The 72089-nt window shown below is 41.7% G+C and overlaps 2 protein-coding genes across 4 annotated transcripts in view; one reads left to right on the forward strand and one right to left on the reverse strand.

Moving 5' to 3' along the window:
* Positions 1–3382: 3382 nt before the first annotated feature.
* On the forward strand, positions 3383–26782 carry LOC132869973 (histidine ammonia-lyase-like; the record flags this gene model as incomplete). Its single annotated transcript, XM_060903537.1, has 15 exons — positions 3383–3452; positions 3662–3801; positions 3919–3966; positions 4047–4206; positions 17882–17965; positions 18205–18265; positions 21039–21080; positions 21158–21221; positions 21449–21514; positions 23738–23903; positions 23993–24127; positions 24220–24328; positions 26269–26271; positions 26493–26556; positions 26708–26782. Coding segments are annotated over 15 exons (1287 nt in total), but the record flags the coding sequence as incomplete, so codon positions are not given.
* Positions 26783–44364: 17582 nt separating this feature from the next.
* stab2 (stabilin 2) overlaps positions 44365–72089 on the reverse strand; it is a 129022-nt gene continuing 101297 nt past the window's right edge. For 2 of the 3 annotated variants that reach the window (XM_060903328.1, XM_060903330.1), the window contains 16 exons: positions 71927–72073; positions 67936–67995; positions 64348–64471; positions 64092–64241; positions 62599–62703; positions 62362–62469; positions 62032–62225; positions 59954–60095; positions 57907–58040; positions 57647–57812; positions 55576–55682; positions 50004–50123; positions 49757–49906; positions 47963–48211; positions 44807–44914; positions 44365–44650 (listed from right to left, as the gene is read on the reverse strand). In XM_060903328.1, the coding sequence (XP_060759311.1) occupies positions 44591–44650; positions 44807–44914; positions 47963–48211; positions 49757–49906; positions 50004–50123; positions 55576–55682; positions 57647–57812; positions 57907–58040; positions 59954–60095; positions 62032–62225; positions 62362–62469; positions 62599–62703; positions 64092–64241; positions 64348–64471; positions 67936–67995; positions 71927–72073 (2124 nt within the window). In that variant the 3' untranslated portion in view covers positions 44365–44590. The remainder of the gene's footprint in view (positions 44651–44806; positions 44915–47962; positions 48212–49756; positions 49907–50003; positions 50124–55575; positions 55683–57646; positions 57813–57906; positions 58041–59953; positions 60096–62031; positions 62226–62361; positions 62470–62598; positions 62704–64091; positions 64242–64347; positions 64472–67935; positions 67996–71926; positions 72074–72089) is intronic. The other variant, XM_060903329.1, reaches the window with a different exon arrangement.

The raw sequence follows: 72089 nt of genomic DNA on the forward strand, positions 1-72089 counted from the left end.
ATCTCATTATCTCTAGCCGCTTTATCCTGTTCTACAGGGTCGCAGGCAAGCTGGAGCCTATCCCAGCTGACTACAGGCGAAAGGCGGGGTACACCCTGGACAAGTCGCCAGGTCATCACAGGGCTGACACATAGACACAGACAACCATTCACACTCACATTCACACCTACGCTCAATTTAGAGTCACCAGTTAACCTAACCTGCATGTCTTTGGACTGTGGGGGAAACCGGAGCACCCGGAGGAAACCCACGCGGACACGGGGAGAACATGCAAACTCCACACAGAAAGGCCCTCGCCGGCCACGGGGCTCGAACCCGGACCTTCTTGCTGTGAGGCGACAGCGCTAACCACTATACCACCGTGCCGCCGCTGTCTGAGTTGCAACACCTTTTTTGTGCCTTATTACATTAACGGCATTTAGCAGACGCTTTTATCCAGAGCAACGTACAACATACAGAGAGCAGCCTGGGGGTTAGCTGCTTTGCTCAAGGGCACTTCAGCCATTTCTGCTGGTCCAGGGAATCTAACCGGTGACCTTTTGGTCCCAAAGTTGCTTCTCTAAACATTAGGCCATGGCTTCCCCGTTTGTATAGTTCCCCCCCCCCTTGACATTTGATCAGGCCATGATCATAAAAGCTCAAGTGATACTAATACATGGATCAGATAAAAGCTATTTTAAGATCACAACTTGTGAACTGTTATACCATTTCTTGAAATATACTGTATGTAGGTAAATTTTTGAAGAAGAAGCAGCCTTTATTTGTCATATGCACACTGAAGCACAGTGAAATTCGTCCCATCTGAAGCAGTGAAGACATGCATGCACACACAAGTGAGCAATGAGCACACACACATACCCAGAGCAGTGGGCAGCTATGCTACAGTGACCAGGAAGCAGTTGGGAGTGAGGTGTCTTGCTCAAGGGCACTTCAGCCCAAGGCCACCCCATGTTAACCTAACTGCTATGTATTCCATATGTGGAAGAACTACTGAGGAGATGACAGGGACAACCTCGAACTTCAATCGTCATTTGGCAAGACTCCACCCAGAGAAGTAAGTGACACGCTGTTATTTGCCCTGTTGATAGTGGGACTTGTGTTGGACTCGACTCGAAATTTTCTTTAATGACTTGGACTTGACTCAGACTTGAACACTGGTGACTCGACACTGGACTCAGACTCGAGGTTTAGTGACCCGACTACAACACTGCTTTGAACTGTGGGGGAAACTGGAACACCTAGAGGAAACCCACACCGACACGGGCAGAACATGGAAACTCCATGCAGAAAGGAAAGGCCCCGGTCGGCCATGAGGTTTGAATCTGGAACCTTCTTGCTGTGAGGCGACAATGCTAATCACTACACCACTGTACCACCTAGCAACAGATTTTGTGGACTTTTCATACCCACTGTAGCATCACATCCTAAATGCTTTTAGACATGCATCTCTCTTTCCCTGCTGTTTTCAGGTTGGCTGTTGACTTCTCTCTTATTTTCCTTATCATTGGTTTGAGAGCGGGCGGCACGGTGGTGTAGTGGTTAGCGCTGTCGCCTCACAGCAAGAAGGTCCGGGTTCGAGCCCCGTGGCCGGCGAGGGCCTTTCTGTGTGGAGTTTGCATGTTCTCCCCGTGTCCGCGTGTGTTTCCTCAGGGTGCTCCGGTTTCCCCCACAGTCCAAAGACATGCAGCTTAGGTTAACTGGTGACTCTAAATTGACCGTAGGTGTGAATGGTTATCTGTGTCTATGTGTCAGCCCTGTAATGACCTGGTGACTTGTCCAGGGTGTACCCCGCCTTTCGCCCGTGGTCAGCTGGGATAGGCTCCAGCTTGCCTGCAACCCTGTAGAACAGGATAAAGCGGCTAGAGATAATGAGATGAGATGAGATGAGATGGTTTGAGAGCATGGTGTGAAACCTTTGAGTGGTGCGCCTGTCAAAGGATGATTAGCTGTGGTTCCATGAATATACACATTATCGAATCAAATGTACTGACAGGAATGTTGAAAGTTTCTATTATGGCTGTGTAGCTCTAGTTGTTTCTACTCAAATGCTGTTTAGTAATGCTATCCATAAAAACTTTAGGAAGATCCTTCACCACTATTACTACTTGTGTGAAATCTTCCTAACCAGGTGCAATTTAGATTTTTTTGCAGCATTACATAATTTTTTTTTGTTCATATTTATCAGAACAAAGTCAGAAGACTATGCATGTAAATTAGAAGTGCATAAATGCACTGGGCAGCGTGGTGGTGTAGTGGTTAGCACTGTCGCCTCACAGCAAGAAGGTTCTGGGTTCGAGCCCAGTGACCGATGAGGGCCTTTCTGTGTGGGGTGTGCATGTTCTCCCTGTGTTTGCGTGGGTTTCCTCCGGGTGTTCTGGTTTCCCCCACAGTCCAAAGACATGCAGATTAGGCTAATTGGTGGCTCTAAATTGACTGTGAGTGTGAATGGTTTTGTACGTATGTGTCAGCCCTGCAATGATCTGGTGACTTGTCCAGGGTGTACCCCACCTCTCGTTCATGGTCAGCTGGGATAGACTTCAGCTTGCGTGCGACCCTGCACAGGATAAGTGGTTACGGATAATGGATGGATAAATGCACTAGAAATATATAAAATTACAACAATAAAAAAAAAGTGTCTGAATACTTATTTTCTCTCACTGTGTAAAGGTGCTTCTTCCATTATTTTATTTCATGCTTTCTTTGTTTTATGGAGTTAACACAGGATTTGGTAAACTTTGGTGGACTGTAATGGGGATAGATTAACTCAAGTAAGTTTGATATGAACACTGTATGAGGACTATGACATCTGTCTAACGTCCGTGTGTGTGGTTTTCAGGTCACTGCAGGAAAACCTGATCTGCTCACACAGTGCCGGCAAGTATTGCTTCACTGGTGTACGATGACTCACCGTGAGATCAATGTTTTGCTTTCAGAAGAATAATTGTCTGTTGCTTCCTTGATAATGTCTCACCAGTGGAATTCATAATACAGCTTCTTTTTTCACTCATTCATCTTTAGGACTGCTTCATCCTGGGTCGCCAGTCCATTGCAGTGCACCATGTGCACACTCATTCACACACCCGTTCACGTCAAGGGGCAATCTAGAGCCACTAATTCACAACCCAGTGTGTGTTTGGGAGGTGACAGGAAACTGAAGAACCCAGAGGAACCTGTGAAGTAATGGGAGAAGTTATCAAAAATCCACTGCTGCTTGCTTTGTTAGTGTTGGTTAATATATTTGAAAGGACTGATGTATGCAAAAGGCATGGACAGTGCATTTAACCATGGGGTGGTTGTAGAATTCCTGCAGCTTGATGACTGTGAATGTGGGTGTGGGTGTGTGTGTGTGTGTGTGTGGGGGGGGGGGGATACCTGGATACTTCTTGCTCTCTGGATTAATGTCTTAGCTAAAGGTCATTGTGGTGTTTCCTTGGAGACGCTTCAGAAAAATGGTGGCAATCTGTAATGGACTACATTATTCACACCTCTTTTTCATTTAATTTCATTTCATACTTACTGATATTGTATCATTTGATTCATCATTGGAACTCTAATGATTACATTAATAATTAAATGTTTGTTCCCCTTTGACAATAAATAACCATCTGTGTGTGTGTGTGTGTGTGTGTGTGTGTGTGTGTGTGTGTGCATATTTGTGTAGCCTCCAGTCTCTCCTGGGTTCCTGAGCAAGGGACAGTAGGGGCAAGTGGAGACCTGGCCCCTCTAGCTCACCTGGCTCTGGGGCTGATGGGAGAGGGCCGCATGTGGTCACCACAGACCGGCTGGACTGACACCACAACTGTGAGACTCTGTTTCCCACAATGCACTCCCTCATACAGAAAAATCTCAAAATATAACCAGAAACAGTACTTTTCATTTTTAATCACATTTTTTTCATCCTCCTCATCTTTTCAAAAGGTACTAGAAGGACATGGTCTGACCCCAATATCACTGAAACCCAAAGAGGTATTGATATTTGTAATTATTAGGAAATGGTTTTATGTTTAGTTGAGTGCTAAAAGTGACAGCATTTACCTACATTTCAGGGACTTTCTCTGATTAACAGGACTCCAATGATGTCATCACTGGGTGCTGAGGCAGTCAAGAAAGCAGAAGTGATCACCCGGCAGGCTGTCGTCATTGCTGCTCTCACTTTAGAGACACTGAAAGGAACCAACAAAGCTTTGGACTTTGAAAGTGAAAAAGGTTTTGTTTTTCTGAACTGGAATATGTTTCTCTTTTGTGTCACATCGGCACCAGAGTCCTTGTCCAGAACTGCCACCAGGTTAGGGTCCACATGTCATATTAATTGGAGCATAGTTTTACACCAGATGCCCTTCCTGCCACAACCCTCACATTTCTGGGCTCAGGAAACAATCATTCACACTTATGGGCAATTTAGAGTAGCCAGTTAACCTAACTGGTGGCACGGTGGTGTAGTGGTTAGCGCTGTCGCCTCACAGCAAGAAGGTCCGGGTTCGAGCCCCGTGGCCAGCGAGGGCCTTTCTGTGCGGAGTTTGCATGTTCTCCCCGTGTCCGCGTGGGTTTCCTCCGGGTGCTCCGGTTTCCCCCACAGTCCAAAGACATGCAGGTTAGGTTAACTGGTGGCTCTAAATTGACTGTAGGTGTGAATGTGAGTGTGAATGGTTGTCTGTGTCTATGTGTCAGCCCTGTGATGACGTGGCGACTTGTCCAGGGTGTACCCCGCCTTTTGCCCGTAGTCAGCTGGGATAGGCTCCAGCTTGCCTGCGACCCTGTAGAACAGGATAAAGCGGCTAGAGATAATGAGATGAGATGAGTTAACCTAACCACATATCTTTGGACTGTGGGGGAAACCAGAGCAAACCTGGAGGAACCCCATGCAGACACAGGGAGAACATGCAAACTCCACACAGAAAGGCCCCCATCAGCCACTGGGCTTGAACCCAGGACCTTCTTGCTGTGAGGCAGCAGTGCTAACCACTACACCACTGTGCCACCCAGTCCAGTTCTGGCTCTGTTTCCCAAAATCCACCACAGCATACAAACATGGCTGCAGAGTCTACAATTCCCAACAGCTCTCGCGTTCAGGTTCACCAGTCTTTTAGATCACATTCCCCTGCCTCAAATTAAGCACAATCCCACCATACAGTATTTAAGGACTCTCCACTCACAAACTGTGAAGTATGTACTTGATGTACTCTTACCTGATGTTGCCAAGCCTTAGGATCTGTGACTGTTCTGGTTTAAGATCCTGCCTGTTGTCTTTGCTATTTGGAACTTGCCTTTTAAAGTTTTCTGTGCTGATCTTCTGCTGATATTGTGATATTCTGCCTATCTTGACCATGACTTTGTCTCATGCTTCTGCTCTGTTTGCCTGTGTGCTTTTAATAAACTATTCACATGTAATTATGTCCTTCTCCAGTACCTTTGTGACAGAATTACTTCACTATTCACGATGGATGCAGGCAAGTGTACAAATGCTTTGTTAAGCTATTTCATAGGGTATTCGATCATGCTCCAGAGGGAAAGGAAATTGTGGGGTAACTTCTGGCCATTAAGCAGGAGAGAAGACCAGCAGCAGAATACGCTTTAGAGTACCATACTCATCCAGCAGGAAGCAACTGGAATGAGCTGGCGCTCAAAGCAGAATATCGTCAAGGTCTGAATGCAGAAATGCTAACCAAGCTGGTGTGTAGGGATGACCAGGTCTCCTTCAACTCACTCAAAGACCAAACCATCCGCCTTGATCCCCTGCTTCAGAAAAGCAACTGATACCTCAGTCCCACCAATTCTACTCCCATGCCTGATGCACCAGAATCTATGCAAATCGGCTGTGCCAGATTGAGTCTTGCTGAGCTGGAATGGTAGAGAAGAGATCAGCTGTGTTTCTACTGTAGAGAGCCCCCTCACCATGACATCAGCTGAGAGAACACCTACATCCTCCTGCACCTCAATGTCCTCACCAGTTTCTCTCACTTCAATTTCTAATACTTCATACTCAGATCAAGTAGTTAGGAGACTTCTTTGTTCTTATAACATTGATAGACACCAGAGGGGTCGCAAACGTCATAGGTTACAAAGCCGTGGTTAAGCTCAAGATCTCTGTACTGCCACTGTCAGCCCCTGCAGAACTTGATCAGGCAACTGAATGCTTTGAGTCAACGTTCCGCTATACTTTAGATAATGTAGCTCCTCTTGAAAGGAAAATGATCAGAGAGAAAAAATTAGCACCCTGGTATAATGATGACACTCACACTTTAAAACAGACCACTCAAAAATTGGAACATAAATGGTGTCAAACAAAATTGGTAGCATTCAAATTAGCCTGGAAGGAGAGCTTCCTGAAGTATAGAAAAGCTCTTAGTGCTGCTAGATCAGCATATCTCTCCTCCCTATTAGAAGATAACAAAAATAATCCTAGATTCCTATTTAATACTGTAGCAAAATTAGCCAGGAATAAGTCCATTATAGACACATGCACACCTGCAGTATGTAGTAGCAACTACTTCATGATTTTTTTTTAATGACAAAATCAAAAATATCCGACAAAAAATTCAGACTACTAATTTAAGGTCAGACAATGTAAGTGACCCTGTAGTTAACAATATAACTGTATCAGATCAGCAATTAGAATGTTTTACTCCCCTAAAATAAACTGAATTACTTTCATTAATCTCGGCATCAAAAGCCTCAACTTGTGTACCTAGATCCCTTACCTACACGTCTATTCAAACGGATAATACCTGAAGTAATTGAACTGCTTCTAAAAATAATAAATTCTTCTCTTACGATTGGCTATGTACCCAAATCCTTTAAACTAGCAGTTATCAAACCCCTGATTAAAAAAACCTGACCTTGATCCCTGTCAGCTGTCCAATTATCGGCCAATATCAAACCTCCCCTTTATCTCCAAGATCCTTGAAAAAGCTGTGGCACAGCAGTTATGCTTATATTTACATAAGAATAACATCCATGAAATGTATCAGTTAGGAGTTAGACCTCATCATAGCACAGAGACAGCTCTGGTTAAAGTAGTAAATGACCTACTGTTGGCGTCTGTTCAGGGCTGTGTCTCGCTGCTTGTGTTGCTTGACCTTAGTGCAGCATTTGATACCATTGATCATTCCGTTCTTCTGGATAGACTAGAAAATGTTGTGGGAGTTAAGGGAACGGCCCTCTCCTGCCTCAGCTCTTATTTAACTGATCGCTATTAGTATGTTGATATAAATGGTGATATTTCTAGACGTACTGAGGTAAAGTTTGGTGTTCCACAAGGTTCTGTCTTGGGTCCACTGCTTTTTTCTTTATATATGTTACCTCTGGGTGATATTATTCATAAACATTGTATTAGTTTCCACTGTTATGCTGATGACACACAGTTGTATGTTTCTGCAAAACCTGATGAGAGACACCAGCTTAATAGAATTGAGGAATGTGTAAAGGACTTTAGACACTGGATGCTTATTAATTTCCTTCTGCTTAACTCTGACAAGACTGAAGTACTTGTATTAGGACCACATGCAGCTAGAAGTAAGTTTTCTGATTACACAGTAACTCTGGATGGCCTTTCTGTTTCTTCACGTGCAGCAGTAAAAGACCTCGGAGTGATTATTGACCCCAGTCTTTCATTCGAAACTCACATTGATAACATTACCCGGATAGCTTTCTTTCATCTCAGAAATATTGCTAAGATAAGAAATTTAATGTTACTACATGACGCGGAAAAACTAGTTCATGCTTTTGTTATCTCCAGGTTGATTATTGTAATGCCTTACTGTCTGGATGTTCCAATAAGTGCATAAACAAGCTCCAGTTAGTTCAAAATGCCGCAGCAAGAGTCCTTACTAGAACTAGAAAATATGACCACATCACGCCTGTCTTATCCACACTGCATTGGCTCCCAATCAAATTTCGTATTGATTATAAAGTACTACTATTGACCTTTAAAGCACTGAATGGTCTCACACCAAAGTACCTGAGTGAACTTCTGCTCCTCTATGACCCGCCACGCCTACTTGGATCAAAAGGTGCAGGCTATCTGCTGGTACCTCGTATAGTGAAGGCTACATCAGGGGGCGGAGCCTTTTCTTACAAAGCCCCACAGTTATGGAACAGCCTTTCAAGTAGTGTTCGGGAATCAGACACAGTCTCAGTGTTTAAGTCTAGGCTGAAAACATATCTGTTTAGTCAAGCCTTTTGTTAATGGTGTTTATGAGATAAAGGTGTAGATCTAGAGGGTCCTCAGACATAGTGTTTTGGTAAACTGGGATATATGGATGCTGCCAGTCCCCACTCGCTTGCTCACTCGAGTTTGTTGACGGTGTAGTGGCTGGCTGCTTTATGTCCCGGGGCTCCCTCATGCCTGTGTTACCTTCTGGCTCTCTCCTTTTAGTTATGCTGTCATAGTTAGTTGCCGGAGTCCCTGCTTGTACTCAGTGCAATATGTATACTGTTCCTACTTATTCAGGTGACATTGGGCATACCTAACAACCTGTGTCCCCCCCCCCCCATTCTGTCCCTCTGAGTTACATGTTGGTCCTGGGATCGAGATGCTGACCTCTTCTGCTCCTCGGACCTGCCTGATCCATCCTGGTGCCCTGTGTCTGGTTGGAGTCTCATCGCATCGCTCCTGTGGAGGGCGGCCCCATGTGGACAGTTGGGGGTCGCGCCTGGAGGACGCTCTGGACTCTTGCAGTGGTGCTTTTGTGGCTGGGGACTGCAGTTGACTTGCTGACTTTAGGACTACGGTTGTCGTGAATGGTTTTGTGCTCGGGTTTCCGTTGGTGGAGGGTTTATAGCATCAACGAAGCTGACTTTATGTTAGGACTGTTAATGTTATAGTCATGTTGTCTGTTGTTGTCCGGATAGGGGTGGGTTACCTTTTGAGTCTGGTTCCTCTCGAGTTTTCTCCCTCATGTCGTCGGAGGGAGTTTTTCCTTGCCACCATCGCCACAGACGTGCTCATTGGGGATAGATTAGGGATAAAATTAGCTCATATTTTAAGTCGTTCAAATTCTGTTAAGCTGCTTTGCAATAATGTTTATTGTTAAAAGCGCTATACAAATAAACTTGACTTGACTTGAATGGTTGTTTGTCTCTATGTGTCAGCCCTGCGATGACCTGGTGACTTGTCCAGGGTGTACCCTGCCTCTCGCCCATAGTCAGCTGGGATAGACTCCAGCTTGCCTGTGACCCCGTATAGGATAAGCGGTTACAGATAATGGATGGATGGATCTTGAGTACTGCAACTAAAAAAGTTACCAGATTTTGCTGTAAATGTAATTCCGTTACTGAAGAATTATCCATATGTACACATGCATGCAAGTTGTACATCTCATCCAGAATGCAGCCGCTCAACTGCTGACTGGAGCTAAAACTGGACAACACCTCTCACCTGTCCTGGTTTCACTGCACTGGCTACCGGTTATCAAATCAATGTAAAATTTTATTGCGTGTTTATAAGGTGCTCACTGCACAGACAGTCTCCACGTTACATCCGTGATCTTCGCTCTCTGTTCTCTGCTTCAGGTCACTCAAGTCATCCAGTCAGTTGTTCCTCTTTGTCCATCAGTTGTGGTTAAAATCAAAGGGAGACTGGGATTTCTTCTCAGTTGCTGCCCCTAAGCTCTGGAATGGTCTCCCTCTCCATTTAAAGGAGAACTGAAGGCAAATTTTTTATCATCAAAATTCCATTTATCTCATTTTATTAAAGATAAGCATGCATTTTTGATCACTATTTTGTCACTGCTATAGCAAGTTATGATTGTTTGAAATCTCATCTCATTATCTCTAGCTGCTTTATCCTTCTACAGGGTCACAGGCAAGCTGGAGCCTATCCCAGCTGACTACGGGGCGAAAGGCGAGGTACACCCTGGACAAGTCGCCAGGTCATCACAGGACTGACACATAGACACAGACAACCATTCACACCTACGGTCAATTTAGAGTCACCAGTTAACCTAAGCTGCATGTCTTTGGACTGTGGGGGAAACCGGAGCACCCGGAGGAAACCCACGTGGACACGGGGAGAACATGCAAACTCCACACAGAAAGGCCCTCGCTGGCCATGGGGCTCGAACCTGGACCTTCTTGCTGTGAGGCGACAGCGCTAACCACTACACCACCGTGCCGCCAGTGTTTGAAATATGCTATGTAATATATCAGTCCATTTGTCAAAGCAATGGCCGTAAACGAGATTCGTTGAGACCTGTGCAAGACATCGTAGGACAGAAGTAAAACGTACAGCAGAAATCAAAGTGACCAACATCTGCCAACGTTTTCAAAAGATGCGCGCGCCCTCTTTCAAATGCTGACATAATCAAGGTGGACATTTTGTTTGTTTTGATTGCAATCAGGAAAGTTTGAAAAAAGTAGGCAGTAATCATCATTTAAACTAGTTTTTGTGCAATATTTCGTTTGGAAAACGGTTTTCAAAATGGCGGCACCGACACCTGGCTGACACGTCACGTTTCTAAGTCTCGCACAAGTCTCGTGAAGATCGCGCGGATAAGCGATGCCTGCCGTGGACCAAACGAACTAAATTCAACATGGCTAAAAACCGAATAGGCCAATAAGTATAATATTTAATTGCAATTAGTTGCCAATACGGGTCACAATATAAGGTTACTAAAGCTGAAAATGTAATTGAATAACATGTTAATTAAGAAGTAAAGCAAGTTTTAAAATGACTTCAGTTCTCCTTTAAACCCCCTCTCCTGCTTGTTGATACTTCTCTCTGTTGAATCTCATCTTTACTCTTTGGCTTTTCGCGTACTATAATATTCGAGTATTTGAGGTGTAAGTTGTGTCTTTATCTATCCTGTGGTTATCTGCGTTACTTTTTTCTCTTCCTACTATTTCCCATCATCATTGTTAGTCTATTTTATTTTTTATACTCTACTATTCTATTCTATGTTATTTGATTATTGCTTCATTATAAAGGACTTTAGGGCAGCACCTGTTGTTTGTGCAGTGTTGAACACCAAAATGGATTAAAATGCAAAGGAAATTTAAGAAATCTCACTCAAATCTTGTTCTACCATCTATTTAATACCAAAACATTTAGGGTTATAATAAGAGACCATTTCTGAAATAACGATTAGCAAATCTCTTTCCTTTTTTAGATAATAAGCATGTTGAAGGACTGATGATGTGTGTGCATGTATTTAGCCATTCGTGAAGACCGAATATTCATCTCATCTCATTATCTCTAGAGGTCAAACGTTTTCTGTAAGTCTTCACAAGGTTTTCACACACTGTTGCTGGTATTTTGGCCCATTCCTCCATGCAGATCTCCTCTAGAGCAGTGATGTTTTGGGGCTGTCGCTGGGCAACACGGACTTTCAACTCCCTCCAAAGATTTTCTATGGGGTTGAGATCTGGAGACTGGCTAGGCCACTCCAGGACCTTGAAATGCTTCTTACGAAGCCACTCCTTCGTTGCCCGGGCAGTGTGTTTGGGATCATTGTCATGCTGAAAGACCCAGCCACGTTTCATCAATGCCCTTGCTGATGGAAGGAGGTTTTCACTCAAAATCTCATGATACATGGCCCCATTCATTCTTTCCTTTACACGGATCAGTTGTCCTGGTCCCTTTGCAGAAAAACAGCCCCAAAACATGATGTTTCCACCCCCATGCTTCACAGTAGGTATGGTGTTCTTTGGATGCAACTCAGCATTCTTTCTCCTCCAAACACGACAAGTTGAGTTTTTACCAAAAAGTTCTATTTTGGTTTCATCTGACCATATGACATTCTCCCAATCCTCTTCTGGATCATCCAAATGCTCTCTAGCAAACTTCAGACGGGCCTGGACATGCACTGGCTTAAGCAGGGGGACACGTCTGGCACTGCAGGATTTGAGTCCCTGGCGGCATAGTGTGTTACTGATGGTAGCCTTTGTTACTTTGGTCCCAGCTCTCTGCAGGTCATTCACTAGGTCCCCCCGTGTGGTTCTGGGATTTTTGCTCACCGTTCTTGTGATCATTTTGACCCCACGGGGTGAGATCTTGTGTGGAGCCCCAGATCGAGGGAGATTATCAGTGGTCTTGTATGTCTTCCATTTTCTAATAATTGCTCCCACAGTTGATTTCTTCACACCAAGCTGCTTACCTATTGCAGATTCAGTCTTCCCAGCCTGGTGCAGGTCTACAATTTTGTTTCTGGTGTCCTTTGACAGCTCTTTGGTCTTGGCCATAGTGGAGTTTGGAGTGTGACTGTTTGAGGTTGTGGACAGGTGTCTTTTATACTGATAACGAGTTCAAACAGGTGCCATTAATACAGGTAATGAGTGGAGGACAGAGGAGACTCTTAAAGAAGAAGTTACAGGTCTGTGAGAGCCAGAAATCTTGCTTGTTTGTAGGTGACCAAATACTTATTTTACTGATGAATTTACCAATTATTTCATTAAAAATCCTACAATGTGATTTCCTGGATTCTTTCCCCCCATTCTGTCTCTCATAGTTGAAGTGTACCTATGATGAAAATTACAGGCCTCTCTCATCTTTTTAAGTGGGAGAACTTGCACTATTGGTGGCTGACTAAATACTTTTTTGCCCCACTGTATTATGTCTGGAATAATATTTTCTAATCTTTTTTGCGATTATTGAGGCGTATAGTCTAAGTTTAAAATCGATATCGGTATGTATGAACTGCACTCAGATTTATCTTTGCCCACCTTGGAAATTACAGAGATGATGGCATGTCTCCAGGAAGCTGGTGTTTCTCCTCCATTAAGTGTAAAATTAAAGCATTTCAGTAACGTTGGTGATAGTAACTCTGCGGAGTATCCATCCTCACCTGGCATTTTATTTGTTTTGAGTCTCAAGATTGCATTATCCAGCTCTTTTTGTGTTATTTCATTCATCATTATTTTATTCTGTTCTGATCCAATGGATGGTAAATCCAGTGAGTTCAGAAAATGTATAATGCTCAAAGAATCGGCTCCTTTCGGTTGTGTGTACGGATCTTTATAGTAATTTTCAAAAGAGTTTTGTATTTCTTTTAATTTATGACATATTTTTCCAGATCGTGTGTCCTTAATTTTATGGATGGACCTTTCCTCCTGTTGCCTTCTTATCCTCCAGGCTAACAGCTTTTTAGCTCTTGGCCCATTATCGTAGTACCTTTGTTTGATAAACTTAGCTTTCATCTCCTCATGACTATCATATATTTTGTTTAAGTTTTGTTTAATGAGTTTTATCTGATCTAATAATTTGGAATCATTAAGTTCCATGTGTTTCAATTCTAGGTTTTTTAGTTCCTGCAACAAGTCTTTTATTTGCTTCTGTTTCTCTCTCTTTTTAATTGGGGACCACAATATAAGTTTTCCTCTTATTACTGCCTTGGCAGCATCCCATACAGTACCTGGAGACACTTCATCAGTATTATTTTGTTCTAAATATTCTTTAAATTCCTTTTGAATGTATTGATTGCACAAAGGATCATTTAATAAGCTTGCGTTGAGCCTCCATGTCGTATTTTTGACTTCAGTGTCCAGATGTAGGGATAAATATACACCTGCGTGGTCTGAGATGTCTTTGACCTCTGTTTGACACTTTAAAATTCTTGTCTTTCTGAATTAAACATGAAAAAGTAGTCAATTCGTGAATGCACATTATGAGGGTGGGAGAAAAAGGTGAACTGCCTTGCTCATCTCATCTCATTATCTCTAGCCGCTTTATCCTGTTCTACAGGGTCGCAGGCAAGCTGGAGCCTATCCCAGCTGACTACGGGCGAAAGGCGGGGTACACCCTGGACAAGTCGCCAGGTCATCACAGGGCTGACACATAGACACAGACAACCATTCACACTCAATTTAGAGTCACCAGTTAACCTAACCTGCATGTCTTTGGACTGTGGGGGAAACCGGACCAAACCCACACGGACAACATGCAAACTCCACACAGAAAGGCCTTCGCCGGCCACGGGGCTCGAACCCAGGACCTTCTTGCTGTGAGGCGACAGCGCTAACCACTACACCACCGTGCCGCCCCAACTGCCTTGCTGTTGGGTTTAATTCCCTCCATACATCCATCATACCTGCTTCTAGGAGAAGTTTCTTAACAGTGACTGTCTCGTGATTAATTCTGTTTGTTACATTAGTGGAGTCAAGGGAGGGTTGTAATTGTACATTCCAGTCTCCACCACAAATGAGGACCCCAGCGGCCTCTTCAGCAATCAAATAAAATATTTTCTTCATAAATGTTTTATCATTACCTGGAGGTCTATACACATTTAATAATGTTACCTGTTTGTGATAAATGTAACCTTTTACTAGAATGTATCTCCCCTCAGTATCCTTTATCTGTTTTGAGATCTGGAACGTAACTTTGTTAGAGATTAATATTATAACTCTTTTGCCCATGTTTATAAGATGAGTAATATGCATTTTTTAAAGCCCAAGTGTTTAAACTTTTCATGCTCTTTATCACTAAGGTGAGTCTCCTGTCAAAAAAAATGAATGTGTTGTTTTTCTTTTTTCATTTTAGCAATCAGCTTGCTCCTTTTGATAGGATTTTGCAGACTGTTAACATTTAGAGTAATTACTTTGTACTCCTGATTCAACGTTCTACCTCTTAATTCTAATGCACATATTTTCCCCCTCCATTAACCTAAACATGTAAATAAAAAAAAAAAATCTGTGCTGAACAAAACAACCACACAAAAATAACCTCCAACAGTGAAGTGAAATAACAACTTCTGAACAAGGACGGGAAGCCTCCAAAGGGAGGGACCCTCCAGATGCATCCTAGCATCGTCCTATAAGCGATTGTAGTACAACCCCGATTCCAAAAAAAGTTGGGACAAAGTACAAATTGTAAATAAAAACAGAATGCAATGATGTGGAAGTTTCAAAATTCCATATTTTATTCAGAATAGAACATAGATGACATATCAAATGTTTAAACTGAGAAAATGTATCATTTAAAGAGAAAAATTAGGTGATTTTAAATTTCATGACAACAGCACATCTCAAAAAAGTTGGGACAAGGCCATGTTTACCACTGTGAGACATCCCCTTTTCTCTTTACAACAGTCTGTAAACGTCTGGGGACTGAGGAGACAAGTTGCTCAAGTTTAGGGATAGGAATGTTAACCCATTCTTGTCTAATGTAGGATTCTAGTTGCTCAACTGTCTTAGGTCTTTTTTGTCATATCTTCCGTTTTATGACGCGCCAAATGTTTTCTATGGGTGAAAGATCTGGACTGCAGGCTGGCCAGTTCAGTACCCGGACCCTTCTTCTATGCAGCCTTGATGCTGTAATTGATGCAGTATGTGGTTTGGCATTGTCATGTTGGAAAATGCAAGGTCTTCCCTGAAAGAGACGTCATCTGGATGGGAGCATATGTTGCTCTAGAACCTGGATATACCTTTCAGCATTGATGGTGTCTTTCCAGATGTGTAAGCTGCCCATGCCACACACACTAATGCAACCCCATACCATCAGAGATGCAGGCTTCTGAACTGAGCGCTGATAACAACTTGGGTCGTCCTTCTCCTCTTTAGTCCGAATGACACGGCGTCCCTGATTTCCATAAAGAACTTCAAATTTTGATTCGTCTGACCACAGAACAGTTTTCCACTTTGCCACAGTCCATTTTAAATGAGCCTTGGCCCAGAGAAGACGTCTGCGCTTCTGGATCATGTTTAGATACGGCTTCTTCTTTGAACTATAGAGTTTTAGCTGGCAACGGCGGATGGCACGGTGAATTGTGTTCACAGATAATGTTCTGTGGAAATATTCCTGAGCCCATTTTGTGATTTCCAATACAGAAGCATGCCTGTATGTGATGCAGTGCCATCTAAGGGCCCGAAGATCACGGGCACCCAGTATGGTTTTCCAGCCTTGACCCTTACGCACAGAGATTCTTCCAGATTCTCTGAATCTTTTGATGATATTATGCACTGTAGATGATGATACGTTCAAACTCTTTGCAATTTTATACTGTCGAACTCCTTTCTGATATTGCTCCACTATTTGTCAGTGCAGAATTAGGGGGATTGGTGATCCTCTTCCCATCTTTACTTCTGAGAGCCGCTGCCACTCCAAGATGCTCTTTTTATACCCAGTCATGTTAATGACCTATTGCCAATTGACCTAATGAGTTGCAATTTGGTCCTCCAGCTGTTCCTTTTTTGTACCTTTAACTTTTCCAGCCTCTTATTGCCCCTGTCCCAACTTTTTTGAGATGTGTTGCTGTCATGAAATTTCAAATGAGCCAATATTTGGCATGAAATTTCAAAATGTCTCACTTTTGACATTTGATATGTTGTTGATGTTCTATTGTGAATACAATATCAGTTTTTGAGATTTCTAAGATGCGGAGGTTATTTCTGCGGGACCGTGTTTCTAAGTCTCTTAACTTGGACACAATATGCTCTTGTTCCTTCAAAGCCTGAAGAAGCCCATCCTTCACATTAACATTCCACTCTTCCACCTCAGCCACACGGTTCTCTACTTCATCCATCCTAGTCTCTGTGTTCTTAAGTTCTGCACCAATCTCGCTCAGTTTCTGGTTAACTTCTTCTCTAAAGTTCCCGAGCTCTTCCTTCATGTCTCTTTCGATAGTCTCACAAATTCCGCTCAGTTCCCTTTTCATGTCCAAGTGTCCTGCTTTTATGTCAGCACAGATAGCACCTATGCTAGCTTGCAGGGCATCCATCATAGCATGCACGTTAGCTTCACCTGTATCGACTTCATCGATGTCTCCTGTCGCCATAACTTCGTTTTTCTCACTATCTGGACTTGTTTTGGTCTTAGCTTTTCTTAATTGGTATTTCCCCATAGGAATTTCACCGATATGAACCCGTTAATTACTCTAAAACAGGGGAAATGTCGGACCGTTCTGAGAGCTCTCGAACTACACCACCAACCAGATCGCCGCCATACCCGGAAGCCTCCATGGTTGTCTTTTTAAATAACTCCTGCAACTAGGTCCAGTTTATATCTGTTGGAATTTCTGATACTTTATTTTACAGGGACACACCTACACACCATTAGTACCTACAGCACTAATGTCTCTTATAAGTTCTTATAAATATGTTTAAGAGTCAAATGCGGCTCAGTTTTGACCTTGTGCTCATTTCATTTAATTCTACTTTAATTATTACACTTAGATTTTACTGGTTAAATTCAGCATAGCATTTTTTTAGCACTAACTATGTTTTACTTTGGGATGTATACAATACTTTCATTCACAGTAGAAAGATATTTAAGTGGAAGTTACTTCTTTTTTTTTTTTGTAAACTAAGTGCCTCTGACAGGATCCTTTGCCAACCAAAAATGTCCTCTCTGGAAAACACTCACCATATTATGAGGTTATAAATTATTTTTGAAGAAAAATATTTGTCTCTTTTGAAGCAAAATACTCTGTTGTTGCAGAGTAAAAAACAGGACTTGAAACAGGTGCGACACACATTTGCAGCAGAGCTTCATATGTGGTTGAAATGCGAATCCGTCAAAAAGTGTCCTCTCTCTCTGGAAAACCACAAGGATCGTCACTGCTTCAATTGTTATTACAGTTAGCATTATGTACACACATCGCTGCACAGTACTTGAAAATCTGTACTTAAAATCACATCCATTTTAACAGTTTTTCACTTTGTATACCTTCCTTTTGTGGACTATAAGAAAGGTGGTCAATTTTAGAAATACACTACTGTATATGCCGTCTTCTCACCACAGTAACACGCCCAGGATATGACCTGCAGCTCTGAAATTCTGCAGTTCATTTCCATCTCAAAAGGTCATTTTGGCAGCAGAGAAACACAAATATCTGAGGTTTGCATTTTGTACTTTTGTGAACCTGAAAAGTATACCCTGATTGTGAAACAGCCCTAAATGAAATGCTGTATTTCACTGACATAAAGTTCAACTGTGTATTTTGTTCTGTATCAGATGTCCATGCAGTGCGGCCTCACCCGGGTCAGATTTTAGTTGCCCAGAGATTTCGCTCCCTGCTTCATTACCTCCACCAAGGAGGTTATGTTTTCGGTAGCATTGGTTTGTTTGTTGGTTTGTCTGTTAGCAATATTACAGAAAAAATTATGAACGGATTGCTCTGAAATTTTTTTCCAGAGGTGTGACTGGGCACAAGTAACAATCCATTAAATTGTGGCGGTGATCCGGATCATCGTCTGGATCCTGGAATTTTTTAAAGGATTCTTGGCGGAGGTCTGCGCTCTCCGAGTGCTTTTCTAGTTCTGACTTCTTTCCCTCAGAAATCACAGGTACATCCACTCAGAAGTACAACCCCATTGTGTTTTTATATACCATAACACAGTATTTTCTAGCACTGATCCTGGACAATGCAATTATTTTTCCCCCTGATAATATTAGCTTATGTAAATCTGTTGATTAGCTGATGACTTAATTAAAATTTTGGGCTCACTGTCAATACGTGCTGAATTTTACATTTCCCCTGCTGTTAAAACACCAAATCCAGCTTTTGAGCTAATCATCATATACATCCTATTTGCTGGATCAGGTGTGTTTGGAGGCTTGGGAAAATCTGAAACTGTCTGCAGCGAATTCTCAGAGACTGGAGTCAATGAACAAATGAATTTATTCTATCCACATTTACGGGATATGAGAAATCATGCACTCTGATTGGCTACTCTACTACTAAGATATCAGCTTATATGCTATGAGTAGAGAAAACAAACCATTGGAGCGCATCAAGTAAGATATCACTTCAAGTATTTAAAAGAAACAGAAATAGCTAAAAGAATATAGTTTTCCCCCCAATAGCTCCTGTTCCACACTCCAGCCCAGTTGGTGGCGGCAATGCAGCTTTAAGTTGGTTTGCCAACCGGGAAAAAAAAAACCTAAAGAAGAAGAAAATGGTGGAGCATGTTGCTGAACCAACTGATGATGAAATAAAAACTCTACTTGAAAACAAAACCCCCCAAAATACAAAAAAAGCAACAAAATATGGAATGAAAGTATTTGATGCTAAGAACATATCTTTTTTTTATTTTTCAAGAATTATTATTATTATCATCACATTTTTCATAAATTGCTACTGTCATTTCACCAGTTTGTTTACATTCTAAGTGGAAATTATTTTGTCGGGCATTTTGTATAAAGTTTCTTCTTCTTTAGTTTTTTTTTTTCCCGGTTGGCAAACCAACTTAAAGCTGCATTACCGCCACCAACTGGGCTGGAGTGTGGAACAGGAGCTATTTCTCGAATTTGCAAAAAATAAAAATGCTCTGTTTCTCAAAATCCAGTGAACGTGGATAGAATAAAACAATTATTCCACTCAACCTTGTCGTACATGGCTTATAGGCTAAGTCGGTGCTACGCACCTCGTCGGCTATCAGCTCATGTACAACTCAATTTTGTAGAATAACTGTTTAAGATGCTGATTAAGCATGTTTCTATACATTAACTGAAGGTCAACTAAACCTACAGTTTTGGCATGTGATAACACATCAAAAAGACACTTCTCATCAGATTTACTAAGATTACAAATGTTTACGAAATACTGGTGTTTATGGAAGTATTTCTTGTATGGATTGGCTATGTAATGCCTGGAATCATCCAAAAACAAATGAAAAAAGGAAAATAAAAGAAAAAGAAATGGTCCTTGGATTTCATTATTTAATGTGCAGTATTTGGTCCCATCCTATATTTCCTTAAAGCTGCTCAGCTACAGATTCTGATTTTTGTGCCTCACCAAAATACCTTGTTTTCTGATATCTTAAGATGAGAAGTCCTATAAAGGAGTTCAGGGTGCCTATAGACCCTTTTCAGTCATGTGACCTTCGTAAACGCGACCGCCATTTTGGACATGTAGTGGACTTCGGCTCGAATCAGTTTGAATGCGAGGAAAGCGACAAACGAAAAACATAAAAGAAAAAGGAGTGAGATGCAGAAAACACCTTCACTATCCAGCGACGTAGGGCATTTACAGGGCGAGCAGAGGGAGAGGTATTTGCAAAAATTGAGGTTAGCAGGCTTAGAGAACGACGTTTACCTGCTTCCACCAGGATTGTTCACTGACGTTCGGAAGTACACGAAGCCCTCGTCTTTACCTGACTTCAGCCCACATGATCTGTATACCTATGTCGTTAAAAACCCATCGCCATACACATACACGCCAACGTCCGAGGTTCCGGAGCGCGCTCCGGCTTGCTCCAGGAGTGCTCCGGCCGAGGTTACGGAGTGCGCTCCGGCTTGCTCCCCCTCAAATTAAGCAGCGCACTCCGGCTTGCTCCGGAGCAAGCCGGAGCACGCTGCTTAATTTGAGGGGAACCTCGGCCGGAGCACTCCGGGAGCAAGCCGGCGTGCGCTGCTTAATTTGAGGGGAACCTCGGCCGGAGCACTCCAGGAGCAAGCCGGCGTGCGCTGCTTAATTTGAGGGGAACCTCGGCTGGAGCACTCCGGGAGCAAGCCAGCGCGCGCTGCTTAATTTGAGGGGGAGCAAGCCGGAGCGCGCTCCGGAACCTCGGACATTGGCTCCGGCAGCTATTTATACTGGATCCGGTGTAAATAGCTGCCGGATCATAATTACAGTAAACTAGTAAATACAGTAAAGGAAAAACTTGAGACTGAAAGGTTTTAACAGTCATCCAAATGACTGAACGTAAACATTGCTACAGTAACATACCAGCTACTTGTTGACATTAGCTAGTCAACAATAGCTACTACAGAAGAACAAAGAGGTTACAATGGGTTATTTTAACCTATTTGGTTACACACTCGCTGCCACAGAATGTTAACACCAATGTAATGCCTTTTCTGGCTAATTTTATTCGTCTTACCTCCAACAAAGTGGTCACTACACAAGTGCTGGTATGCCGAGGGCTGCCAATCTTTCCTGTTAATGGCCGCTATCCATCTTCTCCGTCGGGATCCGATAAAATGATAAACCTTGCCTTGTGTGTTGATGGTTACTACATCCAGGTGCACAACAATATAGTGGCATGATGGAAGTCTTGCTGAAAGTAAAAACTTTCTTTGCTGCCATTCCTCAATGTTGGCTGTGGTAAACTACTGGTAGTACATGTCCAAAATGGCAGCCGCGTTTGTCGTGACGTCACGTGAAAAGGGTCTATAGCCTGTGGTGCTGCCCTCAGGTATACATGCACATGTTTACAATGAAGCCAGATCTGGATATTTTCATATAAATCGATGTTTCTTTTCTCATTATCCAAAAGGTGCGTGGAGTGATACGATTGCTTTTGTGAAGAATATTCTCAACACTGAGCTAAACAGTGCCACGAATAATCCTGTATCCTCTCAGGCCATCTTATATCTTCAAGAACCATAAGTACTCATGGCGAAGCCACAGAGTTACACTCTGTGCTTGTTCTTTTGGTTTTTTGATGGAAAGCAAGACGTTGAGATGGACACATGTTGGAGTGATTTGGATTAGCCTGCAAGCACTTTCTAGAAATTAGATGGTGTATTTTAAAATCCTGCAATGCCACATTAAGTACTTAACCTCATGTCCATCAGCTGGTTTTCCCACAGCAAGGAATCACTATATCAGCAGATCACTTCTATGGAGAATATCCTGCCAAGGTATATTCAGTAATTTTCAGTATTTAGTATTTTTTAATGGATTAATTAACTTGTTTGGGTTTAGTCTATCTAGGAGTTTCAGAACTTTAACTATGATTAGTGCTCATAGATCACCGACATAAACATCCATAAATAAAGTTTTATTTAATTAGGGATCAAATGTCATTGTGTCAAATTCAAGGTACATACACTACCGTTCAAAAGTTTGGGGTCACTTTGAAATGTCCTTATTTTTGAAAGAAAAGCACTGTTCTTTTCAATGAAGATCACTTTAAACTAATCAGAAATACACTCTGTACATTGCTAATGTGGTAAATGACTATTCTTGCTAAATTCTACTAAATGTCTGGTTTTTGGTGCAATATCTCCATAGGTGTATGGAGCCCATTTCCAGCAACTATCACTCCAGTGTTCTAATGGTACAATGCGTTTGCTCATTGCCTCAGAAGGCTAATGGATGATTAGAAAACCCTTGTACAATCATGTTAGCACAGCTGAAAACAGTTGAGCTCTTTAGAGAAGCTATAAAACTGACCTTCCTTTGAGCAGATTGAGTTTCTGGAGCATCACATTTGTGGGGTCGATTAAATGCTCAAAATGGCCAGAAAAATGCCTTGACTATATTTTCTATTCATTTTACAACTTATGGTGGTAAATAAAAGTGTGACTTTTCATGGAAAACACAAAATTGTCTGGGTGACCCCAAACTTTTGAACGGTAGTGCAATGGTAATGTATAGTTCGGGGATGCAGCATAGTGACACTTTGTCATTTATTCATGAAAAGTCATACTCATTACAAAATTACGTATATTTCTTTGATGCCTAAGTAAAGTGAATTTCATTTAGGTATTTTTAAAACTTTTTTTAAGGAATACATACATTTTTATTAGCCCATTAGCTTGTTGGATAGTTGACAGTTTCTGTCAAGGAAGGGCGGTAGATGGATGTAAGTGCAGGAAGAGTTTTATTGAAAACATGCTTGCAAACAGATCCAAAACAGAGACAAAGGTAGAGTCGAAAAACAGGCAGTGGTCAAGGGAGGCACAGACAGGATATCAGACATGTCAGGGTGCAGGCACTTATGTATGCAGATGCAGGGGAGAGTGGGTGCATCGCAAACTGGAAACCAAATCCAAATCGGCAAACGGAAGATGTGGTCAAGGTCGGACTAGAGTCAGTCGATGTGCAAATGGCGTTTCAGAGATCAGGCGAGATAACAGAGACAAAGTAACAACGGAAACCTGGGTCAAAGTCATGAGAGGTCAGTAATAGTAGATAAGGCTTGGTATGATCGGGCACGAGGACACAGAACGATACTTTGCAACTAGAGTGAGTGATGAGCTCACTCTATATAGAGGGGAGGTTACTGAGGTAATGGGAAACAGGTGCGCTTCCTAGTATTCAGGAGATGAGGGGTGCTGTGGTGTTTAGGAAATGTAGTCTGGAGTGGCCATGTTCAGAGGCCACGCCGAACTCAGGTTTTCAGCACTATTACTGACAAGAGGTAATACAATATTCATTCCAAAAACACAAACCGGGTCAAAACCAGAAAAACAATACAAAATACAAGGCTTTCTCAAAGTCTCTGTGCTACTGAGAGTCCTTATATGCATGTGCTGTGATTGCACTCTAATCAGGAACAGGTGCATGGTCATTAGTCGTAATGGTGTGTGTGCATGTGCTTTGCAGTCTGTGGCTGCGCGCGCCGAGCTCCAAAACACGTGGACGTGAAAGATGTAAACAGACAACTGAGACATCTCAAGTTTAATATTTGATGGTAACTATATAGTAATGATGTAAAGTGAAAGCGCTGGTTCACTGCTGTCCACCAGGCACCCAGCAGAGTCACACCATAACAAATGTCATGGTGGTGTTTCTGGCGCATGGCATGCGGTGTCCAAGAAAGGGATAAGTATTTATTCATAACTGTGATGTGTATCTCATTATTGGTATCACTGTCCCAAGACAATGCAGTGATTTATTGACACGAAATACATGACACTACACAATTCGATGGTTTCTGCTAATTAATGCTAATTAAATAATATTATTATTCTATTCAGGTTGATTTTGTGCCCTTGCAAATATTTTGCGCATCTTCTCATCAGGAGATCCGTGTTTAGGCAGTGCCTTAATATCTACTGTATATTCCTATTTTTAATCATAATAAATGTAGCACTAGAATAGACCAAACTTTGAACCTTACCCACTTCCTCTCTTAGGCTCTGGACATCCTGGCTATAGGAGTACATGAGCTGGTGAGTATTAGTGAGCGGTGCATTGAGAGGCTGTGTAATCCCTCACCCAGTAATCTTCCTACCTTCCTGGTGGAAGAAGGAGGATTAAACTCAGGCTTCATGGTTGTCCACTGCACTGCTGCTGCCCTGGGTGATGATCTGATTCCATATGCATACATTTTTTTTTTTTGCTGTGCTGGGAACAGTATAAGTGATTATAAATATGATGCATCCCTCTAGTGTCGGAGAATAAGATGCTGTGCCACCCGGCCTCTGTGGACTCTCTGTCCACCAGTGCAGCTACAGAGGACCATGTGTCTATGGGGGGCTGTGCAGCCAGAAAGGCCCTGAAGGTGGTTGAGCACTTGGAGCAGGGTACGGCCCCAGCACTGCCAACCTGAAATTAATCACAAAGGGGTGTTTAATGACGAGCTTTTTTCAAAATTTCTCTCTATTTCTGTCTGCAGTCCTTGCCATAGAGTTACCCGCTGCCTGCCAGGCTCTGGAGTTCCACTGGCCCTTAAAGACCACAGCACCTCTGGAGAAGGTCTATGATCTGCTGTACTCTGTAGTCAGGTGATCACCAACACTACGTCTGGGTAATATGCCCAGTGTGCCAGCACAGAATTTAGATATCTGTTCAGTTTTTTTTTTTTTAAGTCTTGTGTTGTATGTTCAGGGTGGCATGGTGGTGTAAGTGGTTAGCACTGTTGCCTCACAGTAAGAACGTTCTGGGTTCGAGCCCAGCGGCGGGCGGGGGCCTTTCTGTGTGGAGTTTGTATGTTCTCCCCGTGTCTGTGTGGGTTTCCTCTGGGTGAAACATCAATTTCACTCGGGAGGATGTCAGTGGGAATAATCTAGCCTTCTTGGATTGTGATGTACACATTAGACAAGACAGAAGCCTGAGCATCGAGGTCTACCGGAAACCCACAGACCAGTACCTACTTTTTGACTCACACCACCCACTGGAACACAAATTGGGGGTCATTAGGACCTTGCAACACAGGGCTCAGAACATTCCTACAACAGTAGAGGGAAAAGAGAAGGAGCAGAATCACATCAAGAAAGCACTTCAGAACTGCGGGTATCCCAACTGGGCTTTCTTCAAGAGCAGAAAAAGGAACATAACGGACAAGGAGGATAACAGGACCAAATGCAAGAACGTTGTCATTTCCTACATTTCTGGTCTATTTGACAAACTCAGGAGGATCTTCTACAAACACAACATTCAGGTACATTTCAGACCCAGTAACACCCTGAAGCAGACACTGATCCACCCTAAGGACAGAATAGCCAGACACAAACAGGACAACGTAGTGTATGCAATTCAGTGCAGTGAGGAATGCACGGACTCATATATTGGGGAGCCAAAGCAACCGCTTCACAGGCGCATGGCTCAACACAGGAGAGCTAGTTCCTCAGGCCAGGACTCTGCTGTCTATCTTCATCCAACAAAGGACACTCATTTCAGGATTGCAACGTATGCATTTTAGCCAGAGAGGATCGTTGGTATTAGTGAGGAGTTAAAGAAGCCTGGACTGTTTCTGAAGAAGGCGGGAGATTCTCGCCGAAACTGTTAACGAGGTAACAAGCTTAAAAAATATCCTTGTCTAAGAAACGAACTTAAAATATTTGTAATAGTTAGACATAATGAAGGGGCGGCACGATGGTGTAGTGGTTAGCGCTGTCGCCTCACAGCAAGAAGGTCCTGGGTTCGAGCCCCGGGGCCGGCGAGGGCCTTTCTGTGTGGAGTTTGCATGTTCTCCCCGTGTCCGCGTGGGTTTCCTCCGGGTGCTCCGGTTTCCCCCACAGTCCAAAGACATGCAGGTTAGGTTAACTGGTGACTCTAAATTGACCGTGAGTGTGAATGGTTGTCTGTGTCTATGTGTCAGCCCTGTGATGACCTGGCGACTTGTCCAGGGTGTACCCCGCCTTTCGCCCGTAGTCAGCTGGGATAGGCTCCAGCTTGCCTGCGACCCTGTAGAAGGATAAAGCGGCTAGAGATAATGAGATGAGATGAGACATAATGAACATCCACTACGTACGAGTTAAAGAAGCCATTTTTGTCAACCTGGAACGGCCATCACTGAACAGAGGTGGTGGTAAGACATCATTTATCAGCCACCTACAATGCAGTCCTTGGCACACTTCCCAGACAACTGAACGCACACCTTGAAGACGTTTCACCTCTCATCCGAAAGGCTTCTTCAGTTCTGTCTGACTAATAGGGAGTATCAGGTATTTATCCTCTTGTGGATGAAAAGCAATCCGAAGGTGTCATTGAGTCATCCTGTTGGTGTGGGTCACTGGGGGCTGGGTGTGAACGGCCTACGTTGCAATCCTGAAATGAGTGTCCTTTGTTGGATGAAGATAGACAGCAGAGTCCTGGCCTGAGGAACTAGCTCTCCTGTGTTGAGCCATGCGCCTGTGAAGCGGTTGTTTCCCAGCTGTTTTCAGTGACTCACAGGAGGACAGAGAGGACCAACAATCCATTGATCACCCCAACGACTCTCTAGGCCGTTCACACCCAGCCCCCAGTGACCCACACCAACAGGATGACTCAATGACACCTTCGGATTGCTTTTCATCCACAAGAGGATAAATACCTGATACTCCCTATTAGTCAGACAGAACTGAAGAAGCCTTTCGGATGAGAGGTGAAACGTCTTCAAGCAAGTCCAGTTGCTCTCTTTTACCACCCACAGTTTACTTTGACCTGGATGACTGAGAATCTTCACAGACATGTCAAGGGTGTCATGAGCTGTGATATCGAAGCAGCTCACCAACTCCTCCTAGAGGAAAAGGTGAGTAATTAACAGTCAAATCTGTTTCCTTTTCCTCTTTCACAACGATGTTCAAGAGTGGTTTTTCAGTGTGACTCAGTGGATGTATAATCCAGTTGCCCATTTTCTCCGTGCTTTGTGATCAGTGATGATAACAGTGATGTGTGTTTAGGTATGGAAGGCAGTGCTACCATACATGGACAAGTACAAGGAGAGTGACCACCATCATCTCTCTTCTGTTAGCTGAACTGGATCATTTTGCACTGTCTTCTTCTGCTTCTGCCATGATATAATCTGACATCAAACCTTAGGAAATGTGTGATGAAAATTTGATAATGATATTGTGATCTTGGTAACATGGCACCTTTATATTACTGCCTATCAAGTGATAAGACAGCTCACTACAGCATATGAGATCAGGCGTGATATATATTTTTGACAAGACCACGTACCGCGTCATGATGCAGGTCTTAAAGGAGAACTGAAGTCATTTTAAAACTTGCTTTATTTCTTAATAAATGTCTTATTCGATTACGTTTTCAGTTTTAGTAACCTTATATTGTGACTCGTACTGGCAACTAATTTCAATTAAATATTATACTTATCAGCCTATTCAGTTTTTAGCCATGTTGAATTTAGTTCGTTTGGTCCACGGCAGGCGTCGCTTATCCGCGCGATCTTCACGAGACTTGTGCGAGACTTTGAAACGTGAAGTGTCAGCCAGGTGTCAGTGCCGCCATTTTGAAAACTGTTTTCCAAACGAAATATTGCACAAAAAACGAGTTTAAATGATGATTACTGCCTACTTTTTTCAAACTTTCCTGATTGCTATCAAAACAAACAAAACTTCCAGCTTGATTACGTCAGCATTCGAAAGAGGCCGCGCGCGTCTTTTGACAACATTGGCAGATGTTGGTCACTTTGATTTCTGCTATACATTTTACTTCCGTCCTATGTATCGCACAGGTCTCAACAAATCTTGTTTATGGCCATTGCTTTGATAAAAATGAGATAAATAGAATTTTGATAATAAAAAAATTGCAATATTAAATTAGATTTTGTCTCAGCTTTCTCTTTATCTCCGCAGATTAATGTTGGAAGTGTGCTAGGTAGATATCTCTGATGCAAAGCGTTAGCATTTTCACAAAATTAAGTTTGGATTTTCTGATTATGATAGTGATGATGATGAGGATCATGATGATGTTGATGTGATCAAAGTAAAAGTTACATGTAGCGAAGTTTTTATCTCTGTTTGTTCATAATTCTATAAAGAGTTTCTTTGAGTGAATTTCAGGGATGATATGGGATTTTACCTATTTAGCATATGTCTGTAGTTGACTGAGTAGCAAATGTTGTTCCGTGGTACAATACATATGAATCCATATACAACATATTCAAGGGCGACTCATATCAATGGGGTACCAGGCATAAGCTCCACCCAACCTGCCCATCTTTCAAACCTAAAAGAAAAATCAATAGAAGGTTTCATATTTCGGGCAGGGTGGCACGGTGGTGTAGTGGTTAGCGCTGTCGCCTCACAGCAAGAAGGTCCAGGTTTGAGCCCCGTGGCCGGCGAGGGCCTTTCTGTGTGGAGTTTGCATGTTCTCCCCGTGTCCGCGTGGGTTTCCTCCGGGTGCTCCGGTTTCCCCCACAGTCCAAAGACATGCAGGTTAGGTTAACTGGTGACTCTAAATTGAGCGTAGGTGTGAATGTGAGTGTGAATGGTTGTCTGTGTCTATGTGTCAGCCCTGCGATGACCTGGCGACTTGTCCAGGGTGTACCCTGCCTTTCGCCCGTAGTCAGCTGGGATAGACTCCAGCTTGCCTGTGACCCTGTAGAAGGATAAAGCGGCTAGAGATAATGTGATGAGATGAGATATTTCGGGCATCTACATCATCTTATCTGTGGTTAACAAATGTTTTAAAGAGGCTTACTTGTAACTTTTTTTTTTAAACAGAGTGTAACAGTACCACACTAACAGTCATACAAAAACACACACAGAATGATATGAAGCGAGGCTATGGGCTAACTGGAATGAGCCCAGCGCTGTAGGTTCATGCAGCCAATCAGTGACAGTATTGTCATGTGTCTATAGAGGATGTGCAGTCACGTGACCCGCACGTGTGTACTCCGCCCACTCCGCCACATTGGACGGCATCAGGATAGTTTACCTTGCGCGAGCGTAATGGATCCAGGGAGTAATCCCCAAGAAAATTCGGAAAATACCCCATCTACATTGTGCGATTACTTGTCTAAGTTTGTTCAGCATCTTGAAGGTGACGTGAGGCAGCGTTACATGGAAAAGTGTTCCAGGTTGGGGATTGCAGATCCGTACAACTTGCCGCAATCCTTGTTCAGGGAAATTCGGAGCTGCGGTGCCGGCGATTTGCCCGATCTGGCCTACCACGACATTTACAATTTTCCTGTTAATCGTGAATCGTGTTACACTGGCAAAGCCCTCAAAGCTTACAAGAGCCTGGAAGCTTATAAATATTTTGTTGCGGGATGGGTATCCCAACTATACCTCTGGAAGGTTCCGAAGAAGGAAGTCTACTTGATAACCTCACGGGTAAGTGGCATTAAGACGTTTATCATAAAGAGACTATGCAGGACATTTTATTGTAAGAATGTTCGTAATCTAAACTCAGTTCCAGATAATGACAGGGTTGTAAATATGCATGTTTTTGTCTGAAAAACAGTAACTCAGAAAGCCGCGCACGCCTGCGCGGAAGCTGCGCAAATGTGCGCAACTTTCTAACCAACTGCCTTCTTCTCATACTAATACTTCCTATGTTTCATAGACTGTAACAGCATTTGCTCATTTAGTAATTTTAATACATAATTTACTTTGATGAAATTATTCAGACACTCCAACACCCCCCCTAAAAAAAATCGGATCTGCACGATTCAGCCGTGAAAAAGGCGCGCTGTTTGCATTCCATGTTTAAACTCATATGTTAACCTACTTTAACTGGCTAATGAGCCTCGATGGTTGTTCAAGATTTTTTTTTAGTTTTCGACATCCCTACTATGGATTAACCTTTCAAAGGCATATATGAGCCAAAAAGATAAAACATTGTCACAGACTAGGCCAGGGTAGTAGGGCTAGGCATAGCCATTTTAAACGTTAGAGATCAAGCGGACTGACGGCCACAAACACTGTACTGTCTAGTTTCTAAGTATGCAGTTATCATTCAATCCGAAAATCAACTTAACAGATGTACTAGGAGTATTGAATTAGAAGATTACACCTACCTGATATGAAGTGTTCACTACAAATTCGGCTGGTAGAACTGGGGTACCAGTTTTCTCTTTGCACAGCGGACACCCATTTTGCGCGTCTCTCCTCGTCTGCGGGGAATCTATAAAATGACAGGCCCTCCTTTTGGCCCTGTTTATTGGTACAACCAAATGCTGAACAAGATATAACCATTCTCGAAAGATCTACTCCCACACACTTGATAATTAGAACGGGTTCGTCTAATTTCTATGCGCGACCTTGCCGTCCAAAATGGCGGATAAACAAATATCACGTGAGCTCGTGACATCACGTGCACGCTCTCTATATAGCGTGACACGCTCCGCCCCAATTTTTGAGCTCCAGTGGACTAATATATTGTAGTCCAGGGGTTCTCAACCTTTTCTATTTTAAGGCCAACCTATTCATTCTTGTAATGAGTCGGGGCCCATTAAAAAAGATCTCCAATTATTTTGGCTCATCTATTCTATTAGAATCAACCTACTGTAAAGTGTATTAATGGGATGCAACATCACTCCCTGTTACAGATGGGAGTCCAGGAATTAAATAAACGCAATAAAAACAAACTGTTTTTAATTGTAGGTGTTGTATTTAAAACTGTATGGATGTGCCAGAAGCCAACGTAAAACCATGCATGCAGGGCATTCTCAGTCAAAAGGGATTAATGATCCAAAAGTGGAGTCTGGTCCATTAACACAAGAACTTATTGCCACGTTTGTGTTCAGCAAACAAGCAAGTTATTAAAGCCAAGAAATACACTCAAAAGGAGTGGATACAGAAACCACTCAATGGGATTAGATCCTTACACGCTAACAAAGAAGGATTTTTCATTTGAGGTACAAAATTATCCATCTGTTGAGTTCCCCGACATCTCAAACTACCTGGTGCTGCAGACATCATTCTACATGGACACACAGATGAAAACCTGGAAGAGCATGGAGGAGTACAACTTTTTTGCTGCGTTAAAGATACAAATGTCCCCATAACGACTGGGTCCCAAGCGTGCACACAACGCGCTCTGTGAGTGAGTGCGACCGCCGAGCTACACCAGACTCAAGTGTGCAAAGGTCAAATGTGTGACAGTCAAATGTTCACCTGCTGTATAACTTTTAGCTTATGTGTATATCGCCATGCATTGCCACCAAAACACCTCATTTTCATCAATAACCCAATGCAAAACATCGCTAGCTGTAGTGTGACTGTAGCTTAATGAGGCAGATGTGATGTCAGATGCAACCCAGCAATTGTACCCTACTACAAGTAAAAATGAGCTTCAACTTGGAAAAAAAAATATCAGGGCCCACTAGATGGCACTTCGCAACCCACTAATGGTCCGCGGCCCAGTGTTGAGAAACACTGTTCTAGTCTATTTTGGTGACGTTTTGGTGATGCATCACCAAAAGTGAACACAGTGGATTATTTACTTGATCAATTGATGCATTCATTTTCGCCTTCAGCTGATTGTGACTGACTTGATGGTCAACGTGAACAGCCGGTCTCAGTTGGGGAGGAGGTGTAAAATACGACAGTCAAATGGGATAGTTTCTCCTTCCCATGACATGACTAAAGGGAGATCTCACGGAACTGTGTTCCTTATCATTGTTTACAGTTGATACTGTTGAAATTCCCCTTTCCTTTCATTAAACTGAACATGATAGCTAATGACATAGTGTTCCTTTAATAACTCATTGTCAGGATACATTCACATAAATTCATTTTTCAATGTTTTCTCTGCATTTTTATCATCAGCCTAGATTAAGGGAGACAGTGTAGAAGGTGTGTGTCTCCTCTAGGGGGTGCTGTTGCATGAAACACCAGAATTTGTGATTTTACACATGGAAGAAGAGCAAAATGTGAGCTCTGTGTTTCACTGTAGGAATAATAAACATAAATTAACATGGGTAAAATGTTGTTTTGAAACACTATCTATCTATCTATCTATCTATCTATCTATCTATCTATCTATCTATCTATCTATCTATCTATCTATCTATCTATCTATCTATCTGTGTATGGGTCTGTCTCAGAAACTGGTCTCTCATTTGGGACATCTCATCTCATTATCTCTAGCTGCTTTATCCTGTTCTACGGGGTCACAGGCAAGCTGGAGCCTATCCCAGCTGACTACGGGCGAAAGGCAGGGTACACCCTGGACAAGTCACCAGATCATTGCAGGGCTGACACATAGAGACAGACAACCATTCACACTCACATTCACACCTACGGTCAATTTAGAGTCACCAGTTAACCTAACCTGCATGTCTTTGGACTGTGGGGGAAACCGGAGCACCCGGAGGAAACCCACGCGGACACGAGGAGAACATGCAAACTCCACACAGAAAGGCCCTCGCCGGCCATAGGGCTCGAACCCGGACCTTCTTGCTGTGAGGCGACAGCGCTAACCACTACACCACCGTGCCGCCCCATTTGGGACATTATGGCCAAAAAAATAAATTTTCTAATTTTACTATTTTTTTTTTGCATTTCCCTAACACTCAATGTTTCTTTTGTCATGTTTAATAAGAATAAAGATAGTATCTTGCTTTATCTGGCCTCCACTGTGGAAAATTTTTTTTGATTACAATTCAAATGGTTTTGTAAAATTGATTTAAATATAAAATAACTACAGCATGAAGAATTAAAGCCCCTCCTTCACAGATGAGTGAAAATATTGAATAATTTTCCTCCTTTTGATTGCTTGGGTTAAAAATGCCAAGTTATGATGACTGAATTGATTATTCACTTAAATATGAATAATATGATACATTTTGGGTATTTGATATGGCGAAATAGGACATAATGGAAAAATCAAGAACACACTGGAAAGATGAGAATAACGGCGGTGGTAAAAGAACAGCGACTGTACCGTCTGAAGGTCGCGCGGGTCTCTGCTGCGGCGCGCGAGCAACGGGACATCACTACCGCACCGGACGGAGCACGAAGCGGGGGCGGGGCAAAATGACTGGCCGTAGATTCTATCAAAAGTTCGATCTAAATTGACCATGGTTGCAAAATATCGGCCAAAAATACGCAAACACTACGAAATATGACAGTAAGATGAAAAAGAAACATTCTGTTGCCTTATACTGCAAGACTAAAACAAAATAAAACTGTCAAAACTCACCTTTTCAGTGATAACGTCCGAACAGATCACCCGCATAACAGAAAGACCGCAAATAGAAGCACGATCAACTTCTAATTGCTGGAGTGGAAAATTCCATTCTACACATGCAAATTGTTAATGTGTGTCCTTCCCCGCACACAAATAACACACTACGGTAAAAAATAGACCACAACTCATTTTATAGCTCAGAAATTCATACAAGACCAGCTACCATCGTAACATATTCTGTAAGAAACATATTCTATACCTAACTTTCAGCTTTCATTTTAAAAAACAAAATCGCAGATTTATAACTAAATGTTTATACGGCGTAGTGATTTTAAGTTACTACTTTTGGTGAGGTAGTGGCCTCGACCCTGAGGCTTTCCGTTCTGATCAAAACACACGATCGTATTGGTTTTGGGTCTGCAGAAAATGGAGTTACAACGGTGATCAAATATTTTGCATGATGTTTTATTATGGTTATGATTATTCTGTGAGCGCACCAATCCTTAGGTGTATAAAGTTACAACTTAAAATACAGTTAGTGATAACTGTAGACTTTTCAGTGGACTACAACCTTTTTAAGGGAATGCAATGTAGTCAACCATTTATCATGTCCCAGATCAAGCCGCCATTTTTCCACAAATTTGCAGAATTTTTGCCAAATTCTGAATAGAGTATTCACATCAAAGATTTAGTTTTATCTGTATTATTTCTTTCATCATTTTATTTCAAATTAAAACCAACATCACCATTCAAAACTGTATAGTTTATTGACTGAGTATATTTAGTGGGGTACCCCTACAGTACCCAGTTTCTGAGACAGACCGATATAATATATATTCCCCTCCTTGAATCGCCACCTTAATGTGGTGGAGAGGTTTGAGTGCCTCAGAGATTCTAGGAGCTATGTTGTCGGGGCATTTGCCCTTGGTAGGGTCTCCCAAGGCAAATAGGTCCTAGATGAGAGATCAGACAAAGAGCGGTTCAGAATGACTCTTATGAAAAGAAAAACAGGTATCCGACTACCCTCGCCCGGACCAGGGATACCGGGGCCCACCCTGGAGCCAGGCCCGGGGGAGGGGCTCGTTGGCAAATGCCTGGTGGCCGGGCCTATGCCCGTGGGGCCTGGCTGGGCCCAGCCTGAATGAGCAACACAGAACCACTCTCCTGTGGACCCACCACCTGCAGGAGGTGCCGTAAGGGTCTGGTGCACTGTGGATCGGGTGGCAGCCAAAGGCGGAGGCCCTGGCATACTGATCCCTGGCTGACAAAACTGGCTTTTGGGACATGGAATGTCACATCTCTGGTGGGAAAGGAGCCTGAGCTTGTGTGAGAGGTTGAGTGGTACCGACTAGATATAGTTGGGCTCACCTCAACGCATAGCTTGGGCTCTGGAACCAATTTCCTGGAGAGGGGTTGGACATCTCTTCTATGCTGGAGTTGCCAAGGGTGAGCAGCTCTGGGCAAGAGTGGTGCTATTGGTAGCCCCCCAGTTCAGCGCGCTAACATTGGAGTTCTCCCCAGTGAATGAGAGGGTTGTTTCCCTATGCCTTCGGGTTGGGGAATGGTCTCTGACTGTCATTTGTGCCTATGCGCCGAATGGTAGTTCAGAGTACCTGGCCTTCTTGGAGTCCTTGAGTGGGGTGCTAGACAGTGCACCATGAGGGGACTCCATTGTTTTACAGGGAACTTCAATGCTCACGTGAGCAATGACAGTGAGACCTGGAGGAACGTCCTGCCCGATCTGAACCCGAGCAGTATTCAGTCATTGGACTTCTGTGCCATGCTTGGTTTGGCCATAACAAACACTATGTTCGAGCATAAGGGTGCCCATAAGTGCATGTGGCACGAGGACACCCTAGGCCATAGATCAATGATTGACTTTGTAGTCGTTTCATCTGATCTACGACCATATGTCTTGGACACTCGAGTGAAGAGAGGAGCAGAGCTGTCAGCTGATCACTCCCTGGTGGTAAGCTGGATCAAATGGCGGGGGAGGAGGCTGGACGGACCTGGTAGGCCCAAACATGTAGTGAGGGTATGCTGGGAACATCTGGCGGAGGCTCCCATCCATCGGATCTTCAACTACCACATCCAGCAGAGCTTCAACTGCATACCAGGGGAGGATGGGGACATTGAGTCCGAGTGGACCATGTTCCGCACCTCCATTGCTGAGGCGGCCGTGCAGAGTTGCAGCTGCAAGGTTGTTGGTGCCTGCCGTGGCGGTAATCCCTGAACCCGGTGGTGGACACCTGTGGTGAGGGGAGCCGTCAGGCTGAAGAAGGAGTCCTATCAGGCTTGGTTAACCTGTGGGTCTCCAGAGGCAGCTGACAGATACTGACAGGCCAAGTGGAACGTGGCTCAGGCAGTCACTGAAGCAAAACCTCAGGTGTGGGAGGAGTTCAGTGAGGCCATGGAAAGTGACTTTCAGTCAGCCTCAAAGAGATTCTGGCAAACTGTCCGGCTGCTCAGGAAGGGAAAGCAGTGCTCTGTCCCGACTGTTTACAGCGAGGATGGAGTGCTGTTGACCTCAACTGGGGACATCGTCCGATGGTGGAAGGAATATGTTGAGGATCTCCTCAATCCCAACTTCATGTTGTCCGAGGAGGATGAAGAGTCTGAGGATGCTTGGGAGGACTCGCCCATCACAGGGACTGAAGTTGCCGAGGTGGTTAAAAAGCTTCTCGGTGGCCGGGCTCCAGAGGTGGATGAGATTCATCCTGAGTTTTTGAAGACACTGGATGTTGTTGGGCTGTCTTGGCTGACACGCCTCTTCAACATTGCGTGGAGGTCGGGGACAGTGCCTCTGGATTGGCAGACTGGGGTGGTGGTCCCCCTTTTTAAAAAGGGGGACCGGAGAGTGTGTTCCAACTAGGGCTGCGTACCTAAACGTAACATCAGGTACAGGTACCGGTACAGAGGTTTAGGTACAGGTCTGGACCTGTACCTGTACCTGAACAATTTGACAAATTCTTCTGAACTTCTTCAATAATGACTGAAACATTAATAAACTGTTGACAACTTGTCAGTATCTTTATTCAAAGAAAACCGAACATAATTAGGTTTCCTACCTCACTTCTCAGTCACCCTATAGTTACAACTTGGGGCAAAAAATCATGTTGTCTCACAGCGAGAAGTGACTACACTAGAGTACTACAGACTATGTGCAGTCCGTGGCCTTTAACTTGCGCGGCAAAATTACACAAAGCAACAAAGGCCGCCAGTGCCAGCAAAGGAAAAATGGCTGACCTGCTTTTGAGTTTTTTTGACCAATCAGAACGCTGGATCAGCCAAGCTCTCGCAATGTCTCGTGAGACTGTGGCGAGAGAATCTCAAATCAAAGATGGCTCTGTCGATTACGTTCATTATGTCTTATATTGAATATTGTTAGTTTTTTCTTTTTTATCAGACATCTAATTTTTTAGGTTTGTTTACCTGACATGTTTCGACGTACAACTGTCGTCTTCCTCAGAGTATCACCGGATGTTATTGGTGACGCATCTTTTATCAGCTGATGTTTCCGAAGGCGTGGCCTTCCTGTCTGGATTGACAGGTCGGTCACGCCTTCTACTGTCAGTTCGTCCCCTGAGGAAGACGACAGTTGTAAGTCGAAACATGTCAGGTAAACAAACCTAAAAAATTAGATGTCTGATAAAAAAGAAAAAAACTAACAATATTCAATATAAGACATAATGAACGTAATCGAAAGATTAAGAATAAGTTATGGAGATAAAAGCATCAAGGAGTTTCACCGCCTTGAAAGATTGACGCGAAAACGGGCACGATACAGAAACCACCTGAGATTCAATCTGTGCTGCCGGGATGAAGAAGTCGTACCGGCCAGCCTGAACATCAAGAACCCGATTCCAACCAGAAACGCGGAGAAGATGATCAGGAAAGTGCGGATGACTCTGGTAAAAGAACGGATATGGTGCACAACTGACAAACTCAATAATGTCAACAGCGAACTACATAGGGAGATGGAAACTTTCAAACGCCGGTTTCCCCAGAACAAGGAAATGGAATTAGCAATACACGGACACTTGGCAGACATACACGAGCAGGAATTTACCAAGACAAAAACCCGACAAATCCGAAAACTGGACAAACTCATCGCCAGAAAAAGAAGGCAGAACCGGAGCACGCACACATCAACGAAAAATGGATTCACAACATATCAAGGTACAAACTCTCACAAGCAGAACGCAGTATACTAGGAAAAGGACTCAACTACGCTGTCACACCGCACAATATACCACACGATGAATTCATTCTGGCAACTGAATTAGCATGTGAGAAAATACAGGATCAGGCACAAAAAGCAGCACTAAGAAACGCAATAGCTGGTATATTGAAAATGGCCAAACCACCACCTAGCAACATCACCAAACAGGAAGCCAAAGCCATGAGAACATTAGCAAAAAATAAAGACATCACAATCCTCCCAGCAAATAAGGCAGAACAGCAGTTATCATGGACACCGATGAATATGAACACAAAATGATGGAATTACTTAGTGACAATGCCTTCGAGAATTAAGAAAAGACCCAACAGAAGACAAGAAAAAGAAACTTAAAGCATTACTCAAACTGCTACTCGATGAAAATAAAATAGATAAACAGGCATATAATCATTTAGTACCCACAGCCAATGTCATCCCCAGGATTTACGGTACACCAAAAATACACAAACCAGGAACACCATTACGCCCCATAGTAGATAGCATTGGTTCAGTGGTTCATAGTACATAGCATTGGTTCAAATAATTAAACCATTACTAGGACTCACAGACCAACACTGCAAAAACTCAAAACAACTGGCAGAAGAACTAAAAAACATAAAAATGCAACAAGACGAAGTTTTCATTTCACACGATGTCATATCTCTTTTCACCAGAACACCCACGGAAGCCACCATACAGGTAGTACAAGACAAATTAAAAACAGATAGGATGCTCAAGAAACGCACAAACCTCACTGTACAAGACATTACGCAACTCCTTCAATTCATCGCCACATCCACATACTTTCAGTTCAGGGACACAATTTACAGACAAAAGGAAGGTTTTGCCATGGGAGACCCACTATCAGCCATCATGTGCGGCTTTTTCATGGAAGACCTGGAGCAGAAAGCACTCATTACAATACCAGCGGAATACAGACCAACACTCTGGAAACGTTATGTGGACGACATATTGGAAAAAGTGAAGAGGGGATACACTCAACAACTTACCGACCATCTCAATACTATAGACAATACCGGCAATATAAAATTCACACATGAAGAGGAAACGGAGCAGTCAATAGCATTTTTGGACTTAAAAATACATCACACAGAAGAGGGGGACATCAAAATAAAAATACACAGGAAACCCACACACACCGACCAATATTTAAACTGGACTTCCGAACACCCCATAACGCACAAAATATCTGTAGTTAGAACATTACATGAACGCGCAGCAATAATTACAGATGCACAGGACAAAGAACAGGAAGAACAACATATACAACACGCACTGAAGGCATGTCAATATCCACAATGGGCAATATCCAAAGGGGCGGAACAGGTCAAAAACAATAAAACACAGAAGAAAGAGAAAAAACAAACCAACAAACATGAATACAGGGGAGTAGTGACATTACCATACATCAGAGGAATAACGGAACACATTCAAAGAGCAATGAGGAAATACAACATTAACACACCTGTCAAACCACACACAACACTCGGTCAGATCCTGGTTCATCCCAAAGACAGAATACATCCGGACAACAGATGCAACACCATATATGAGATTCCATGCCAATTATGCAATAAAACTTACATTGGGGAGACAGGAAGGAGTTTCAACACAAGAAAAAATGAACATAAGAAAGAGTGCGAAAAGGAGACAGCTACAAGACAAACCCGAACAATAAAAGAAAAGGCACAACAGGAAAATTATAAGTCAGCCATAACAGATCATTGCAAAAGGGAAAATCATATTATGGACTGGGGGAATGCCAGAGTCATCCGCACAGAAGATAATAAACATCAGCGCTGGATCAGGGAGGCCATAGAGATCTGTAAGCGAAGTCTGAGGACCATCAACTGAGATGAGGGAGCATACATGCTCTCCCATACCTGGAATGCCATCTTGCAGGGGACGAACTGACAGTAGAAGGGGTGACCAACCTGTCAATCCAGACAGGAAGGCCACGCCTTCGGAAACATCAGCTGATAAAAGATGCGTCACCAATAACATCCGGTGACACTCTGAGGAAGACGACAGTTGTACGTCGAAACGTCAGGTAAACAAACCTAAAAAATTAGATGTCTGATAAAAAAGAAAAAACTAACAAAGATGGCTCTGATTTCAAGTTTCAGCGCGGCATTTTACGTCTTTTCCAGTGCTAAATTTTCGTCTTTGTGGTAGGATTTACACATCTTCAGTCACAAAATAAGCATATACTTGGTGTAAATTTATATCGGTACAGTACCGGTACTTCATGATCCGGTATTTTGGACCTGTACCGAATCAATTTTCAGGGTACAGTACTGGTACACAGTACCGGTATGCAGCCCTAGTTCCAACTATAGGGGGATCACACTTCTCAGCATCCCTGGGAAAGCCTATGCTGGGGTGCTGGAGAGGAGAGTCCAGTCAATAGTCAAACCTCGGATTCAGGAGGAACAATGCGGTTTTCGTCCTGGTCGTGGAACACTGGACCAGCTCTTTACCCTTGCAAGGGTACTGGAGGGTGCATGGGAATTTGACCAACCGGTCTACATGTGTTTTGTGGACCTGGAGAAGGCTTATGACCGTGTCCCTCGTGGTGCCCTATGGGGGGTGCTTCAGGAGTATGGGGTCCAGGGCCCACTACTGTGGGCCATTCGGACCCTGTATGACTGGAGCAGGAGTTTGGTTCACATTGCTGGCAGTAAGTCAGACTCATTCCCGGTGCATGTAGGACTCTGCCAGGGCTGCCCTTTGTCACCGGTTCTATTCATAACTTTTATGGACAGAATTTCTAGGCACAGCCAAGGGGCGGAGGGTGTCCAGTTTGGTGGCAGCAGGATCACATCTCTGCTTTTTGCAGATGATGTGGTCCTGTTGGCTTCATCAATCTGTGACTTACAGCATGCGCTGGGATGGTTTTCAGCCGAGTGTGAAACGGCTGGGATGAGGATCAGCACCTCCAAGTCTGTGGCCATGGTGCTCAGCTGGAAACGGGTGGAGTGCCTACTCCGGGTCGGGGGGAGCTGCTACCTAAAGTGGAATATTTTAAGTATTTCAGGGTTTTGTTCATGAGTGAGGGTAAGGGGGAGCGGGAATTGGACAGACGGATCAGGGCAGCATCAGCAGTGATGTGGATGCTAAACCGGTCTGTTGTGGTAAAGAGAGAGCTGAGCCAAAAGGCAAAGCTCTCAATTTACTGGTCCATCTACGTTTCCACCATCACCTATGGTCATGAGCTATGGGTAGTGACCGAACGAATGAGATCGTGGATACAAGTGGTAGAAATGAGTTTTCTCTGCAGGGTGGCTGGGCTATCCCTTAGAGACAGGGTGAGAAGCTTGGTCATTCGGGAGAGACTCAGAGTAGAACTGCTGCTCCTCCACATCGAAAGGAGTCAGTTGAGGTGGTTCAGGCACCTTGTTAGGAGCCCCCTGGATGCCTCCCGAGGGAGGTTTTCTGGGCATGCCCCACCGGGAGGAGACCCCGAGACAGATCCAGGACATGCTGGAGAGATTACATCTCTTGGCTGGCCTGGGAATGCCTCGGTATTCCCCTGAAGAGCTGGTGGAGGTAGCCAGGGAGAGGGAAGTCTGGGCTGCGCTGCTTAGGTTGCTACCCCTGCAATCCGGATAAGCGGTAGAAGATAGATGGATGGATATATACACACACACACACACACACACACACACACACACACACACACACACACAGTGGTGCTTGAAAGTTTGTGAACCTATATTTCTATAGAAATAACCTATAACTATATTTCTGCATAAATATGACCTAAAACATCATTAGATTTTCACACAAGTCCTAAAATACATAAAGAGAACCCAGTTAAACAAATGAGACAAAAATATTCTCATTCTCATCTCATTATCTCGAGCCGCTTTATCCTTCTACAGGGTCGCAGACAAGCTGGAGCCTATCCCAGCTGACTATGGGCGAAAGGCAGGGTACACCCTGGACAAGTCGCCAGGTCATCACAGGGCTGACACATAGACACAGACAACCATTCACACTCACATTCACACCTACGGTCAATTTAGAGTCACCAGTTAACCTAACCTGCATGTCTTTGGACTGTGGGGGAAAGCGGAGCACCCGGAGGAAACCCACGCGGACACAGGGAGAACATGCAAACTCCACACAGAAAGGCCATCGCCGGCCACGGGGCTTGAACCCAGACCTTCTTGCTGTGAGGCGACAGTGCTAACCACTACACCACCGTGCCGCCCAGACAAAAATATTATACTTGGTCATTTATTTATTGAGGAAAATGATCCAATATTACATATCTGTGAGTGGCAAAAGTATGTGAACCTTTGCTTTCAGTATCTGGTGTGACCCCCTTGTGCACCAATAACTGCAACTAAACGTTTCCAGTAACTGTTGATCAGTCCTGCACACCGACTTGGAGGAATTTTAGCCCATTCCTGCATAAAGAATAGCTTCAACTCTGGGATGTTGGTGGGTTTCCTCACATGAACTTCTTGCTTCAGGTCCTTCCACAACATTTCGATTGGATTAAGGTCAGGACATTGACTTGGCCATTCCAAAACATTAACTTTATTCTTCTTTGACCATTCTTTGGTAGAATGACTTGTGTGCTTAGGGTCATTGTCATGCTGCATGACCCATCTTCTCTTGAGATTCAGTTCATGAACAGATGTCCTGATATTTTCCTTTAGAATTCGCTGGTATAATTCAGAATTCATTGTTCCATCAATGATGGCAAGCTGTCCTGGCCCAGATGCAGCAAAACAAGCCCAAACCATGATACTACCACCACCATGTTTCACAGATGGGATAAGGTTCTTATGCTGGAATGCAGTGTTTTCCTTTCTCCAAACATAACGTTCCTCATTTAAAGCAAAAAGTTCTATTTTGGTCTCATCCGTCCACAAAACATTTTTACAATAGCCTTTTGGCTTGTCCACGTGATCTTTAGCAAACTGCAGATGAGCAGCAATGTTGTTTTTGGAGAGCAGTGGCGTTTTCCTTGCAACCCTGCCATGCACACCATTGTTGTTCAGTGTTCTCCTGAAGGTGGACTCATGAACATTAGCCAATGTGAGAGAGGCCTTCAGTTGCTTAGAAGTTACCCTGGGGTCCTTTGTGACCTCGCCGACTATTACACGCCTTGCTCTTGGAGTGATCTTTTTTGGTCGACCACTCCCGGAGAGGGTAACTTTGGTCTTGAATTTCCTCCATTTGTACACAATCTGTCTGACTGTGGATTGGTGGAGTCCAAACTCTTTAGAGATGGTTTTGTAACCTTTTCCAGCCTGATGAGCATCAACAATGCTTTTTCTGAGGTCCTCAGAAATCTCCTTTGTTCGTGCCATGATACACTTCCACAAACGTGTTGTGAAGATCAGACTTTGATAGATCCCTGTTTTTTAAATAAAACAGGGGGCCCACTCACACCTGATTGTCATCCCATTGATTGAAAACACCTGACTCTAATTTCACCTTCAAATTAACTGCTAATCCTAGAGGTTCACATCACAGATATGTAATATTGGATCATTTTCCTCAATAAATAAATGACCAAGTATAATATTTTTGTCTCATTTGTTTAACTGGGTTCTCTTTATCTACTTTTAGGACTTGTATGAAAATCTGATGATGTTTTAGGTCATATTTATGCAGAAATATAGAACATTCTAAAGGGTTCACAAACTTTCAAGCATCAGTGTGTGTGTACTGTATATACCAGATTTCTGATTTTGGCAGAGAAGAAAGAGCAAGTGGAAATGTGATGCTACCAAGTGGACTGATCAATCACAGTAGTTGTGATCTGCATCACCGTGATATGTAGTTAGAGTTCTGGAGAGGTAGACATCCTATTACAGCGTAGCCATGTAATAGATTTAGTGCAGAAGTGTAAATTGGCCTTAAGCGGGAAGGAATGATAGGAAAAGACACAAAGCAAGTGAAAGCTGATACTGTGACAAGGACAAAAAAAGAGGAAAAAAGTGTATATGCAAAGAAAGAGAAAACTAGAAACGGCACAGAAAAGTCAAGTTTATTTTTATAGCGCGTTTAACAATAGACATTGTTGCAAAGCAGCTTTACAGAATTTAAACATGAGCTAATTTTAAAAAGGACGCCCTCAGAACTCACACTAGTCCTGGCTCCATCCACTCACTTAGTCATGCTCAGAGAGAGAGAGAGAGAGAGAGAGAGAGAAAGAGAGAGACACACAGACACTGACTTGACTATTTATATGGCGCAAGCTTTGTCCCTAACCAAAGGACCATCATCATTTTTTTCTGTAATCTCTGAGGAAGAAGCAGCTCTGCTAAACATGACACATGCTCCTCCATGACACAAACTGAGGGAATGATGTTCAAAGCCCCATCATATAATAATGCTCTGAGTAGTACTCAGGGCGACACGGTGGTGTAGTGGTTAGCACCGTCCCCTCACAGCAAGAAGGTCCGGGTTCGAGCCCCGTGGCCGGCGAGGGCCTTTCTGTGTGGAGTTTGCATGTTCTCCTCGTGTCCGCATGGGTTTCCTCCGGGTGCTCCGGGTTCCCCCACAGTCCAAAGACATGCAGGTTAGGCTAACTGGTGGCTCTAAATTGACCGTAGGTGTGAATGTGAGTGTGAATGGTTGTTTGTCCCTGTGTCAGCCCTGCGATAACCTGGCGACTTGTCCAGGGTGTACCCCGCCTCTCACCCATCGTCAGCTGGGATAGGCTCCAGCTTGCCTGCGACCCTGTAGGACAGGACAAGCGGCTAGAGATAATGGATGGATGGATGGATTAGTACTTGGTGATATTCCAATGATATTATTAAAAAATTCCAAGCTTTAATTTACCGACTGCACAAGTAGCCTGTGTAATATCCAACCCCATGTTGTGAGAATTTGACATTAGTATTCTGTCAAATGTGCAGTATTTCTTATTTTTCAACAAATATTGTAATTATCTTTATACTAAAGGAATACACCATTTTTCTTGAACACTTCTGTTTAAAAGCTACATCTATTTGGCTTGTATCCATTTCATTTCCCAGAAAACTCAAGTTAAACGTTATGAATATTATGCATGAGACACTTTCTGCATTATTTACTGGATAAATGTCGCAAAATGTGCATCATAACCCTCCTCCCCCAGTAATTTTGAGAGGATATATTTGATAATGGTCTTTTTTGAATTCATATAAAATTAGACTTATTTTTGTGTTAAAAAAAGTCATTGTTCGTGAATCATAACTGACACACACAGTATGTTTTCATTACTTTATTTGTTCCTCATGTAGTAACAGAAAAAACTAGATTAAAAGGCAATCTCAACCACACACACAATCATCAGCTGATCCATTTCAGTTCATGAAAACATTATTATTCACCATGTTGCTGTCATTCCACAGTCTCCAAATATCCTGCAGATTCTGAGTGTCCAACACTCGCTGGCAGAACGGATCCCGAGCTCTAAAGAGCATCTGAGGTCTTTTCAGCTATCCAGGAGCAGGTCATACGAGCCTCCATCAACTACCTGGTGCTTGTCGTCCTTCTATAAGCGTTAAGACAGTCAAGTCTTAGTACACCTTACGGTATAAGACCCTATTCTTACCAAAAATGTTGGAGAGGTTAACACAATAAGCTGCTGTTGCGTTACATGTAACTATAATTATAGAGACATAAAAGTGCCATATTTTCTTTTACTTACAGCTTCCATGGTGACGTCTTGGGCACTAGGGGCAGCTGTATTCTCATACATGGGGTTACTAATATATGGTGCAGATTCAGGTGAGCTTGTATCTTCCATCTCATCCTCCTGAAAGGAAATACATATTATAGAAGTTATTGTAGAGGCCCAAGCCAGGAAATCACCCATGAATTGAATTCTGGTGTAATTGTATTTCACCATGAAAAATGAAATGTTGTGCTTTAGACAACAACCTAGAATATAACAGAAGATCAACAGAAAATCAAAATTTTGCCATGAAGCCATAGCTTCAAGACCTTACGGGGGCATTCAAAGTTGGAGTCACTTTTGAAGGCAAACAGTAAAAGGACATACAAGTAACAAAAATTATTTAGAATAGAAGATGTAAAAAAATGAATATAATATAATACATTTGTGATACTTGACCAAATGAAACCAAACACACTAAATGTCTTCTCTGCGTAAAGTAATAAATAAAACATGACCGGGTATACTGTTATAGAAGAGTTATTGTTCCCACCCTGAAATGGATTATTTTCCTATAAAGGTCTGTTCTAAAGTCTATACCACAGTACTATTCCAATGCTTACATTTTTATTCATTAAAGATGGACACTCATCTCATCTCATTATCTCTAGCCGCTTTATCCTGTCCTACAGGGTCGCAGGCAAGCTGGAGCCTATCCCAGCTGACTATGGGTGAAAGGCGGGGTACACCCTGGACAGGTCGCCAGGTCATCACAGGGCTGACACATAGACACAGACAACCATTCACACTCACATTCACACCTACGGTCAATTTAGAGTCACCAGTTAACCTAACCTGCATGTCTTTGGACTGTGGGGGAAACCGGAGCACCCGGAGGAAACCCACGCGGACACGGGGAGAACATGCAAACTCCGCACAGAAAGGCCCTTGCCGGCCACGGGGCTTGAACCCAGGACCTTCTTGCTGTGAGGCGACAGCGCTAACCACTACACCACCATGCCACCCAGACGGACACTCATACTTGTTTATGAAACAAGTTAGTTCCTGTTATTACTTATGTTACAGCAGCTGATTCACACTAATTAATTTCTGTTCCTTCATACTGGTCTTTGTTCACTGGTTAGTTATAGATTTACTGTAATTTCTTTTTTAATAATTATTATTATCATCATCAACTTGTCCAGGGTGTACCCCGCCTTTCGCCCGTAGTCAGCTGGGATAGGCTCCAGCTTGCCTGCGACCCTGTAGAACAGGATAAAGCGGCTCGAGATAATGAGATGAGATTATTATTATCGGCAGCACAGTGGTGTAGCGGTTAGCACTGTCGCCTCACAGCAAGAAGGTTCTGGGTTCAAGCCCAGTGACCAATGGGGGCCTTTCTGTTTGGAGTTTGCATGTTCTCCCCGTGTCTGCGTGGGTTTCCTCCGGGTGCTCCGGTTTCCTCCACAGTCCAAAGACATGCAGGTTAGGCTAATTGGTGGCTCTAAATTGACTGTAGGTGTGAATGGTTGTTTGTCTCGATGTGTCAGTCCTGAGATGATCTGGTGACTTGTCCAGGGTGTACCCGCCTCTTGCCCGTAGTCAGCTGGGATAGGCTCCAGCTTGCCCATGACCCTGCACAGGATAAGTGGTTATGGATAATGGCCGGATGGGTTATTATTATTATTGTGGCTACTGCCTCATCGAGGACTATAGCCACTATGTCATCGTCTTGTAAGAATGAGTGTAACAATAGCGCACTACGCATACAGGTGTTCCTATTAAAATGACCAGTGAGCGTATACAATTCAGTTCACCATTCGAAATAAATGGACTAGACTAAAGAAATTGCTTTCAGAAATCTTTATATTATTACCGAGGGAAAGTGCGTTCCTATTTTAAAATGTACTCCAGGTTGTCCCTCTTTTCTCGCCTTCTTCAGCCAGTGGTCCCATGTGTCATGTAGATGTGACGCACTTCCGAGTTGTTACAGGAAGTTGTTGAAAAGAGTATTGAGACCACTGAGCTCTAGCGCTGGGCCATTTCCGGGAAATAAGAGTTTGGGTCATGGCGACAGCGTGTGTATGTCAGCCTCGGTTTGGAGGTTTCAGTTTTGAAAACTGCAAGAGGTAAGAGTAGAATAATATAAAGTACAGACACTTGGTATATTTTACTTCTGTGATTTTTAACTTGTTCATTTTTGGATTGCGCTTCATTTTTGTGGCTACTGCCTCATAGAGTAAATATATATGCTATATTTACTGTGTGGACGTGGTATCAGAAAACAATTTTATTTATAAGCAGTAGCCACACGGGTACTTATTATTATTATTATTATTATTATTATTATTATTATTATGCTTAAATTCACAGTAATGATATCCTGGAAAAACTAGGGCTGGCAGCAACAAGCTGCCTTAGCATTCTAGTACTGTTCTAAGGATTATTATTATTATTATTATTATTATTATTATTAAGTCAAGTTGATTTGTATAGCACTTTTTACAACAGACGTTGTCGCAAAGCAGCTTTACAGAAAATTAAAGACTTTAAACGTGAGCTAATTTTATCCCTAATTTATCTCCGATGAGCAAGCCTGTGGTGATGGTGGCGAGGAAAACCTCCCTCAGATGACACGAGGAAGAAACCTCAAGAGGAACCAGACTCAAAAGGGAACCCATCCTCATCTGGGTGATAACAGATAGCGTGATTATAAATAACTTGCTTCTATAACTGTGTCCTATATACAGTAGTCACAAAGTATAACTGTGTAACCAGGAAAATCATTATAGTTTTAACATGAAGTCTGTTTTGTTGAAGTTATCAACTGTTCATTGATGGAGACTTGAGTGCAAAACTGGTCATGACGACTGCAGTCCTAAAATTAGCAAATCAGCTGTAGTCCTCAGACATAAATGTATTACTGTAAGTGTCCAGAGTGTCTTCCAAGTGTGACTTTTGACTGTCCATATGGGTCAATTATAATAATAATAATTATTTTTATTTTTAGTATTTTGTATACCTGTGGAAATATAAATAATAAAATGGACCATTTGCAAATAACACACACACACACACACACACACACACACACACATATATATATATATATATATATATATATATATATATATATATATATATATATATATATATATATATATATATATACTGTGTATATATACATACCCTAAAGTAGTGGAACTGGAATGGCTTGGTTTGGCGGTTGTAGAAGTGATAGGCCACGAATGCTGCAGCGATGATAAGAATTATTAGCAATATAACACCGATCGCCATTCCTGCTCTATGTGCCTGAGGAAGGGGCGAGGGTGGAGGTGGTGGGGCTTTCAGTGGTCCCTGCAGCACATGGATGATCCCATTGGATGCAGGAATGTCAGCTTCAATGATGTAACGTTCATTGACATATCCGGAAGAAGCCTGAAGAGAGGAAGTTTTTTTTTTGCGATAATTATCAATTCATATCTACTGAGAAGTTTTGAACGTAATTATGGTTCTCAGATGCTAATTTTACATGTATTCCTTAAAGTGCTGATGACACGTTTTTGACATCTTTGGCGATGTTTTATAACATAAAAAGTAATTCCCGATGATCCATATATTAATTCATGAAGGCGCCTATTTTACAAGTTATGATAAAAAACGCGGCTATTTGGGCAAATTTGACGGGGCTGCAGCACCCAGGAGACGAAAGAGGAGGAGGAGCTATATGACGTCAGCGAAAGAACCTTCCTCCTAACTTACCAGTTTGTTGTTGATGTGACAGGTGTTCAGTTTGTCATTATTAGTATTATTATTATACATTATATATATATATATATATATATATATATATATATATATATATATATATATAAATTAGTTATTATGCCTTCGCATTGTGTTGCCGGCTTTTGCTCCAAAACCTACAAGGATGGGGTAAGTTTATTAAAGTTTCCCAGAGATCCCGAGCTGCATGCGAAGTGGGTGAAAAGCAAGTCAGGCGCACTCGTGACAAGTGGGAGCCCTCACCAACATCCGTCCTGTGCTCTGAACACTTCGATTTGGATTGTTTTGACACCCTTCCCATCTTAAAAGAATCTCTTGGCTGTTCAGTTCAGCACAAACGTGTGTTACTACCATCAGCAGTGCCTACACAGTGTTGCCAGATTGGGAGGTTTCCCGCCCAGTTGAGTGGTTTCAAGTGCATTTTGGTGGGTTTTGAACATATTTTGGGCTGGAAAACGTCAGCAGTATCTATTGCCATATACTGCTGAAGTTTTACAGCCCAAAATATGTTCAAAACCCACCAAAATGCACTTGAAACCACCCAACTGGGCGGGATTCCTCCCAGTCTGGCAACACTGCCAGTATTCCGGAGGAGGTCTACTAGTAGCTATGCCAGATCCAAAGACAGTCCTCCTATCAGAACGTGTTGTGAAACGACATAAGATAAAGGTACGTAGAGCTATAGATTCTACATGATAATCATAAATGTAATCATAAAGTCGGCATGATATCAGTCATGTATTTGCTTGTGAAAGCTTGCGGCTTTTGTGTAACTGCCGCCTAGCAACGAGAGGCAAAGGGTAAAGAGGGTAGGCTATCATAGATTCTATTTGGAAGAGATCAACACAATTCTAGACTCCCAGAAGAGGAAGAGCTAGCACTAGAGAGTTCACCGGCGTTTTCATGCGCCATTTCCATTGAGTAGAACCAGAGTAGAACAGCTAGTGAACCGCAGCGTGTTCTTCCGCTGACGTCACAACATGGCCGCGAGCCACGGACCCAGTTTTCTTGCGCTGTGCAATTAAAAGTTGGATATTTGCGTAACAACAGCTTCTTTTCACGTAATTATAACAGAAATCTAACATGTTTGCCATGTTGTATAGTTTATTTAAGAAATTGCATAGAGTCATGTTTGTGTCATCAGCACTTTAATGCATCCAGCATGCACAGTACTATTTAGTTCAGGTCCAGTTTTACCTCTGTTTGGGGATTTTGGAGACTCGGAACCCGTTTCACATTCAGGATGTGTCCCAGATATGATTTAACATGACTGATGTTAATAAGATCCTGCAGCACGAGAGCTCTCCCATCCAGCAAGTGGTGCTCCAAATCTCTGTAGGAGAGTGTCTTATTCAGCAGAGAAAGAGAGTGAAAGAGGATATTATTTTTGTGTTATAAAGAAAGTATACTGTATGTCTGAATGGTACAGAGATAGACTAATTACCTGGTTCTCATAGAGGCCATTGTTATCAGGCACAAACAGAGTGCACTGTGTCGATATACTGCTGAGGCGCTTTAAAAACTCTTGCCCTTTTGCTCCAGCTTGGGAATAATTCATGATTTGCTGGAGAAGAAACAAATTTGTGAAATACAAATTACAGATTTCATCACAGATCGCAGGTTTATCTGCTGTTGGTAACATTCTGAACCCAATGACTGGCAAAAGGTTGAATTTAGTGTTATTTTGTGATGTGAAAACATATACAGTATTTTTTCTCATTCCAACTGGTCAGAGTATGAATTAAATGAAGACAAAGGGGTAAATGTTCTTTTAGGAACAAGTTGCAGTGTTAATGTACGATATTTAAGTTCTGTGACACTTATTTCAACAGAAAGTGCTCAGGTTCATTTTTGCGTACTCTTACAAAAAAGAAGTTTATTCAAGTGTGCTTCTAGTATACTACTTTTAAACTAAGAGAGTATGCTTTCAGTTTACTTTTTATTTACTTATCAGAGATATACTTAAAGTTATACATAAGTATACTTGGCTTATACTGAAAAGTATATAGAAAAGTCTAAGTATATTAAGCTTATACTTAAACCTTTGATCAAGATATACTTAACAAAAGTGTAATAAAGTATTAAAATATTTGTGCCTTATGTTTAAGTGTACTTGCCCTGTAGTAAATTTAGATTTTTAAAGAAAATGAATATGTTCTTAATCCTGAGTATCTGTTGTTATTTTGTGAATTCTTACCTTCATAACTTCATTGTAACTTAAGGAACAAAACACTTAAGTTGCCTACTGGTAGTGTGCATGAGGTAAGGGTTAGGGCTAGAAAACTAATAGTATACCTAGAAGGGTAATTGCAGTAAACTTCAAAACTAAAAAGTGGACTAGATGTATATAACCAGTAACTAATAATATATTTCCAATATGTTATGAAGTATACTTTTATAAACTAAAAAGTGGACTAGAAGTGTGTAACGAGTAAACCAATAGTATATTTTCAAGTATACTACAAAGTATACTTTAGTAAACTAAAAATGGACTAGAAGTATAAACAAGTAAACTCATAGTATATTTCCAGTATACTATGAATTATGCTTTTGTAAACTAAAGAGTGGACTACAAGTATAGAACTAGTAAACTATTAGTATATAAGTTTACTTGTGGTATACTTGCAGAACAAAATAAAAAATACTAGTTGTATACTCAAAGTTTACTTCTCTTAGACTTAAAGTATACTTTTTATAAACTAAAAGTGGGCCAATTTAGTCCCAAGAAGTATTAGATTAGTTTACTTACAAGTATACTGTAAATACTTTATCAGTATACTTGGTACACAAAATTATACTTAAAGTGCCATTCCACCATTGGATGTATTCTTTGGCATAAAATACAATATATTTTGACAACATATATAAATGGTATCACTAGATAGAGAAATCTTTTAGCTTCAAAATGATATATCAAAGATAATTTTTTGACAACGACAAGTATATTAATTTTGCGACCAAAGTCACCTACCCTTTTAATTTCCGCGCGTGATGTCATCGGCAGGTTCCCCTTCTTGTGTACAACGTGACGTGTGACATGGCACATATTATCAGCAATGGCAGATAGAACGCGATAAAAATAATACCAATAAATCTAGCTAATACCGATAAATCTAGCTAACTGAAAGATTAACTCAAAATTTTTCGCAATTTTTTTTGGCCCCCATATACGAGGAGAAATGACTCTCTCACTTTGAGGGCTTCCTGGTCTAAAAATAGACCGACACGTGGTACACAAGAAGGGGAACCTGCTGATGACATCACGTTTCACTACCGCGCGGAAATTAAAAGGGTAGGTGACTTTGGTCGCAAAATTAATATACTTGCTGTTGTCAAAAAATTATGTTTGATATATCATTTTGAAGCTAAAAGATTTCTCTGTCTAGTCATGTTGTTATAAAATATATTGTATTTTATACCAAAGAATATATCCAATGGTGGAATGGCACTTTAAGGAAATATATTTTAACTCTACTTAAGTATATTTAATAAAATGAACTTGAAGTATACTTCTTTTTGATAAGGGTAATCTGGTGCATGTACCTAATGAACGGTTTACGATTATTTAGCACAAAAGTCTTTTAGCACAACTCTAAGTTCTTTAGCACAAGATCCAAGAACACTTAATCTTTATTACTGATCGTGTTTAAAGATGTTTGATGGATTTTTTTATGAAAGTTGCCGAGATTCTGATTCTGAAAATGAGCGATTGTATTTCCCCACTCCACTTGCACATGCGCTGACCATGGCTATAGACCCTTTTCAGTCACGTGACCTTCGTAAACACGACCACCATTTTGGACATGTAGCGGACTTCGGCTTGAATTGGTTTGAATGCGAGGAAGGCGACAAACGGAGAACATACAAGAAAAAGGAGCGAGATGCAGAAAATACCTTCGCTATCCAGCGACGTAGGGCATTTACAGGGCGAGCAGAGGGAGAAATAACAACAGTAACGACACATTAGCAACGCCGTACAGAAATAACGGTTTATGGCACAGACCCTTTCGGTTCTCGCTCATCTAGCTGCTACAATGACTGCTTAGACTGCAACAATAATACCTAACACACATTTAAGTATCCGTCGTAAAGACGTGAAACTCGTCGAGTGACGAGTGTGTTCATTGATAAGCTAACACAATCTAAAAGTAGACATACCATCACACTGCCCTGGCGCTGTGTACAGTTTACCTTCTACGGTTTGTGCACTCACTATTTGCCATTACTTTCTCCAACCGTTGTGACAGATTACAGGGAACGGCCTGGATTTAAGAGACAAATACATGTTCCTCTTGTTTTGAACACTTATTTGTAGGCAGTGCTTAATTTGTAAAGTGGGAGGTCCCGGAGCGCAGAGGATGAGCTGCTCCGGTGCGGGAAAAAAGAGGGGGGGAGGGGGGTGCGGCGCTGCGCTACGCTTCTGGGCATGTTTTGTAATAACACTGCAAATTAAGTTCATCTGCAGATATTTTGTGGATGTCGTTTCATGAGAGAAATCACCAACAAGACAGATATCAAAATCAGACATTAACACTAAATAAACTTGCATTTTTTTAATTTAATTATTTGTTTTTTTTTTTCCTGTTTATGGCCCCTATCCATCTTCTCCGTCGGGATCCGATAAAATGATAAACCTTGCCTTGTTTGTTGATGGTTACTACATCCAGGTGCACAACAATATAGTGGCATGATGGAAGTCTTGCTGAAAATAAACACATTCTTTGCTGCCGTTCCTCAATGCTGGCTGTGGTAAACTACTGGTAGTACATGTCCAAAATGGCGGCCGCGTTTGTCGTGACGTCACGTGAAAAGGGTCTATAGATGCATTTCCACACTACGGTGGATATCATAGTATATACATCCATTCCTGTGCACCGAGTGCTCAATTAAAAGAAAACAATAGGATCAGAGAAGTGAACATTTTTGTCATCTATCCCATTGTTATTTCAACGACAGGTTTAAAGAATGACGCAAAAACACAATAGATTTTGTCATCATTCAAATAAAGTGCAAGCTGTCCTTGAACTGATCAACTTGTGCAAATTGTCTGTAATCTGTGCACTGCGGTTTTTTCACACAATCTACAAATGAGTGTTTGTGGTTTATTGATTTGATAATTTAGTGTTAAATGACGTTTTTTAGTGGTTGATAGCATTGAACAAAAAATAAATATTGAAATCAAACATAAACATGCTGCAACAAAGTGAATTTCCCTGTAAACTAGCCACAGGTTCGAGACTTGTCTTGATGATCAAACAACCCTTACATCTTAGCGTCATCTCTTCTCCTTCTTCTTTTTCTTCTTGTTTCACGATTGCCATATTATAAACAATTGATATATTAAGTTAGGTTGTTTTGCCATTCCTGAATGTTTATATTGCACTTTTATTTAATTGCCATTTGTTCTAGGATACTTTAGTGGAAGTTTCTTTCATTTGTTTACATATCGCAACTGTTGGTTACTAAGGAGACATGATTCTCAATTTTCTCATTGAAATTGGTCTTTTTTCAATTAAAGACTTTGTAGCTTTATTAGTCAAATACATATGAAAACAGTAATATGTGATATCAAATGGACTTTTAATAATTTGAGTAAGTTTTTAGGAATAAATTCTGCTCTTAGTCAGCAAAGTATGTTGTCAAGCAGGGCAAGAGACGTAATCCCCCGGTTAATTAATTCAGCAAACGCATAATTATTGACAGTCAGTTGAATTTGTGATATGATCAGAAGTGACTGAAGTTATCTGTGAAGGTGCCCACAATTCAAGGTTTGCTATGGCTTAACTACAAATATCCAAAGACACCAAAGAATTGGATTTTCAGTCCGCGATTCAGGGATCAACAACTGATTCTTAACATGCACAGCAGCAGAAATTCCGGCTTCCAGTCCCTAAGCAATCATAATAAACCCCTTCCTATATCAAGATCAGGGCTTTGAACTGGTTCAAGGAACGAAAACGAAAACCGGGACCTTTTTCTATTTCACATAGAACAGAAACGAAACCAGAAACTTTATTATTTTTTATGCTCCGGAACAGAAACGCTTATTAAAAATAATGGTAACCAGTTAATACCGGTTTTTATTTCGTTCCTCAAAGTTTCCGTAGCCTACAAATAAAAGTCATTCTTCTCCTGCGCAAGTTTCTATGACCCGCTGGGGTTCACTTCCTGTGTGACGTTCGCTGACTGAATGGAGAGAGTGGGAGGGTGGACTACTATCACGTCTCCACATCTTAAATAAGAGGTAAATATTGCAGTCTATCGTTATTCGAAAACGTCAATTTCAAACACGATATCAATATATTTGTCCACGTTAATGAGAGGCTCGCGAACATTAAATGACGTTAACCTCTGTTAGCCTATCAATGCATAGGGCCTGACTAGCCTTTGGTAACACACTAAACGAATTATCTTTCATTTTTGGCACTTTTTCTGTTTGTGTCGATGGGAAGACATACTGAGAATCCAAATCGCCAACATTTGAAATAATAATTGTTTTGAATTATTTCTTGTCTTATTTAATGAAGGTTGTAATAGAATTGGCCTACATTTGGCTTAAGCTGGATGAGACAGAGACATAATTTTATAGCCATTTGTTAAACAGCTGACAGGGAACATAATTAACCGTTCCGGGAACGAAATTTTTTTGTTCTAACCGGTTCGGGAACGTCTATTTAATGGTGGAACCCAAAACCGGAAACGTTAAAATTCTGTTTCTGTTCGGAACGAACCAATAGGAAAAAAATTCTGGTTCAAAGCCCTGATCAAGATGAGTATTTTTTTCGATTATTGTGACCATAATCCAGAGTTGTGCTAAAGAACATAGAATTGTGCTAAGAGACTTTAAAAGTTGTGCTAAAAGACTTTGAATTTGTGCTAAAAAAACTTCTAAATAACCGGATAACTAATAAACAATTGCTAAACTTTGTGTTTAATATTCCAAACGGCAGTAAACCCACGAGCCGTTACTGGGATTTGAGTAGGTGTGCAGATTTTGGGAGAGATATTGTACTCACTGAAAGAAAGTTGGAAAAGTTGGGTTTGGTGGTGAGAACCTGCAGGATGTTGCCAGTGCAAGAGTATCCATCACCAATGTAGCCGATCTTACACTCACACTTTACATCTGAAACACACAAACGTGTAGTTAGGAGTAAAAGGGGATACACTATCTCGAAACCTGATTCCCAAGGTCTGGCTTCAGAAAACCCATGACCAAGACTAATCCCAGAAAACCTAAGCCTTATCCCCAAGGGGAATTTTAAGCTTTTATTCATCACATGTACATTAGAGAACAGGGAAATTCTCTCTCTGCATTTAATCTACCTGGCAATGTGGATGCGCACACACACACCTAGAGCAGTGGGCAGCTGTGTTGTAGCACCCAGGGAGCATTTGAGGGTTAGCTGCCTTGCTCAAGGGCACGTCAGTCATTCCTGCTAGTCCAGGGAATTGAACCAGTGGCCTTTTAGTCCCAAAGCTGCTTCTCTAACCTTTAGACCATGGCTTCCCCATGGTCTCCCTTAATTCCATGGGGCCTAATTCTAGAAGAAAAACTAGGAACACAATGAATAAGATCTAATCCCGAAAACTCCTGGAGTTCTAAACCTAGGAAGTTTAAATGCCTAATATCCTATGATTAATCCCAGATTTCTCATGGCTTGCTACCAGAGCCTCAAAATTTAATCCCAGATGCCTCCATGCTCAAATTTTCCCCACACCATAATCCTGGAAACCCAATGAACATGCCCTAATCCTAGTCTTTAGTGTAGAGTCATGTAACAAGTTAAGGTCTGAGCCGAGTCCCCATTCCTGCTATGGATTATTAGCTCATCTGTCTGACAGGCGATGGAGTTTATGCCATCATGTGTTGTCCGGCATCTGTTGTCCATCCGGCATCGTCCACATTTCATGAAAATCACTTCTTCTCTTTCAGTTCTTCACCGATTTTTATTCTTTTTGGCAGGAAGGTACCGTAGATCTGCCTGGGGTGCATATAGCTTCTACCCAAATGTGTATAATTGCAATTAATAATGAAGATATGGAATAATTAATCAATCCCTAACAAGCAGTTTCCACACAAATTACTTCTCCTCCCTCAATTTTTCACTGATTTTGATTCTGGCATGAAGGTAGGGGTACCTAGGGTGCATATAACTTCTACCCAGATTTGCTTAATTACAATTATTAATGAAGTTATGGACTAATTAAGCCTTAATGAGCAGACCAACAAAAATAGCTGCTTCTCAGTCAATTCCTCACCGTTTCTGATTCTTTCTGGCAAATAGGTCGGTATTTCTAGGGTGTACACTACCGTTCAAAAGTTTGGGGTCACCCAGACAATTTTGTGTTTTCCATGAAAAGTCACACTTTTATTTACCACCATAAGTTGTAAAATGAATAGAAAATATAGTCAAGACATTTTTTCTGGACATTTTGAGCATTTAATCGACCCCACAAATGTGATGCTCCAGAAACTCAATCTGCTCAAAGGAAGGTCAGTTTTATAGCTTCTCTAAAGAGCTAAACTGTTTTCAGCTGTGCTAACATGATTGTACAAGGGTTTTCTAATCATCCATTAGCCTTCTGAGGCAATGAGCAAACACATTGTACCATTAGAACACTGGAGTGATAGTTGCTGGAAATGGGCCTCTATACACCTATGGAGATATTGCACCAAAAACCAGACATTTGCAGCTAGAATAGTCATTTACCACATTAGCAATGTATAGAGTGTATTTCTGATTAGTTTAAAGTGATCTTCATTGAAAAGAACAGTGCTTTTCTTTCAAAAATAAGGACATTTCAAAGTGACCCCAAACTTTTGAACGGTAGTGTATATTGCTTCTATATATAACTTGTATACAGTGTATAGAGCTTGCAACATTTATTGTGCAAGGTGGCCCACTTTAGATCATTCCTTCTGGACTAGACGGCGCCGGAATGAGCTATGCCATCATTGATGGTCTCGCTGAAATTAATGCCATCCAAAAACATAGTACATACTGGTTTAAAGATGTTATACATTGAAATTAGGGTGTATTGTATTGAGAAATTTATTTTATGTCCAATAAAGCCACATGAACATACCTTTTACCCGGTAACAGAATGTGTCCCAGGTCTTACTGAGATCTGTCTGATTACCATAGTCCACTATGCCCACATGACCAAATCCACACTGAGGGTTGGAGTAGGTCATGGGGTAAGCTACCCGTTTTTGTGCAAGCCACCCAGCTGAACACATGGAATATCCAGCCTGCAGAACGCACAAACAGGATCCCACACCTCAATGCATAGTAAACTTTATGCCATGTCATAAATGTGTTTGCATGCATTTGTACTGTACATACCTGCTGTGCATATGAGAGCTGTATATAAGTAGCAATGCTGCCTCCTGCCTGCTTACAGGCATTTTGAGCCTCTGTGTAATTCAACTTGTATCTCCCCAGTGGAGAACGGTAGTGGAAGATACCAACAGTTTTATCTGAAATAAAACAGCCCAAGACTAGCTTTTAGAAATATCCCTCTGAATATAAAAATGTTTTAATAGTGTAGTGCAGGGGTCTGCCAACTTTGAAGGAGGTTTTCACGTCTGTTTGTTTGTTTGTCTTTTCCCAAGATAACTCAAAAAGTAGCAAACTGATTTTAATGGAATTTGGGGGAAAGGTGGGCCATGGACCAAGGAACAAATGATTATATTTTGATGCAAATCGGGATATGTATGTGAATCCAGGATCCAGATATGTATGCAGATCCAGGATTTTTTTTGTCTGTTCCCAATGCAACTCAAAAAGTAATGAACTAATTTGATGAAATTTGGAGGAAAGGTGGGTCATGGGCCAAGGAACAATTTATTAGCAGGCATATCAGATGCTTGCTGGCTGTGCTGTGAAAATTGTCCATGCAGACGCTCATTTAAGTTTCAAAATTTGTCATTGCTTAACTCTTGAATATTTTCTATTGTGAATGCCATCATTAAAAAGCTTATCATTTCTGCTTTCCAAGAAATGTATCTGGTTAAGATCTGTTCAGTACTTTGGGAGTAACAGTACGTTGAAGTTGGTACAATAGAGTAAAAACTCTGCTTGCGGGACGTTGGGAAACTACCGGTGCTTTTGAGTCACAGGAAAGCTCTCTCTCTCCTGATTAGTTTCTGACTGGATTACTCATGAATATAAATCAGATAACTTTTATAGGGATGTTCTCTCGCTCTCACTGTTTCTGATGAAGGATTCAACAAAATTTTCCGTTTGCTAGTTTTGATGTTATGCTTCACGGGAGACTTTGAAGTGCATTTTCCTAGCTTTACCTACTTATTTTTTTCAAATCAGACTGATTCATGTAAATAAATAACTATTTTAGAAATATAACTGGAGTTGTTTTGATGAAAAATATTGAGATCTTAGTGGTTGGAATAAGGTTTTAAAAAAACCAGAAGTCAGAAACATGAGTGTCAATTTCAATTCAATTAATGTGAATTGTTTATTGGATGTGGCTCACGCAGTGTTTTCGAGGTTAGCCTTGAAAGCTTTGAATATTAACTGAAATAATCATTTATATTCTTTCATATAAACACTAGTAGGCCCTACGTAGAAATACAAAGGCCTACAGAGCACAAAGAGGGTATTAGAAATATTTTATTACTTTTTTATTTTTGATATAGAGTGGTAGATGTGAATGACATTCAATGCTTATTTATGCATATCTTATACTTGTATTTGTAATTTGTAATTGTAATTAACAGTGATTTCTACTTCTTTGTGATGTATAAATGAGAGTTAAGATCAGCTTTATATTGCACAAATAAAGCCATTTGGTGAAACTTTGAAGAAGAGAACATACCAATTTAACGTTTTTACCTAATTAGAATAATTAATACTAATTAAATACCAATTTGCATAATTAGTGTTTATTAATTTTTTAAACTTTGTATTCAGTATACAACCATCTATGTGCCCGCCAATTTCCATGTAAATATCTTGAAAAATAGAAAAGTTATGAAGAAAAAACATTTGAGCTCACTGGTTAATGAGGCCCATTTTGGACCATGTGATCCTCATACAGAATATTACAGCAGATTTCTAAAAATTAAACCGTTTCTTCAATCTTTGATTTGTAATATCTCAAGAATGGATAAACATATTTTAATTCTGTCAAAAGTATGATGTTCAGCATTCAATTCTAAATTCAGTGAGAGCAGTTTCAAGCAACTTGGATTGAATTTGAATTTTCACCTGATGTGCTTATTACGAGATTTCGATGCAAATCCAAATATGTGGCTTGTCGGAGGTATGCACTCTATCGATTGCCCTTCTATTTTTTAGCGAAATTGCCATTTTTGGTCGTTATGCTGAGAGGGTATATAACATTAAATAGATAAATAGTGAAAGAACCCACCCTCGTAATGCAGGTCAGTGCACTGTGCGTCTAAATGACATTGGCCGTTATCCAACATACAGCGGTTCACTGGATTCACCTTCAGTTCACATGTCAGCCCATCTCCAATGTAGTTAGTTTTACACTCACATTTTCTTTTCCCCTGGAGTTAAAAAAAAAAAATCCAGAGATAAAGCTGAATTCTTACACCTAGGAGTAAATAGCATTGGCCACACAGTAAAGTGATTTGCTCCAGTAGTGCATGTGTTACAACTTCAGTAGTATTTACTTGATCTTAGTATCTCTATTATATCATGTAATTAAAACCATGCACTAGCAAACTAGTTACACTTAGGCTGTTATACTGCACAAACCATTAGCCAAAGTTAGAAACACACTATCTAACTATTGTGTAGACCAGTGGGCACCAACAACTAGCTAACATTAAACTGAATACAGTATATATAATGTTGTGTAAATCAGTAGTTCGAATGTGTTAGTCCTAATTGGTGATTTCTATCCTCGAGTAGATGAATCATACAGTTCTTAAAACATGTGAAAGATTCTATGAAATATTCTGTATATAACATGATACTCGTGTATATAAAAAGCACATTGCAGGCCTAAAATAGACCTCCTCAGCTCCATTGGAGTGCTGTGGTCACATGGTTTGAAATGGGTAAACAAACACCTGGGCCAGTCTCAGAAAATGTGACTAATTCAGTTGTAAACATGAAGTTGATTTTTTTTCTTTAAAAGCATTAATTTTGGTCCTCTGTTATACATTTATTTTAAGAAAGAATTTAACAGAGCAGTAAATAAAAAATTATTGAGACAACTTGTCTGCATTTGCAAAAAAAAAAATTAGCCTAAATATACCAAAATGTCATTACTGCCATGTGTCTAAATGAGGATTAGTGAAATTTGAATGAAAATAATTCCTTTGCTTTTAATTTTAGTTTCACGTTTCTTTCTGAAATATTACCTCCATACATTCACTTTTTATTGTGGAAAATATCATGATCTTTGCTTCAACGGTTTTTGGTGTATAGTCTAAAATATATGCGCAAGAATGTGGACTTTCTCAATGTCTTTACCGTTACCCAAATGGTAAAATCATGCTGTAACTCAGGGCTTTGACAATAGAGGTGCAGCTACAGTACATGAGGAAGGAGGACCAGGATGTTGTGCAGCCATTTTGGAAAAAAAAAAAATCACTGGTGCATGAATGTTGGAATCCAGGATACTGATCAGGTAAATATGAAATTTCGAGATGTCAGGGAAATTAATTGTCTTTGCCATTACCCCCAAATGATAAAGATAATGATGCTGCATGTAGAAAAAGTTTAGTTAGCCAAGTAGCAAGTTAAGATGGGATAATACATGCATAATTTTTTTTTCTGCACTCAGTGACCCAAAAATGCCATGAGATGTCTTTACCGTTACCCACTGTCGTCTTTACTGTTACTCTATAGGGTAAGGGTAAAGACAACAACTGGGCATTATTTTTTCATAATAATGATACTGTATCTCGTTTTCTGAACTCATGAAATATGCTTTTTTGTCTATTAAATATATTTACACGGATCGTAACTAAAATGAGTGTATACAACATTTTTTAAAAACGTCTTTACTGTTACTAGTCACATTTTCTGAGAATGTCCCACCTACACACCTCATGTGTTTGTATGGATTATCTATATTCATGAACTACAAAGTCTGAGATATCGCTCAAAACAGTACATTATTGCACAGCTTATGGCTGCAGTAACAATTCAGCTGATAGTAGTCTGTCATTTCATTCTTTTCTGAGCAACAAAAGACTTCAGGAGGTAAGAAATTATTAAATTTACAAATGAATTCTCATTGTTTGGTAGTTGTGTGAGCTGTAGCACTGAAACCTTACTTTATTACACTTTGAAAGATATGTGATAGTAATTGTGGACACTTTTGTCATTTTATTGAGTTTTTTTTCATCCAAATTGTGTCACTGGCCACACTAGTAGAGTTATTTGCGACGGCCATTTTGGATTTGTGTACCCATTTCAGTTCACGTGATCTTGAGTCTGAGGAGGCCCATTAAAGAAAAGTCTGCTCACAGGTCCAGTCATGGTACATATGGCATGCTCATTGCAGCCTCCGTTGTCTTGTTCAACACACAGGTCCACCGGTGAACAGACATATCCATCTCCTGAAAAGTCTTTCAGACATGTGCAGTTCACTTTCTCTCCTTTCTGGGTGCATTTGGCATTTTTTGAGCAGCCACCATTCCATAACTGGCACATATCCGTTACTGGAGGGGAGAGGAAATGTGGGATGTGTTGATTAACAGTAACGTATCCATAAAGATCAAGCTTTGTTTTTGGTTTCTAAATTTGTGTTTTGTATGTAGTTGAGTGAGGAGAACCAGTCCAAAGCAAAGGTGATACCTGTACAGGTGATTCCGTCTCCCTCGTAGAACGGCTTACACACACAGGTGTTGTTCTCGGTACACACTGCCTTGTTGTGGCATGCAGGTAAACATATAGGTCCATCAGCTACAGCAATAGAAATAAAGCAAGCACTTGAGTATCAAAGTTGAAGAGTTTACCTCACACACGGTATTTATACACAAAGTAAATGTCAGAGTTTTCTCAGGCTGCCAAGCATGTACAATAATTACATGCCTAATTTATGTTCACATTGTGGACCAGTCCAGCCTTCATCACAGAAACAGGAGCCCGTTCCGTCTGGACCCTCATTACATGTTCCATGCTCTGTGCAGTTACAGGCTATGAGGAGAGAAAAAAATATATATTTATATAGCTGGATTACTTTCCTCCCTGATCAGAATTATTCTACATCAAGTGAGTCCTCCTGAACATCTCTAAATGCGTAATGCAAAAGTTTGTACTCCCATGGTATCTGAGGAACTAATGCAAACTATAGCTTTAGAAGTTATTTAAAAAATATTTAACTATTTTTACTTTTGAAAATGAAGATACATCTGTGAAACTTATTTAAACAATCAAGGCAAACATTCATTTATCTTCATTAAGCACTTTTTCCTGGTCAGAGTCACTGTGGATCTGGAGTCTATCAGAGGACCACTGGGTATAAGGCAGGAATACCAGGTGATAACAAGACACCATGCACAAACCTCTACACACTCTTTCACACCTAGGGGCAATTTCAAGTACGGTAGCCAGTCCATCTACCTGCATGTTTTTGGGAGGTGGGTATAAACTGGAGAACCCAGGGGACATGGATATCTGGAGAACATGCAAAACTCCATACAGAAAGGCCCCCATTTGTCACTGGGCTTAAACCCAGAGCCTTCTTGCTGTGTGGCAACAGTACTAACCACTACACTACCGTCCATCCATCTATCCATCCATACATTATCTGTAACCGCTTATCCTGTGCAGGGTCGCAGGCAAGCTGGAGCCTGTCCCAGCTGACTATGGGCGAGAAGTGGGGATAGACGGGGTACACCCTGGACAAGTCACCAGATCATCGCAGGGCTGACACATAGAGACAAACAACCATTCACACTCACATTCACACCTATGGTCCATTTAGAGCCACCAATTAACCTAACCTGCATGTCTTTGGACTGTGGGGGAAACCGGAGCACCCAGAAGAAACCCACGCAGACATGAGGAGAACATACAAACTCCACACAGAAAGGCCCCCATCGGCTACTAGGCTCAAACCCAGAACCTTGTTGCTGTGAGGCAACAGTGCTAACCACTACACCACCATGTCGTCCAATATTTATATAATCAAGACAAACATTCATGTATCTTCATTAAGCACTTTTTCCTGGTCAGAGTCACTGTGGATCTGGAGTCTATCAGGGACTACTGGGCACAAGGCAGGAATACCAGGTGATAACAAGACACCATGCACAAACATCTACACACTCTTTCACACCTAGGGGCAATTTAGAGTAGCCAGTCCATCTACCTGCATGTTTTTAAACCAGAGAACCCAGACGACATGGATATATGGAGAACATGCTGAGCTCAGGACCCTGGAGCTTTGGGGTGGTAAAGCTACCCACTACACCAAAGCTCCAAAATGATGTTTCTTTTCAGTTTGTCATTAGTGTATACATTTTTGTAGTCAGCTATATGATTTACAAATGCTGTGTCCTTGGAAATGTTTGAAAACACACCTTTGCAGTCTGGTCCAAAGTGGCCTTCAGTGCACAGTTCACAAGCCACGCCCTGAAACCCTGCATCACATGTGCAGGTGCCATTTCCTAAATGATCGTCATCACACTGCCCATGGTTACTGCATGGAGATTTAGGTCCTCCAGGACAGGCTGGAGAAAAGGTTTAACTATCTTAATATCACTAAAGTTATTATGATTGCAAGTGTTATCATGTGAAATGGCTTATAATAGCCTGTTTCATTGTTGTATAGCTTACCGAGACAGTCCCTGCCGTAGTAGCCTGGGCAGCACTTGGGTTTCCATATGACCACGGAGCACACAGACTGGCATCCCGAGTTCACAGACAAGAAGGCCCTTGGCAAGTCACATTTCTGTGTATGCTTTATTGAAATCAGATTTTCCTTAATGGCCAGTAAAATGATGCTAACTCAAAGGACTAGCATATTAGTCAAAAGTTTAGATACTTATTCTAACTGTGTACATCTTCAATTCAATTCAGTTTCGTCTGTAGTGTGCTTTTAACAATAGACAGAAAATACAAATGTAGATGCTATTCCCGAATGAGCAAAAGAAGACAGTGGCAAGGAAAAACTCCTTGAGATTCTCCTTGAGTCACTTACGGTACAGACCTCCCTGAAAGTTACTCTTTTTTGGTAATATTAATGAGATTTTTTTTTTGCCAAAAGTTGCTATGATTGTTTTTGATTGAAGACTTAGTATAAGTAATATTCAACTATATTAGTGACATATTTATGGAATAAGAATAAAACAACCAGTTGATGTTCACCAAGTGTCTGCTTTATTTTCAGCTTCAGCCATTCAATTACAATACATGACTATCCAGATCTAACTCGGGGACCGGCACGGATTACATGCATGGCGCGTAAGCGCCTTTTAACCTGGATGGCACTTTACTGCAAACACAGCATAAGGAAGGAGGTAAACCGGACTAACATGATCAGTGACGATCTCCACACAGAATGACTCGGGCAGCTATGCACTGGGTGCTTACGTGGACGGGGAGTGGCGTATGTCCAAACGTAGAACATTCGCATGGTGGTGTGCTGTCACCACCGCGTCAGGATAACAAGAAAATTAAAGAAAAGACCACATTTTCGAGACTGACAAGTCTTTTTATTAGTGTAGCGGCAACTTTTACAGGCGTGTCGGCAATATTGTGGGCGTAGCGGTAAGGAAACTTTGTGTGTCGACCAGATACACTGAAAAGGCAGAGTTATAACCCTACTTCCACCCTGTGTAATTTGTACTGTACACCTGTCAAGAAGTATATTTTGCTTTTCTTATTGAGATATTCACATATTTCTAAAACCCCTGTAGACTCCAGTATGGATGGGATGGTACACTGTCAGAAATAGAGGTACAGTAGGAGTCAATTTCTGTCCCTCAAGGTACAATCTACACTAATGCCGCTTTTCCACTACAAACGCGGCTGAGTCGGGCTGAGCCGTGCCGTGCTGAGTCGGGCTGAGCGGGGCTGTTGGAGTTGCATTTCGACTACAACCGCGCTGAACCGTGCTGGCTGGAAGTGGGTGGACACATTGGGTGGAGTTAGCGAAAGTGGGTGGACGTCACGTGATGTCGTTAAGCAGCGCAAACAGTGACATCAGTGAGCTTTTAAGCGGTAGTCTCACGACCCGAATAGTAAACAATAAACATGGGGGACATGGAGTCATTAGTGTTGCTGGTCTTGGTGCTGTGGCTTGTTGTCACCGACAACGCGGACAGATACTGGCAAGAGCGTATAGATGAGGCGAGGCGCATAAGGCTTCAGAAATTCTCGTAATTCGTAATTCTTCTTCTTCCGGGTTTGCGGTGTTTACAGATCCCAGCGCGCTCGCGGGGCGTGTGTGGGCATGTGAGGACACTCCTCCTCACCAATCAGTGCACAGGGGAGTGTCTGCTCACGCCCCCAGCCTCACTCGGCACGGCTTGGCTCACTTCAGCCCCACTCCAAAACGGTGCGAGTTTTAGGGGCTAAGCAGGGCTGAAGCGAGCTGAGTCGTGCTGGTTTTTGGTAGTCGAAACGCGAGCCGTGTCGGGCTGAAGTGAGCTGAAAAAGGGTAGTGGAAAAGGGCCATAATATACCCCCTAGGGCTCATTATTGGACCTCAAGCTAACTTAACTTTTTAGGGCCAAAAAGGTACATATATGTTCCCAAGCAGTGTATAAAGGGTACAAATAAGTACCTGAGAGGGTACTGCCCCAGTGACGAGCTGTTGTACCCCTAAAGGTATAGCAATGTACTTTATTTTCTGAGAGTGTAGAAGCATTAATTAAGTGGTACTAATCTAAATACCACTGTGATGGAGTGCCTGTCACTACAGTTGAGTACCGTATGTGCTCTGACTGCCATACCAATGAGCTTGGCTCTTTGTTTGTGGTCAGGATGCAGGTTTGGCACCCTGTAGACCTGGGTTCAAGGCAGGATAAGGTGACTGTTCTCTCACTTTGCTACAGATCGTGCTAGAAGTGGGATGGCTTGCTGGGAGGCCATCGGAGGTGTGCCCTGTGTGTGAGCCATATGAGGGACCCCCAGGAGAGGCGGCCTACTGTGTGAGGGACCCCTGAGATGGGTGAAGCACGAGTGTGTGGGGTACCCTGGTATGGGAGAAGTACGGCTGGGGGATGTGTGAGGGATGCCTGTTTGTGTGAAGCACATGGGTGCGCCTCCCAAAGGGGAGGGCAGTGCGACAGAGTGCCCATCACTACAGTTGAGTATGTGCTCTGACTGCCATACCAATGAGCCTGGCTCTTTGGTTGTGGTCAGGGTGCAGGTTTGGCACCCTGTAGACCTGGGTTCAAGGCAGGATAAGGTGAGCTGTTCTCTTGCTTCGCTGCAACCGTGAGCTGGCCTAGTGGTTAGCGTGTCTGCCTCTCGACTGGGAGATCACAAGTTCTACTCGCAGTTGGGTCATACAAGAGCTGGTTAGTACTGGGACAGGAGACTGCCTGGGAAGACCTGGCATGGGAAGGAGGAGACTAATCTAAATACCCAAATGCAGTGAGGGAAATAGTGTGATTATCAAAAACAGAAGTAACCTTCATATTTGTAGACTGTGCATTTAAGAGGGACTATAAAATGCAGAGTGCCCATCACTACAGCAATGGACCGCAAATGCCTGCAGAGGGTGGTGAAGACTGCTGAGAGGATCACCAAAACTCCACTGCCCTCTCTGCAGAGCATCTACCAATGCAGAGTCCACAGGAGAGCTGCCTCCATCCTCAAAGACACCCCCCCACGGACTGTTTGCAATCCTGCCCTCAGGCCGGAGGTACAGAAGTGTGAAAAGTAAGACTGTCAGACTAAAGAACTCTTTCTTTCCCACCGCTATCAGACTCCTGAACAGCTGACAGGAGTCTATAACCATGGACTACCTCCCTGTAAACTGTCCTTGACTGTTTACATCTGTTTACATTTGTGTGCACCTTACTGCCCTTTTTGCTGCTGTTCCTTGACTGTTCACATCTGGTTACATTGTTTGCACATTCGCACATTACTGCCCTTCTGCTGTTACGTCTGATCATTGCCTTATTTTTGTAATATACTACCTATTTTGCACTACATTTACCTATTTTGTACTACACTGGGTGTTTTCGTTGCTTTTGCTTTTCTTTTTGCACTATATTGCCTTACTTTGTATTACTACTTCCGCCTATTTATTTATTTGTAATTGGCATTCATGGTGCACAGCAAACTAAGAATGTCACTGTGCAAGTGGACATGTCCTTACTGTGTGTATGACAATAAACACTTTGAACTTGAACTAAAAGTAATGAAATAATGTCCACACAAGTGAACTAAACCAGTAGAATGAAATCATACCTTTGGTTTGGTTACTGCAGGGCAATCAGGATATCTGAAAGAACAACTTCTGCAGTTCATCTGACAGCAACAAAAAAAGGTAGAACAAATTCAATTGCTGATCAATTGTTATTCATAGCTTAGTAAGTTAAAAACAGTAACTGTACTCTGTAATGCAGATGTATTCAAAGCTTTCCTCACGAGACTCACTTTCTGGTTTTTGAGAATTTGTGTTAGGCCCACAACACAATTTCAACACTATTTCAACTTAGGCTACATCCACACGACAACGGCAACGAGATGTTATTTAAAAATATATCGCGTCCAAATGGGCAACGATCAGTAAAATATCAGGTCCATATGGCAACGCAACGCTTGCTGAAAACGATGCAATACACATGCCACACCTCTAGGGGCGCTGTAAGACGGTCCCTTCGGAGACACCAGAACAATAGAAGAAGTAAGGACGCATGCGCATAAACTATTGTGCGCGAGACTTCATATTAGCCACAAAGTCAGGAAAATCTGTTTGTAAAATTACATTATAATGACCAAATACAATGAAAAGTATTTTTCCAGTCTCACCTGTGAAAGGTAATCCCATGTGATCTCGTTTGGACGGCAAACCTGTTGGTACAGTTAAACGCAGCTAATCTTTATTCTCCGCTTTGACCTATCCAATATGGCGGCGAGGATGACGTAGGATTCTACGCGGAAGGCGGCGTCTTTAATGGTCCGGAATAAATTGAATGCTACACGTTGATGGATTAATTTGTTGTTTCTCACCTGTGAAAGGTAATCCCATGTGATCTCGTTTGGACGGTAAACCTGTTGGTACAGTTAAACGCAGCACATGAATCTTTATTCTCCGCTTTGACCTATCCAATATGGCGGCGAGGATGACGTATGATTCTACGCAGAAGGCGGCGTCTTTAATGGTCCGGAATAAATTGAATGCTACACGTTGATGGATTAATTTGCTCCTCTACGCCCTTTTTGAGGAATGTATTGTCGGACTTAAACCAACATCTGAAGAGGTGAGATCGCTCCTTTTTTTCCCTATTTTTGCTGGCGGGATTGACTCTGCCCTAAGGGCAGAGTCTCTCTCTCTCTCTCACTTTGCACCATTACACAATAAATATTCACAGTGAAAATATTTTGTAAGCGCGTTTCATGAACCAAGTTATAGGATTTGTTGACAACTCGCATCGAGTTCGTTACACTTCTACCCGGCATGAAGCACTCACAGTCATGTGGTTGTGACATCATTGTAAACAAATCCGTTCTACTCATCCAGACGACTTCACAACGGCAACGTTGCCAGATCTTTCCACTCTGGAACCCGTTCTCAAAAAGATTGCGTTTTGGGCACCCAAAACGCCGGTGCCGTGTGGACGCCAGGCCTAAACGATAAGCAATTGTATCGGAGTCACCTGAATCCATTGCCGTGTGGACGGGGCCTTAGTTTAAGAGAAAATTTTCTCCTTTTTGTCTTCTTTGTAAAAGTTCAGTAGCATCCCTAATAAATAAATGTAGCTACTTCACTCGGCGAATTAACAGATTTAAGATATTTTTAAAGTATCCTCAAAGTTTACGAAATGCTAAATTTCAGTGTATTTACTTATAGCTTTAAGAATTCTTATAGTTTTTAATAATAAAAGCTAGCGATATCATAAACTGACGTTTCAACGTCACTGACATCATCATCATCATAGTAAAATAAACAGTGTTTAAGTAAGTGCTTAAGAGTCAGTTCAAGTTTTTATAAAGTTCCAAGAGAGTGCATCAGGTAAAAACCTTAGCACATACAGAATCAGATTAGATGTTTAATTTTGACTTTTTTGCTTGGATGAGCAACATCTCATGAATCAAACAGTCCAGCTTCCCAGTGCATTTTTGTAGAATAATACATGCTAAGGTTTTTACTTGATGCACTCTCTTGGGACTTTATAACAAGAGTGCTCTGAGAGCACAATATTCACTGCTGACAACTAGGCTATAACTCTGGTAAAATGTGACCGAATTGAATGAAATTGCAATCTGTGTATTACTGACATATAACAAAGAATCCTGCCAAGTTTCATGAAATTCCAAAAATTGTGAGAGGAGTTGATTTCAGAATGCGAGTACCCTTCCCGGGATGGACGGACGGACATCGCCACGACATAATCCCCCTTCGGGCCTTTCAGTCAGCAGGGGATAATAAAAATTGTGAGGGAAGTTGATTTCAGAAACCAAGCAAACCTTGATGAAATTGTCAAAGTATAAGTTTGTTAATAATCAAGGGCATAACTCTGGTAAAATTTGCCCAAATTAAATGAAATTTCAGTATGTGTACAAGTGTCATATAACAAAGCCTTTTGCCAAGTTTGGTGAAATTCCTCCACAAATTGTAAGAGGAGTTGATTTCAGAAGAACGTACACCCTCATGAAATTGTCAAAGTACAAGTTATTTAATCAAGGGTTAAAACTCTGGTCAAATTTCCACAAACAAAATTAAATTGCAATATGTGTATTACCGTCATACAACAAGGCCTTTTGCCAAGCTTCGAGAAATTCGTCCAAAAATTGTGAGGAGTTGATGTTAGAAGGCAAGCACACCTTCACGAAACTGTGAAAGTACAAGGTTGTTAATCAAGGGCTGTAACTCTGGTAAAATGTGACCGAATTTATTTAAATAACAATACGTGTACTATTGACATATGACAATACCTCGTCAAGTTTGGTGAAATTCCTCCAAAAATTGAGAGAGGAGTTGATTTCAGAAGGAAAAGACACTCTTATGAAATTGTCAAATTATAATTTTGTTAATCAAGGGCTGTAACTCTGGTAAAATGTGACCCAATTGAACGAAATGACAATATGCATATTACCTACATATAACAAAGAATCCTGCCAAGTTTCGTGACAATCCTCCAAAAATTGTGAGAGGAGTTGATTTTAGAAGGTGAGCACCCTTCCCAGGACGGACGGACGGAAGGAAATCACCTTTTGGCCAGCGGGGGATAAAAACTTGAATTGACTGTTAATCACTTACTTAAACACTGTTTATTTGACTCTGATGATGCCAGTGACGTTGAAACGTCAGTTTATGATATCGCTAGCTTTTATTATTAAATGTGTAACAAAAGTTGCGTTAATTAAAATTCTTACAGTATAACTTTGTCACTTTCCATGACTTCTTAAAGATAACAAAATGCTGTTAAAAAGAATGTTTAAGATGTCACTTAAAGTTACTAAATTTAACATTTAAATGTACGTAAAGTCACTACTACTTTTAAGAATACCAATAAAGGGTCTTATAGTTACTAGTAATATTTAATAAATTTAAAAAGTTCAATAAAGGTCCTTAAATTTTCTATTAAATTAAATGACTGGTCTTAAAGGTAACTTAAATACACTACTAAATTTAAGATTACTTTAATTTTTAGATTAAATGCAATTAAATTCACATTTTCACCTCATGCCTGAGGTTGACTGTATATGTGTGTAATTTTAGCAAAGGCGAAGATATTAAAAATATTTTTATATTTGATTTTATTTCAAATTAAAGAACTTGAAATATCCTCTGTTTAAGAGACAGATAATGAATGCACCGCACCTTTTGTGCGTGAAAGTCAAGTTAAGAGATACTGTACAAGACATGTGAGATGGGGAAAGGGGGCGGGGTTTCCAGAGGCGGAGTGACATAAAGCTCTTGCACAACTGCCAATCATTTCAGATCCATACAATGATTGGCTTACCTGGCAATCAACTGAGACAAAATAAAGAAAACTGCTTTTTTTTGCCATATTTTTTTTTTTTTTGCATTCTAGCCTTCTCCGATGTAAAAACATGGCGCACCTACACAAAATATGTAAAAGTTCACTCCTCATTTGTACCCTTTCTTATTGCACCCCTGCAATTCCCGACAGTTTGAATACCTCTGAATATATTTTATTTTGCACTCAACAATGCTGAACAAATCTCCATGTCAGTACCATGCCATAGTTTAGTACCATGAGACACTTACAGTAATGTCTACAACATCCTGCATGTCACAGCGTCCTCCCAGGCTGGGTGGTGTTAGCAAACAGTCAATACCATAGACAATGCCTTCGTTGAAATTCAGATGCCTCTTTACAATTCGACAACTTTGATCATTGATATACAGTTCTCCCTGGAAGAATAGCAGA

This window comes from Neoarius graeffei, chromosome 21, assembly GCF_027579695.1.
Source record: "Neoarius graeffei isolate fNeoGra1 chromosome 21, fNeoGra1.pri, whole genome shotgun sequence".
Lineage (NCBI taxonomy): Eukaryota > Metazoa > Chordata > Actinopteri > Siluriformes > Ariidae > Neoarius > Neoarius graeffei.